The 72,089-nt window shown below is 43.0% G+C and overlaps 2 protein-coding genes across 3 annotated transcripts; one reads left to right on the top strand and one right to left on the bottom strand.

Moving 5' to 3' along the window:
• Positions 1-16,865: 16,865 nt before the first annotated feature.
• Positions 16,866-32,984, top strand: nxph3.S (neurexophilin 3 S homeolog). Its single transcript, NM_001094870.1, is given in 2 exon segments — positions 16,866-17,004; positions 31,291-32,984. Coding segments are annotated over 2 exon segments (810 nt in total). The 5' UTR covers positions 16,866-16,950; the 3' UTR covers positions 32,047-32,984.
• Positions 32,985-44,894: 11,910 nt separating this feature from the next.
• On the bottom strand, positions 44,895-57,095 carry spop.S (speckle type POZ protein S homeolog). 2 transcript variants are annotated; one of them, XM_018237644.2, is made up of 11 exons: positions 56,659-56,813; positions 55,078-55,239; positions 52,421-52,551; positions 51,340-51,461; positions 51,007-51,158; positions 50,795-50,922; positions 49,438-49,615; positions 48,157-48,212; positions 47,331-47,453; positions 46,346-46,488; positions 44,895-45,548 (listed from the first exon to the last, which is right to left on the bottom strand). In XM_018237644.2, exons 3-11 carry the CDS (start codon positions 52,496-52,498, stop codon positions 45,404-45,406), a joined length of 1,125 nt encoding a protein of 374 aa, XP_018093133.1. In that variant the 5' UTR covers positions 52,499-52,551; positions 55,078-55,239; positions 56,659-56,813; the 3' UTR covers positions 44,895-45,403.
• Between the last annotated feature and the right edge of the window lie 14,994 nt (positions 57,096-72,089).

Genomic DNA, 72,089 nt, shown 5'->3' on the forward strand with positions numbered 1-72,089 from the left:
CATTTATGAGCGCTGGCGGACACAATATGCTATAAAGAACCTTGTTACAGCACCATCCCAGCATGGAATGCAACGTCTTGATTGATTGAAGAACCACAAACAATAGGGAAACTCAATGGCAAAGGAAAGGGTTAACTGCGCTTCTCCTTCTCAGAGGAGAATATGGGTTGGGTTTAAAGGGATACTGTCATGGGGAAAAAAAATGTTTTCAAAATGAATCAGTTAATAGTGCTGCTCCAGCAGAATTCTGCACGGAAATCCATTTCTCAAAAGAGCAAACAGATTTTTTTATATTCAATTTTGAAATCTGACATGGGGCTAGACATATTGTCAGTTTCCCAGCTGCCCCAAGTCATGTGACTTGTGCTCTGATAAACTTCAGTCACTCTTTACTGCTGTACTGCAAGTTGGAGTGATATCACCCCCCTCCCCCCCCCAGCAGCCAAACAAAAGAACAATGGGAAGGTAACCAGATAGCAGCTCCCTAACACAAGATAACAGCTGCCTGGTAGATCTAAGAACAGCACTCAATAGTAAAAACCCATGTCCCACTGAGACACATTCAGTTACATTGAGAAGGAAAAACAGCAGCCTGCCAGAAAGCATTTCTCTCTTTAAGTGCAGGCACAAGTCACATGACTTGGGGCAGCTGGGAAATTGACAAAATGTCTAGCCCCATGTCAGATTTCAAAATTGAATATAAAAAAATCTGTTTGCTCTTTTGAGAAATGGATTTCAGTGCAGAATTCTGCTGGAGCAGCACTATTAGCTGATTCATTTTGAAAAAATTTTTTTTCCCATGACAGTGTCCCTTTAAGGTTTAGGAGCAAAAAGGGCTTTTTTTTACTGTGTGAACATTGAAACTGAAGGAGTTATACTGTTAGGTACAATAGATATTCGCAAGACATGGGGTGGATGTATATTAATAAAACAAAAAAATTCAAGGTCATCGCATATATAAAGTTGATCATGTACACACATAGTGCCAGCAAGGAACATAGCATCTTAGAATGGGTTTAAAAACTAAAAGGAACTTAGAATAAAATAACAAACATGGCCTGCAAAGAACAGGAGGACCAAAAGGCCCTAACGCCAACTGAATACAATGTAAAGGTTTGGAGACTGACACATAAGGACAGAACTGGTTCTATTTTGAGTATTCATGGTGTGTCGGATGGGTCTCCTTAAACAGGTTTAAGTTCCTCAAGTTCCGTGAATGTTGGTGTTGAGCCTGAATTAAATTCCAGTTGATATTGCAAGACAGTGAATGGATTTGTAGGAGGGGAGCATAGAAGTTGTGGAAAGATGGAGAGATGTGGATGAGTCTTATAGAAGGACTTGCCACTATAGACAGGGCTGAAATTACAGGGCAAGAAGGTATTGGGGCTGGTAGAGGGTCAAGGAGTGTAGAGAACCTAGTGGAGCCCTACAGTATGAATTCAAAATGTCAAGTATCTGACCTTGAGATGATTTTGCTGTGGGATCCAGTAACCTCCCTTACATCCCCAGTCATGGAGTAATACATGTTCCATTATCAAGCAGACTTTTTTGCCTTCCCTTGGAAGGGGCATTATCAAGTGAGAAAGACTGGACATGGGAAGATGCAAGAAGAGAGAGAAGTGGGAGAGGGACATATGATAGAAGAAGAATAGGGAAGAATGTAAGAAAGACTAGATGTCAGACAGGAGGTTGCAAGGAGACCATAGTGTGAAGTAAGTAGAAGACAAGAGAGGTAAGAGAGGTGTTTGTGTGACGTAATCAGAAGGAAGACAGGGAAGAGTAAAAGTGTAAGAACATTAAGAGACATGGAAATAATGAGATGGAAGATACAACACAAAAAGTAGGGAGTGAGGAAGTGAGTGTAGGTGTCCTCTTTTCCTTGTCCTTCCTTCCTAATGTCCTATTTCTATCTTGTTGTTTCTTTTTTCTTTCTACATCTCTCTTTTCTATTATCCAATTTTCTATTGACTCCCTGTATTTAAGTTATTAGTTTAACGTCTCTCCCATCTTTTGATCTTTCCTGCTTTACATTCCCCCCCCTCTCTCCCATTACAGGGCCTCTGTGCTCAGTCTTCCCCACCTTCCCTTCTCTTTCCTCCATACAGTCTCCCCTCTTCTCTCTCCCTTATAATATTCTTCTTCTGCTTAACACATTCCATTTGCTTCCTCTTAGCAACCTCCTCCATGCAACCCTACACTATTCTTTTTCTCTACCTCGGTACATTATTACTCCTTCTATCCCTGACCTTTCAGACTCATAGCTTCTGTATCTCCCCTCTTCAGTCTCCCCTTGTGTGTAATTTCAATATATTCTTCCATATACTCCTCCATAACTATTCTCCTGCTCTTCACAACTCCTCCATGCTTATATTAATATAATGTCTTTTCTTCCCCTCCTTTCAGCCTCTCGTTCCCACTAGTTTCTTCTTGCACTTTGCTCATCCATATAGTCTCTTCTCCTCTCCCAGCCCAAAGGCTTCACTTCTTCACCATCCACCCTGACACCTCATTCCTCCACTAAAAAGTGTATGTCTAGGGCCACCACCATTATAATATTTCCAAATACGCTGAAGTTGTAGACCCCATCAACAGCTTGGAGGGTAGAGGTTAGAGGTTTTTGACAATGACATCCCTGCATGTTCTCATTCTTATTAAGTCCTATGGATTATATAAAGAGAGACAATACTTGAAGCGCCTTGTTTCATTTACATTGGCTGTTTATTGTGCATCAAGGTGACATTTCTGGCCTTCCCAGAGCCCCTTGTGGAGCCAAACATAGCTCTGACCTTGGACAAGCATTAGCAGCTGCTCACGGTGCTCTATTATCTACTCTATATGTTGTTTTAGCACCTTAGCTGTTGGGTCCCCGGCACCCAGGCACTGTCTGTGCTAGACACAAGTGATTGCAAGCTTGTCGTATATATATGTGAGCGGAGGAGCGACCTGCGTCCCTTCCTTATCGTCCTGCCTGTCGGGGAGAAATGAATTTGAATTAAAATTAAATCATTTAACAGTGTTTTGCTTCCATTTCTTATCTCAACCATCTCCGCACAGTGTAAGCTCTTCTGGTGCACTTAACCGCATTACATGGTCTTTATTCATTCTTCTTCACCAGATTCCTGCTGCTTTCCCGCTGCCTTGTCCAAAAATAGACAGTCTGAGATCCATAAACATTTGCTTTTCTCAGCGACGCGGCATTCTCATAAAGGGAGACGAGCGCGCGTGGGGTTTTGGTTTTTTTGAGAGGCTTAAATGAAATTGGTAATGTCACAGCTCAGGCAGCCCTAAAGGGTATTCGCATCAGCGTCAGATCTGTCTGATTTGTGAACGTGCAGCTGCGCTGGGCCGGGAGAAGTTGCCAACGCAAATCATTAAGAACGCAATTAGCATTCACGGTAACGACTGTACCTATAGGCCTGGCAGACTCATTAAAAGCAGGTGTCGACAAAATGCGCATATTTATGGCCAGGACTTCGCAGATTTATTTCACCTGCTTTGTCCCCATGCGACGGCAATTGGCAATTGAAAATATCATACAAACAAGAAGCAGATTTCTTAGTCTTATGTCACTATTATTATAATGTCTATAAATAAATATAATAAACTATAATGTGCAGAACACCAGTGCCAGCCCCCTCCTAACTGCCTGCCGTGGGGCTCCATAATCACTAACCAGCGCATCTGAATAACGTTCAAGTTAGGGGCCAAGAGGGGGACACCTATGTGCCTTCTTGCACCCCTAATAAATACTGCACTGCCCAATGTAGGTAGCTCTGTATTCATTTAAAGAAAACAGGTCTTTATGTGCCTTCTTGCACCCTTAATGAATACTGCACTGCCCAATGTAGGTTGCTCTGTATTCATTTAAAAAACACAGGTGTTCTTGTGACTTCCTGCACCCCTAATGAATATTGCACGGCCCAACGTAGGTAGCTCTGTATTCATTTAAAGAAAACAGGTATTTATGTGCCTTCTTGCACCCATAATGAATACTGCACTGCCCAACGTAGGTAGCTCTTTATTCATTTAAAGAAAACAGGTCTTTATGCGCCTTCTTGCACCCTTAATGAATACTGCACTGCCCAACATAGGTAGCCCTGTATTCATTTAAAGAGCACAGGTCTCCATGTGACTTCTTGCACCCTTAATGAATACTGCACTGCCCAATGTAGGTAGCTCTGTATTCATTTAAAGGACACAGGTCTCTATGTGCCTTCTTGCACCCCTAATAAATACTGCACTGCCCACTGTAGGTAGCTCTGTATTTATTTAAAGAACACAGGTCTCCATGTGCCTTCTTGCACCCCTAATAATTACTGCACTGCCCAACTTAAGTAGCTCTGTATTCATTTAAAGAACACAGGTCTCCATGTGACTTCTTGAACCCCTAATAAATACTGCACTGCCCAACATAGGTAGCTCTGTATTCATTTAAAGAACACAGGTCTTTATGTGCCTTCTTGGACCCTTAATGAATACTGCACTGCCCAACATAGGTAGCTCTGTATTTATTTAAAGAGCACAGATCTCTATGTGACTTCTTGCACAACTAATGAATACTGCACCGCCCAACATAGGTAGCTCTGTATTAATTCAAAGAACACATGTCTCTATGCCCCTTCTTGCACAACTAATGAATACTGCATTGCCCAATGTAGGTAGCTTTGTATTCATTCGAAGAACACAGGTCTCTTTATTCTGCCTGCGGTAATTTGCAGAGAAGGGTGCAAAATACAAAAACATAGTAGATTGCACCCTGGGACTTTGCACCCTGCTTCGCACTTAGTAAATGATCCCAGTATGTTAGATAGGAAGGGTGTGTGTGAAAGCTGAGTAGCACACAGGCAACCTATTGTCTAGGGCAACCCTGCCATCCTGGCCCAGCCCTGCCTATGGGATCAAGTACAGATAGGGTTGCCACCTTTTTACTTGCCTGTTACCGGCCTTCGGGTTGGGGGTGGGCCTTTCTGTCACTTGTGGGTGGGGTTGTGACATCATTTGGGGTGGGACTATGACATATGGGGAAACAGGTGGGTTGGAAGAAATAAAGGAGGATGGGGCTGGAAAAAAATGATGGGAAATGGGTGGACTGGGCGAGGAAATAGGCGGGCATGTGGTTAGACGAGATGTTCCTCAGCGGATTGGGGACAATGTATATTTTAATAACAGTGCCGGCCCTAGCTAGTGATCCAGTTAGGCTTGGCAAATACTGGCCAGGTGGCAACCCTAAGTACAGACAAGGGCAAGGGTCAGGACTAGGGGTAATCGATGGAAGATGTACTTGTCTTGTCTTAGAGACCAGGGGTATAACTTGAACATGGTCCTCTGCCAGTTGTTTCACCCAATGCCCAATCTTGTGGGCACTGCACTTCCATACTCAATGGGACGGTCTACTAAGTGTCATCTCATAACAGAATCCCTACAGCCATAGGGTCTGCTTCTATAATACTTTGCACCTCCTCTCTGTTAGGTTTCCTCTTGTGCCATGAGCCTTAATGCCCACCTGTTGGCACCAGGAATGATGCACTTTTTGAGGTTTCTGAAATATTTGGCTTTTTATTCAGAAGTTCTCGAGTTCTTCAGCAGTCAAAGACCCTAGCGACCAGCCAACGGCTTGAATGTCTGGGATATAAATATAAGGGGAGAGAAAACTAAGATAAGGAATACAAAATAGCAATTACAATAAAATTCTAGGCTAACGGAGGAGTCGTTTTTGGGTGTTTTTTTGAATGCTGGGGTCAGTGACCCCCGTTTCAAAGCTGGAAAGGGGAAGAAGATGAAGGGAAATAATTCACGTATGACTTGTATGTTGTTTATGATCACCCAGCGTATGTAATGCAGAGAGATGAGTAGATATATATATATATATTAAATAATAATAATAATTATATAGTATACGCAAGGGCAGACCATTCTCAAGCCAATAAAAAAAACGCCAAGATTTATTTCCCATGCAGCGCGGCACAAAGAGCGAAGGAGATTTCCAAGTTCTCCACTTGGCAACCGTTGCTTCTGTTGTATCTAATAACTGTTTGCACTGGAAATAGATCTGATTTTATTGGAGCGTCGCACACACAATAGATGAACTGCCCCTATGGAAAGTGCCCTGGAATTAGCCCCAGCTGTGAGTCAAGGACAAGATGTGTTTTTAAACTACAATTCCCAGCGATTCCCCCCTGAGCTCATCTTTAGAGGGACTTCACTGGGAGCCAATGAGATTGTGGCACCGACAAAAGGGAATGTGAGTAAAGAGTCAATGGGGTTAATCAGCAACACAAGTCAGAGTTTCCCTGTGCTCAGCTCTCTGGGGATCATAGACGTGTACAGACCTGTATAGGCACAAACATGTCTCCTCATTTACTCTCTAAACTACTTCTTCCATCATTACTCCAACCTGCTCTATAGGCACCATCTCTCCCTACTATACCTGCTATCCCACAGTCACACTCCCTTCCCAGAGACTATTATCCACTGTTACTATAGGCACCATCTCTCCCTACTATACCTGCTATCCCACAGTCACACTCCCTTCCCAGAGACTATTATCCACTGTTACTATAGACACCATCTCTCCCTACTATACCTGCTATCCCACAGTCACACTCCCTTCCCAGAGACTATTATCCACTGTTACTATAGGCACCATCTCTCCCTACTATACCTGCTATCCCACAGTCACACTCCCTTCCCAGAGACTATTATCCACTGTTACTATAGACACCATCTCTCCCTACTATACCTGCTATCCCACAGTCACACTCCCTTCCCAGAGACTATTATCCACTGTTACTATAGGCACCATCTCTCCCTACTATACCTGCTATCCCACAGTCACACTCCCTTCCCAGAGACTATTATCCACTGTTACTATAGACACCATCTCTCCCTACTATACCTGCTATCCCACAGTCTCACTCCCTTCCCAGAGACTATTATCCACTGTTACTATAGACACCATCTCTCCCTACTATACCTGCTATCCCACAGTCACACTCCCTTCCCAGAGACTATTAACCACTGTTACTATAGACACATCTCTCCCTACTATACCTGCTATCCCACAGTCACACTCCCTTCCCAGAGACTATTAACCACTGTTACTATAGACACCATCTCTCCCTACTATACGTGCTATCCCACAGTCACACTCCCTTCCCAGAGACTATTATCCACTGTTACTATAGGCACCATCTCTCCCTACTATACCTGCTATCCCACAGTCACACTCCCTTCCCAGAGATTATTATCCACTGTTACTATAGACACCATCTCTCCCTACTATACCTGCTATCCCACAGTCACACTCCCTTCCCAGAGATTATTATCCACTGTTACTATAGACACCATCTCTCCCTACTATACCTGCTATCCCACAGTCACACTCCCTTCCCAGAGACTATTATCCACTGTTACTATAGGCACCATCTCTCCCTACTATACCTGCTATCCCACAGTCACACTCCCTTCCCAGAGACTATTATCCACTGTTACTATAGGCACCATCTCTCCCTACTATACCTGCTATCCCACAGTCACACTCCCTTCCCAGAGACTATTATCCACTTTACTATAGACACCATCTCTCCCTACTATACCTGCTATCCCACAGTCACACTCCCTTCCCAGAGACTATTATCCACTGTTACTATAGGCACCATCTCTCCCTACTATACCTGCTATCCCACAGTCACACTCCCTTCCCAGAGACTATTATCCACTGTTACTATAGACACCATCTCTCCCTACTATACCTGCTATCCCACAGTCTCACTCCCTTCCCAGAGACTATTATCCACTGTTACTATAGACACCATCTCTCCCTACTATACCTGCTATCCCACAGTCACACTCCCTTCCAGAGACTATTAACCACTGTTACTATAGACACATCTCTCCCTACTATACCTGCTATCCCACAGTCACACTCCCTTCCCAGAGACTATTAACCACTGTTACTATAGACACCATCTCTCCCTACTATACGTGCTATCCCACAGTCACACTCCCTTCCAGAGACTATTATCCACTGTTACTATAGCACCATCTCTCCTACTATACCTGCTATCCACAGTCACACTCCCTTCCCAGAGATTATTATCCACTGTTACTATAGACACCATCTCTCCCTACTATACCTGCTATCCCACAGTCACACTCCCTTCCCAGAGACTATTATCCACTGTTACTATAGGCACCATCTCTCCCTACTATACCTGCTATCCCACAGTCACACTCCCTTCCCAGAGACTATTATCCACTGTTACTATAGGCACCATCTCTCCCTACTATACCTGCTATCCCACAGTCACACTCCCTTCCCAGAGACTATTATCCACTGTTACTATAGGCACCATCTCTCCTACTATACCTGCTATCCCACAGTCACACTCCCTTCCCAGAGACTATTATCCACTGTTACTATAGCACCATCTCTCCCTACTATACCTGCTATCCACAGTCACACTCCCTTCCAGAGACTATTACCCACTGTTACTATAGGCACCATCTCTCCCTACTATACCTGCTATCCCACAGTCACACTCCTTCCCAGAGACTATTATCCCACTGTTACTATAGCACCATCTCTCCCTACTATACCTGCTATCCCACAGTCACACTCCCTTCCAGAGACTATTATCCACTGTTACTATAGACACCATCTCTCCCTACTATACCTGCTATCCCACAGTCTCACTCCCTTCCAGAGACTATTATCCACTGTTACTATAGACACCATCTCTCCCTACTATACCTGCTATCCCACAGTCACACTCCCTTCCCAGAGACTATTATCCACTGTTACTATAGGCACCATCTCTCCCTACTATACCTGCTATCCCACAGTCACACTCCCTTCCCAGAGACTATTATCCCACTGTTACTATAGACACCATCTCTCCCTACTATACCTGCTATCCCACAGTCACACTCCCTTCCCAGAGACTATTATCCACTGTTACTATAGACACCATCTCTCCCCTACTATACCTGCTATCCCACAGTCACACTCCCTTCCCAGAGACTATTATCCACTGTTACTATAGGCCCATCTCTCCCTACTATACCTGCTATCCCACAGTCACACTCCCTTCCAGAGACTATTATCCACTGTTACTATAGACACCATCTCTCCCTACTATACCTGCTATCCCACAGTCACACTCCCTTCCCAGAGACTATTACCACTGTTACTATAGAACCATCTCTCCTACTATACCTGCTATCCCACAGCACACTCCCTTCCCAGAGACTATATCCACTGTTACTATAGCACCATCTCTCCCTACTATACCTGCTATCCCACAGTCACACTCCTTCCCAGAGACTATATCACGTACTATAGGCACCATCTCTCCCTACTATACCGCTCCCAAGCACATTCCCTTACTTTTTAGACACCACTCTCCCTACTATACCTCTACCACGTCACACTCCTCCAGAGACTATATCCACTGTTACTATAGCACATCTCTCCCTACATACCCTATCCCACAGTCACACTCCCTTCCCAGAGCTATTATCCACTTTACTATAGACACATCTTCCCTACTATACCTGCTATCCACAGCACACTCCCTTCCAGAGATATTATCCACTGTACTATAACACATCTTCCCTCTAACCTGCTATCCCACAGTCACACTCCCTCCAGAGATATTATCCACGTTACTATACACCATCTCCCCTATATACCTGACCCACAGTCACACCCTTCCAGAACTATTATCCCCTGTTACTATAGAACCATCCTCCCTACATACCTGCACCACAGTCACACTCCCTTCCCAGAACTATTATCCACTGTTCTATAGACACCATCTCTCCCTACTATACTGCTATCCACAGTCACACTCCCTTCCAGAGACATTATCCACTGTATATAGACATCTCTCCCTACTATACCTGCTATCCCACAGTCACACTCCCTTCCCAGAGACTATTATCCACTGTTACTATAGACACCATCTCTCCCTACTATACCTGCTATCCCACAGTCACACTCCCTTCCCAGAGACTATTATCCCCCTGTTACTATAGACACCATCTCTCCCTACTATACCTGCTATCCCACAGTCACACTCCCTTCCCAGAGACTATTATCCACTGTTACTATAGGCACCATCTCTCCCTACTATACCTGCTATCCCACAGTCACACTCCCTTCCCAGAGACTATTATCCACTGTTACTATAGGACACCATCTCTCCCTACTATACCTGCTATCCCACAGTCACACTCCCTTCCCAGAGACTATTATCCACTGTTACTATAGACACCATCTCTCCCTACTATACCTGCTAATCCCACAGTCACACTCCCTTTCCCAGAGACTATTATCCACTGTGTTACTATAGCACCACTCTCTCTACTATACCTGCTATCCACAGTCACACTCCCTTCCCGAGATGACTATTATCCAACTGTTACTATAGATCAACCATCTTCTCCTACTATAGCCTGCTATCCACAGTCATCACTCCTTCCAGAGACTATTATCTCACTGTTACTATAGACTTACCATCTCTCCTACTATACCTGCTATCCCACAAGTCACACTCCCTTGCCCAGAGACTATTACCACTGTTACTATAGACACATCTCTCCTACTATACCTGCTATCCCACAGTCACACTCCCTTCCCAGAGACTATTACCACTGTTACTATAGCACCATCTCTCCCTACTATACTGCTATCCCACAGTCCACTCCCTTCCCAGAGACTATTATCCACTGTTACTATAGGCACCATCTCTCCTACTATACCTGCTATCCACAGTCACACTCCCTTCCCAGAGATTAAATTTTCCACTGTTACTATAGACACCATCTCTCCCTACTATACCTGCTATCCCACAGTCACACTCCCTTCCCAGAGACTATTATCCCACTGTTACTATAGGCACCATCTCTCCCTACTATACCTGCTATACATGTACGTCAGACTTATATATTACACACACATCAGTATAATTAGTAGTGAGTAGAATCAGATAGAGATTTGCAGGGGTTTCATGTGTATTTTATGATTCAGCCCAAGAGCCTCATGTTAATTCCACTCACCAATAATCCAGAAATTGCACCTCCCTGGCGATAGAATATTTATCATTATTATTGGGCTGGACTTTTTGTTAATAACCTTTATGTTCCTCTAATAAAGCCCCCCCCCACTCTGGGACAGGGTTCGGGTTTTTTACGGTCGTTCTGTTCAGGCTGCTCATAGTTACATGGTTCTCTAGCAGAGGACTGTACCCAGAATACCAATTGTTTCAGACTAACGAGTGATCCGCAGTATCGAGCAATTCCATGCTGCAGACTGCACCGGATTCCATGCTGCTTTGCTATTTTATAAGGCAGAGGTGCTGGTTCTGGTTTGAACAGACAAAATCCAATATAACGAGGCTTTGCTGCCAAGGCCACATGTAAAGAAGGATGTAGTGATGTAGTGAAGGCAAAAGTGCAGGCTGTTCCTTGGCTTGGGATCTGAGCAGTGTGGCCCCTTGGGGCCCATTATAAACTGCACTTAAGTTCCTTTACCTCCCCTCCAGTTACCCATTACATTTCCAGTCCCACTTCTCATCACACTCAGCCTGTCTCTCAGATATCCCCCCGGCCTCTCGCCGGACTTCCTAAGCCCCTCCATTCTGCCTTGGTTGCTAGGCAACCGCATGTTAGCATCAGCATCCAAAGATCATTAGGACTGAAGATCACAGCAATGAGAGCTCTGGTCACTTTTTTACATACACTTGGGGGGCGCAAACACGCTCACGGCCAATGCGACAGATTTCGGGGTTTTAATCCCCAAAATAGCAATTTAAAGGCACCCGATGTTCAATAAAATTCTTGTTAAATTCAATTAATGACACAGTGACTGTCCCAATGGGAAACAAACGGGTAGAAAATATATTATACTGTTGTACAGGTATGGGATCTGTTATCCAGAATGCTCAGGACCTGGGGTTTTCCAGATAAGGGATTTTTCTGTAATTTGGATCTTCATCCCTTAAGTCTACTAGAAAATCATATAAACATGAAATAAAGCCAATAGGCTGGTTTTGCTTCCAATAAGGATTAATTATATCTTAGTTGGGATCAAGTACAAGATACAGGTATAGGACCTGTTATCCAGAATGCTCAGGACCTGGGGTTTCTGGAGAAAGAATCTTTCTGTAATTTGGATCTTCATTCCTTAAATCTACTAGAAAATCACATAAACATTAAATAAACCCAATAGGCTGGTTTTGCTTCCAATAAGGATTAATTATATCTTAGTTGGGATCAAGTACAAGCTACTGTTTTATTATTGCAGAGAAGAAGGAAATCAATATTAACATTTAAAATTATGTGAGTCTATGGGAGACGGCCTATGCATAATGGAGCTTTCTCGATAACGGATCTTTCCGTAATTTGGATCTTCATACCTCAAGGCTACTAGAAAATTATGTAAACATGAAATAAACCCCATAGGCTGGTTTTGCTTCCAATAAGGATTAATTATATCTTAGTTGGGATCAAGTACAAGCGACTGTTTTATTATTACACAGAAAAAGGAAATTATTTTAAAAATGTGGGATTATTTGGATAAAATTGAGTCAATTGAGACGGCCTTTCTGGATAACGGGTTTCCTGACAACAGATCCTATACCTGTATAATAAAAGAAAAGAAATTCCCTCGCGTTTCGCTTTTTTTTTGCTTCACACGAAAATTGATCTTTTAGAGCAAAAACAAAAAAAAAAGAAATGAATTTCTGGGACAGGAATGAGCTTTATTATAGGAGCGGCCACTAGGTGGCACTATATTGTCGTTCTACGTCTGGGAATGTCAAATTCTCTTGACATATTGGCAATTTTCTCTGAAATAAAAAAAAAAAAAAGAAAGTAAATAAATTGTAAAAAGCTCAGCGCCTGGCCTGGGATTCTTTGCAATAAGCATTTTGTGTTTTCAGCCTCAATTCTTCTCATTCCTCCCCCGTCCTGAGTATCAGAGGCCTCTTGTATCCAGTTAAGGCTTTGCGTGTGATGCAATTCCTACACCATTGATTGCAATTGATTAATGACATCATAGCTTATTCATTCTCCTCCTATGGAAGCTGAATACTTTTATGCATTTCTTGCATTGGGACTGGTTGTTGTCGCCCTGCAAGTCTCATCCCCAAGTCTCATTGCTCTGACACCACCTTGCAATTTTGGGGTTAAATAAATCTTTATATTTCTCCTCCCTGTGCCTGTTTGTATCACCTGTGTCAGTGAATGTGTCCCGCTGCCCCCGGGGTATTGAGCAATGATGCAATTTTAGGAAACAGTGAGGAAAGAGTGAGCTCCTCTGGGGCAGGAGGCAAAGATACTCATTAAGGGGCCGATTACATCATGTGAATTATAGTGTTGCGTTAGCTGCTTTGCTGATGCTTCTATGGGATTCCCAGCAGCTGCCGGAACTTCTCCCAGGGAAATAAAGCTTCAAATACTCCATGTCAGGAATATATTGTATTCTCCTAATATCTCATGCTGGGGGATCAGACTCAGGGAACTGCAGCTATAAACTTAGTCTGAGCTCTTCCTTTTACATCTGCATAAATTGTCCCACTAGTGTCTCTTTTTCTATGGGGACCCCCTATAACTCCTCCTATTGCTCCATATACCCCTCCCCATAACTCCTCCTATTACTCCATATAACTCTACCTATAACTCCTCCTACTGCTCCATATACCCCTCCCTATAACTCCTCCTATTACTCCATATAACTCTCCCTATAACTCCTCCTACTGCTCCATATACCCCTCCCTATAACTCCTCCTACTGCTCCATATACCCCTCCCTATAACTCCTCCTATTGCTCCATATACCCCTCCCTATAACTCCTCCTATTGATCCATATAACCCTCCCTATAACTCCTCCTATTGCTCCATATAAGCCTCCTTATAACTCCTCCTACTGCTCCATATACCCCTCCCTATAACTCCTCCTATTGCTCCATATAAGCCTCCTTATAACTCCTCCTACTGCTCCATATACCCCTCCCTATAACTCCTCCTACTGCTCCATATACCCCTCCCTATAACTCCTCCTACTGCTCCATATACCCCTCCCTATAACTCCTCCTACTACTCCATATACCCCTCCCTATAACTCCTCCTATTGCTCCATATAACCCTCCCTATAACTCCTCCTACTACTCCATATACCCCTCCCTATAACTCCTCCTATTGCTCCATATAACCCTCCCTATAACTCCTCCTATTGCTCCATATAACCCTCCCTATAACTCCTCCTATTGCTCCATATAACCCCTCCCTATAACTCCTCCTATTGCTCCATATACCCCTCCCTATAACTCCTCCTATTGCTCCATATACCCCACCCTATAACTCCTCCTATTGCTCCATATACCCCTCCCTATAACTCCTCCTATTGCTCCATATACCCCTCCCTATAACTCCTCCTATTGCTCCATATACCCCTCCCTATAACTCCTCCTACTGCTCCATATAACCCTCCCTATAACTCCTCCTATTGCTCCATATACCCCTCCCTATAACTCCTCCTACTGCTCCATATACCCCACCCTATAACTCCTCCTATTGCTCCATATACCCCTCCCTATAACTCCTCCTATTGCTCCATTTATCTACAGCTCCATGTAACCCCCTCCCTGTAGTTTCCCATATTAATACATTTAATTACTCCTTTAATTGCACTTCTGTACTTTATATAAGTCAGCTCTGTAGCTGATATTACTCTATGTAACATTATCACCCCTCCTATTGTGCTATTTAAATCTCACTTTAGTCTATTCCTCAGTAAAACCCTTCCATGTCAGCCATAAATTTAGGAGTTAATTCTTAGCACTGTCCCTTTATTGTCTGAAGTTAGAGCCATTGAATGAAGATGTCAGTCGACACGTCAGTTTAATTGGAAAAGTCGTGAATCTAACCTGCTTTATTGACCCACTGCTTCTCACAGGGAGGGGGAGAGAGAACACGGGAATAACAAGATTCGGAGAGAATATTAGGGACAAGGGTAGAAATATTTCTAGGGAGGGGCTTAGTTACAAAGAGAGAAGGAAAAGGGGATCTGTAATTGGGGGATCAAGTGGGAAATATAAATCCAAGTTTACATTGGGCAGGGGAATTGTGAGACAGAAAGGAGAGAAATTGAGTAGGAAAGAAGAGGAAAGGGGTTTGAGAAGGGAATTTGGAAAGAATCTGCTGTATTTGAATTATAAAGGGAAATATCACTGGCAGAATAGGGGAGAAAGTGATAATGGCACAGAGAGCTGGAGGGGGTTGAGGAGTAGGGAGAATGTTAGAGAAAGAATAAAGGAAAGGGAGAGGAGGAGAGAACATGCGGAATGTGAGAAGGAGAATGGGAATGGCAGAATTCCTAAAATAGAGGAATGTGGAGGAGAAAGGCACTAGGGATGAGAATGGGAAAAGGGAATATTTAAAAATGAAAAATATAAGAAATTTCAAAGAAGAATATATGTATGTGATAAAGGGAGAATTTAAAACTGTAGAAATGGCAGAAATAGAGAAGAGGAGGAAGCGAAAGAGATGATGGTGAGAAGATGAGAGAAAGTGAAGTTAATGGAAGTGACTGGGAAAGAAAGAAAGAATATAAGCAATCTATACGAGGGAGAGTTTAAGTGAATAGGAGAAGAGTTGGAGTTTGTACTGTAAGTTAATGGAGCAGATACATTTAAGTAAAGGGAGGAGAGAAGTATATACAGTAAGTGAATCCTAAGTGAGTGCAAGTGTTTGAGTGCAAGTGAATAAGAAAGACCAAAGGCAAAGTGAGAAAGATGGAGAATTAAAAGTGAAGGTAAGAAATATTGGGTAATGGGAGAAGGAAGAAGCAGAGTAAGTCAGAAGGGGACTGGGTGAGTATGAGAGAATGGGAGAAGAAGAATAGAAAGGAAGGGGGTTAATAGAAGTGCATGGGGGGAGAATATAACGAATAGGGAAAATAATGGAAATACTGTATAAATGAAGAGGTGAATATATGAGTATGGGAAAAGGTAAAATATGAGAGAAGTAAGGTGGGTGAATAAAAGCAGAAGGGAGAATGTAAGGGAATGGGAGAAGTAGACAAGGGGATTACAGGGGAGAATTCAGAGCAATGTGAGAAGCAGAGGGGGAATATTGGAAGTGAAGGGGAACAGGTTGATGAAAGTGAATAGAAGAGGGTGACTATAAAGGAGGGGAGAAGCAGAGAGTGGAAAGGGGGTCTGGGCTGGAGAATGTCAGTACGTGAGACAAATAGACAGGGAAGAGAGAATCCTAGAGCAACAGCAGGAGAGAGTCTGAGGGGAGGAGAGAGAGGGAGGGAAGGTCAGAGATAGAAAGAGACATAAGGAAAGAGAAAAAGGAGGGACAGCGTGTAGGTGGGGGTGTCAGACCCAGCTCAGGAGAGAAGCAGACAGAAGCCAAGGAAGGAGGGTGGGAGACAGAGATCGGGGGAGAACCAATGAGAGTCGGGAAAGGGGAGAAAGGTGTGCGAGGCTCATAGGGAGAAGAGGAGGGAAGCAGGTAGAACAGGCAGGGGGAGCGGATTTCGGAAGAAAGAGAATAAACAAGTGAATATATTGCTGAGGGGAGGGAGAGAAGCTGGAGAGAAAGTGTAATAGGGGGGGGCAGCAGTTAGAGTCTGGGGAGGGCACAGAAGAAATTGGGGGTTACATGGGGTGAATACCTGGGAGGAGGAGTAAAGGGAAGAAGAAGATACAGCGGAGAGAAGTGAGAGTCAGCAGAAGAAGGATAAGAGGGGTACAGCTGAGGGGGTACAGTTGAGGGGGGTACAGCTGGAAGAGACTGAAGGGGGGACAGTCGGGCAGAGGTACAGGACTGAGGTGGGGAAGGCATTAGAGGGGGGGAGAGAGGATCAGCAGTCAGTGGGTGCAGGGGGTTGGGGGAGACACATGGGTGCAGAAGGCAGGTGAGTGGAGACTGAACAACATGCAACTGACTCAATGCTGCTTCATCTTCCTGGTCCAGGGGAGCATCTACCTGGTGAGTCTCCACATCCAGCCCCAATCTCACCCCCACCCTGTACCCCAGTGCCCAGCACCATCACCCCCAGTATATCTGTGCCCCCACCTTCACTGACACCAACCTCACTGTCTTTCCCCTTATCCCAGTTCCCTCATCATCATCATCATCATCATCATCATCACTGTGCCCCATTCTCACCCCCGTGGTACCCCTATCACTAGCACTTCTCTATCCTAGTGTCCCCCTATATGTGCTCCTGTCTGGCCCCTCCATGGAACTCCGCTCCCCACCTCAGTCCCCCCCTGTATAACAGCCCCCCGAGAAGAGCTCCCGACCCTCTGCCCAAACCACATTATCTGCTTTACCTGCTCATGTTCATCTGTTCATCTTTCTATCATTCTCTCTCTTTATCTCTCTCTCTCTCTCTCTCTCTCTCTCTCTCTCTCTCTCTCTCTCTCTCTCTCTCTCTCTCTCTCTATCTCTCTCTATCTATCTGTTCATCTTTCTTTCTATCTATCTCTCTCTCCATCTCTGTATCTCTCTAGCTCTTTCTTTCTATTTATTTATCTATCTGTCCATCTCTCTGTCTCTATTTACTGTATCTCTCTCTCCATCTATCCACTGTATCTCTCTCTCTCTCTCTCTCTCTCTCTCTCTCTCCATCTATCCACTGTATCTCTCTCTCTCTCTCTCTCTCTCTCTCTCTCTCTCTCTCCATCTATCCACTGTATCTCTCTCTCTCTCTCTCTCTCTCTCTCTCTCCATCTCTCTAGCTCTTTCTTTCTATTTATTTATCTTTCTATCCATCTCTATGTCTCTATTTATCTATCTTTCTATCTATCTATCTATCTATCTATCTATCTATCTATCTATCTATCTCTCTCTCTCTCTCTCTCTCTCTCTCTCTCTCTCTCTCTCTCTCTCTCTCTCTATCTATCTATCTATCTATCTATCTATCTATCTATCTCTTTTTACCTGTAATTCATGTATATATATAAATATAATGTATCCATCTCTATTATTGGTTCTGTCTCTCGCCCTCTGTCTCCTCGTCCATCACATGAATTAACCTCATTATTTATGATGTGATTGGGTTTATCAGTTTAGTAGGAGGGACCAGTAAATAAGGTTTATGGGAGCAGACAATCTATTTGGGGGGATGAGACTGTTGCTCTCGTGTGTTGGGGAGTCAGACAAGACTGTGTCACTTCTTCTGCTTCTCTACCTGTTGCTTCTCCGACTCAGTAGAAACTGGAGAGGAATATTTGTGTGAATGGGGCAGATCATGTTGTGTTTAGCTTTTCCAATTCAAATCAAGGCTTAAGGCATAAAGATTTATGTCTGGAACACAGAACCAGAAGCAAATCCTTAATATTAAATATATATATATATAAGTGCTGCCCCCATGTCCCAGCCAAAACTCAACAAGAGGCTGAAATCTCCCAGGGTTTTCCCCTTATTACTGGGGATTTGTCTGTTACTCACTGCCTGTGTCCCACAATAGCCATTAAAGATCTTTATATATATATATATATATATATATATATACACTTATACACATTTATATACATATACACATTTATTCACATTTATATATATTTATATTTATTTATACACATTTATATATATTTATATACAGTTATATACATTTATGTACAATTATATTTATTTATATATATTTATATACAGTTATATACATTTATATATGGTTTATATTTATTTGTATATATTTATTCACATTTATATACAGTTTATATATATTATAACACAGTTTATATATATTTATATACATTTATATTTATTTATATATATTTATTCACATTTATATACAGTTATATATATTTATAATACATTTATATTTATTTATTCACATTTATATACAGTTATATATACGGTATATTTATATACAGTTATATATATTTATACACAGTTATATACATTTATACAGTTATATAGCAGCTGAGGTTACAAAAATAGACATAAATTCATCAGGTTCAAGCCCTTTGCTCAGCAGCTTCTAATTAATTCATTGTTATGGGGAGGGGATGGAGTTACTGATATGAAGATGTTGCATGTCTGAGGTGTATCACACAAATAAGGGGTTAATGTATATATATATGAATAATAAACAGCTCAGATCTCCCATGGGAGCACAGGGTCTTTATAATAATCTGTATAAAGGGTTAATTCTATTTAGCAGTAAAGCTCCCTTAGAGCGACATTTGTAATAGGTTAACGAGTCATTCATACTAATGAGCTGAGTGATGTAATGATATAATTATAGTAACACACACATATATTTCTCTTTGCCTTTTCTTTACACGATAAACGGCTATATGGTTGCTAGGGCTCACTAATCCTAGCAACGAGGGAACTGTATTGTGCAAAGCTGTGAGTGTTGGGGCAGTAATGACTGTGAGATGAGGTGTTTGTTTGTGTGTCGGGCAGTTGTGAAAGGGGAGAGCGGATGGGGGGTTATCAGGAGTCGCACACGGACTGTCAGGGTTTCAGAGGAGAGAATAAAGACTTGGGCTGTGTATTGTCAGAGACACATTAGGCTGCTGTTTAAAGGAGAACTCAAGCCTAACTAAAGAAGTAGGTAGAAATGTTGTACATGATGTTTTGTGCTTCTGTACCAGCCCAAGGCAACCACAGCCCTTTAGCAGTAAAGATCTGTGTCTCCAAAGATGCCCCAGTAGCTCCCCATCTTCTTTTCTGCTGATTCACTGATTCACATGCTCTGTGCTGCTGTCACTTACTGAGCTTAGGGAGCCACTCACAATATACAGTACACATAGAATAGAAATGTCACAATATAAGGCTGATTAGTAATTAATACACATAATTACTACATGGCAGCACAGAAACTAGTGCAATTAGCATCAGAATTGAATAATCAGCAAATATGTAGCATTTTTTAGGGTTTAGTTCTCCTTTAATCCGGAGCAACTGTCAGCAGAGGACTTAGCGCAATGCCGCTGCAAATTTGGGCTCTTTTTTATATATATATATAAATATTTCCAATGGAGAAATCCTTACGGCTAGGGCCCAGGGAGTTGTAGCTTCTGCTTGATCCCAACTAAGATATAATTAATCCTTATTGGAAGCAAAACCAGCCTATTGGGTTTATTTAATGTTTATATGATTTTCTAGTAGACTTAAAGGATGAAGATTCAAATTATGGAAAGATCCATTATCCGGAAAACCCCAGGTCCCGAGCATTCTGGATAACAGGTCCCATACCTGTACATAAGTTTGGATTCATGCCTCTGAATTGTATATCGCATGGATTTGGATGGATAGTTGGGAAGAGAGATTTACACGTCTCTGTCCCATAGGGTCATTCAAATTTATATTGACCTGAGTATGAGCTTCATGAAAAAGTGAGATTCCGAGACAGCGCCATTTTTCACAAAAAAAAAAGAGTTTTTTGAGTAATTTAGCTTTTTGTTCAGCAGATCTCAAGCTTGGCATTTCTATAGTTACAGTATCTTGTTGCTATGGTCCAGTTTACCTTAGCAACTAGGCAGTCATTTGAATAAGAGGCTGGATGATTAATAGGAGGCCTGAATAGAAACATGAGTAATAAATAGTAACAAGTACAACAGGTGATGGACTTATGGCTGTCGGGGTCAGTGACCCCCAACTGGAATACTGGAAAGAGGCAGAAGAGGGAGGTACATACAAAAAAAACAGATGAAGACCAGCTGAAACGTTGATAAGAATAGGGAATGCTATAACATACAAAAAGTTGACGTAAAGGTAAACTAACCCTTTAAATATAGGATAAAGTGTATAATTTTGGGGTGAAAGCTGAGATTTAGTGTAATATTGCCCATAGGGAAAGCCAGAAGAGGCATTGCCCAACATACCTAGAGAGATTCTGATATATAGGATGGTCCCGACTGTCAGATGGTCCCAACTGTCAGATGGTCCTGACTGTCAGATGGTCCTGATTTAATGTAATATTGCTCATAGGGAAAGCCAGAAGAGGCATTGCCCAACATTCCTAGAGAGATGCTGATATATAGGATGGTCCCAACTGTCAGATGGTCCTGACTGTTGGATGGTTCTGACTGTCGGACTCGGATAGTCCTGACTGTCGGATGGTCCTGACTGTCGGATGGTCCTGATTTTGTGTAATATTGCTCATAGGGAAAGCCAGAAGAGGCACTGCCCAACATAACTAGAGAGATGCTGATATATAGGATGGTCTCGACTGTCAGATGGTCCTGACTGTCAGATGGTTCTGGCTGCACAGTATGAACACAGACTATGGGTTCTGAATATCAATACCAGTGTCCGGTATCAGAGATTGGGTCAAGCAGTTCTCATCCCTAAAGCTGTGCCTCTGGTTTCCTATTGGCACGACTGTGTGTCAGTGTATCATGTTATCTTCATGGCATGACTGTGTGTCAGGGTATCATTTTATTTTGTATTGTTTCCATCCAGCAGCTGCTGCTCTCATTTGTGTAGGTGATTGTGTTTATTGTGCTCTGGGTCTATTAATAATATTAATAAGCACCTGCCCTAGGTATATGGGTGCCCTTTGCTCATGCGGGTGCTGTACACAGGTGTATATCATCATGTCGGAATATATTTGTATAATACGGGACCCAACTGGGGAACAGCATTACTCATGCCTATTATTGCTGGTAAATATACTGTTTATTGTGTATTAATATTTGATTATATTTGTGCATTGTGCATCTCACACTGTACCTGACACCAATTAGTTGGCAGATGTTGTCTCGTTATCCCTCCGCTATGGAATATATTTCTTTATCTTTGTCTCCCATCCTTGACTTTAACGACCTTCCGGAGACTCGCACCGTATAGAAATGAGATCGGTGGGAGGGGCCTGGGGTTAACGTCACCAAGCGTAGGCCGCAATTCTCTCCAGCAGAGTATTTGATTTCCAAACTGTGTTTAGCGCAGTTAAAGGGAAAGCGAGAATGTTTATTTAGTCCCTTCTGCTCCTGCGGGATTCAGATTTCCTTGTAGCCATCAAGAAAGCCATTTGTGGATGCGTTAATGGTGCAGGGGCCCCGGGGATTGGAACCAAGGTCTATAGCTGGTGGGGAAATTGTCTCAGTATATGTAGAATTCAATATTATTTCCCTAGCTCCTGTGAATAAACCCATATGCTTCAGGGTATCTCATAGCCCTCCTGTTGTGTTATAATTCTTAATCAAGAACCAGCATTGGGTTGGATCAAGGAGGCAAGGCTTGAGCTCACTGGTACTATGGGCATTTGTAACAAGTAACAAGAATTCTAATTGCCAGTTTTAAGCCCTGCAGGTAGGAAACGGCATTTAGGGGAAGGATAGGAACAAAGTAGAGCCCCACCGATTTTAACCAGGGGTCAGGGTCCCATTTATTAGCAGGCGACGGCAATTGGGGTGGGGGGCAGACGCTACGATTAAATTTGACCTTCCTTTGTTTTGAGTATTGAGATTTTTTCTGTGATCTGTGAGACCGAAATTTCCAGCCGAAATCAAACGCATTCGAATTTCAAATTTTTTTAAAAATATATTTTTATCATACTTTTTTCCTGAAAGTATTTGGCACAGGTGACTGTGAACAGGGGGGCTTTGTTTTTTGTTTTTTTTATATGATAGGGAGCGGCCATGATTGCTCTAACGAGCGGATGAAACAGCGCCCTCTGGTGGTCAGGTTAAGAATAGCATTTCCTATAACTGTTGGGTGAATTTGGTTGTGATGGGAGTTGGGGTGGCTTAGAGGGATTCGGTCATGATATTTATGATGTCGCTTTTATTTCTAAATTACACTGCAAATAATTCACTGTACAATATAAAATGTCATTCCTGAAGCAGCAAGTGTATTTAGTTGTAATATTGGTGTGTAGGTGCATCTCAGCTCATTTTGCCTGGTCATGTGATTTCAGAAAGAGCCAGCACTTTAGGATGGAACTGCTTTCTGGCAGGCTGTTGTTTCTCCTACTCAATGTAACTGAATGTGTCTCAGTGGGACCTGGATTTTACTATTGAGTGTTGTTCTTAGATCTACCAGGCAGCTGTTATCTTGTGTTAGGGAGCTGTTATCTGGTTACCTTCCCATTGTTCTGTTGTTAGGCTGCTGGGGGAAAGGGAGGGGGGTGATATCACTCCAACTTGCAGTAAAGCAGTAAAGAGTGACGGAAGTTTATCAGAGCACAAGTCACATGACTGGGGGCAGCTGGGAAACTGACAATATGTCTAGCCCCATGTCAGATTTCAAAATTAAATATAAAAAAATCTGTTTGCTCTTTTGAGAAATGGATTTCAGTGCAGAATTCTGCTGGAGCAGCACTATTAACTGATGTGTTTTGGAAAAAAAAATTTTTTTCCCATGACAGTATCCCTTTAAGCATCTCCGCCCCCAGCTCCAAGTATTGCCCCTTTTGGGCCCTGTTTTGCACTATGAGGCCTAATGGAAATCCACCACTGGATGGGAGCAGGGATTGGGCAGATTTGTGGCTTGACTTTGCCACCCACACTAAAAGTCCAGGATCCTGCTCCCCATAATTTAATAATAATAATAAAAGAAATAGCAGCCCAGTAGAAGCGGGTGGATCAAAGGGAACGTACTTTCCTTTTAAAGCTTTTGTCGAGGCTTCCGGACGGCTAATGTCTCGTTTTTTTGTCTGGAAGCAAACAAGGCATTTTTAGCCTTAAAAAAATCACACGGACAAAGGATAACTGAGCTGGATTAATGGGTCGGCCGGGATAAAGGATGGAGTTAGCCCCCCTGTGAGCTCATGGTGCTCATGTCATGAAATACAATGGCAGCAGAAAATGATGAATTATTGGGACAGAGCTAGAATTGATCACATAAGGGTATGTAAGGAAAGGAGACAGGGAGGGGCTGCTAAACATAAGTGCTAAATTGCACCAGTGCAGTAACCCATAGCAACCAGTCTTATTAAAAAGGTTGTTCACCTTTAAATTAACTGTTAGTATGAGGTAGAGAGGGATATTCTGAGACAATTTGCAATATATCGGTTATATTATGGGCTTGTGATATGTAATATGTCATTCACTGTGTAATATCTGTTTGCTATTCTAATGCACCATTCCATAGAAATATTTTATAATGCTCAATAGAGATAGAGATAGAGAGTCCCCACATGTTGCTACTCCATGTATTCCTTATCAGTGTGTTTACCTGAGAGCCTTCATTACTCTATTCAGTTCCCTATGGGCCCAGCTAATTTCCAGCACCTGTCACCCCCTCTTTGTCTCCATGGTTATACTTCTCCTTTAGTATTAACCCTTCCCACACTAGTAAATGATACAGTCTCTCTGTTACTGTTTCTTTAGAGATGCCAGTAATGCAGACCTTGAACCCATAATGTATTTATGTCTATGTGTATAAAACTGGAATAATGAAATAAAAGTGGCAAAGTTTGCATCAGGATTAGTAATCCATATAAATCTACTAGTTATTACATATAGTAGGGAGAGATGGTGCCTATAGTAACAGTGGATAATAGTCTCTGGGAAGGGAGTGTGACTGTGGGATAGCAGGTATAGTAGGGAGAGATGGTGTCTATAGTAACAGTGGATAATAGTCTCTGGGAAGGGAGTGTGACTGTGGGATAGCAGGTATAGTAGGGAGAGATGGTGCCTATAGTAACAGTGGGATAATAGTCTCTGGGAAGGGAGTGTGACTGTGGGATAGCAGGTATAGTAGGGAGAGATGGTGTCTATAGTAACAGTGGATAATAGTCTCTGGGAAGGGAGTGTGACTGTGGGATAGCAGGTATAGTAGGGAGAGATGGTGTCTATAGTAACAGTGGATAATAGTCTCTGGGAAGGGAGTGTGACTGTGGGATAACAGGTATAGTAGGGAGAGATGGTGTCTATAGTAACAGTGGATAATAGTCTCTGGGAAGGGAGTGTGACTGTGGGATAGCAGGTATAGTAGGGAGAGATGGTGCCTATAGTAACAGTGGATAATAGTCTCTGGGAAGGGAGTGTGACTGTGGGATAGCAGGTATAGTAGGGAGAGATGGTGTCTATAGTAACAGTGGATAATAGTCTCTGGGAAGGGAGTGTGACTGTGGGATAGCAGGTATAGTAGGGAGAGATGGTGTCTATAGTAACAGTGGATAATAGTCTCTGGGAAGGGAGTGTGACTGTGGGATAGCAGGTATAGTAGGGAGAGATGGTGCCTATAGTAACAGTGGATAATAGTCTCTGGGAAGGGAGTGTGACTGTGGGATAGCAGGTATAGTAGGGAGAGATGGTGTCTATAGTAACAGTGGATAATAGTCTCTGGGAAGGGAGTGTGACTGTGGGATAGCAGGTATAGTAGGGAGAGATGGTGTCTATAGTAACAGTGGATAATAGTCTCTGGGAAGGGAGTGTGACTGTGGGATAACAGGTATAGTAGGGAGAGATGGTGTCTATAGTAACAGTGGATAATAGTCTCTGGGAAGGGAGTGTGACTGTGGGATAGCAGGTATAGTAGGGAGAGATGGTGCCTATAGTAACAGTGGATAATAGTCTCTGGGAAGGGAGTGTGACTGTGGGATAGCAGGTATAGTAGGGAGAGATGGTGTCTATAGTAACAGTGGATAATAGTCTCTGGGAAGGGAGTGTGACTGTGGGATAGCAGGTATAGTAGGGAGAGATGGTGCCTATAGTAACAGTGGATAATAGTCTCTGGGAAGGGAGTGTGACTGTGGGATAGCAGGTATAGTAGGGAGAGATGGTGTCTATAGTAACAGTGGATAATAGTCTCTGGGAAGGGAGTGTGACTGTGGGATAGCAGGTATAGTAGGGAGAGATGGTGCCTATAGTAACAGTGGATAATAGTCTCTGGGAAGGGAGTGTGACTGTGGGATAGCAGGTATAGTAGGGAGAGATGGTGTCTATAGTAACAGTGGATAATAGTCTCTGGGAAGGGAGTGTGACTGTGGGATAGCAGGTATAGTAGGGAGAGATGTGTCTATAGTAACAGTGGGATAATAGTCTCTGGGAAGGGAGTGTGACTGTGGGATAGCAGGTATAGTAGGGAGAGATGGTGTCTATAGTAACAGTGGATAATAGTCTCTGGGAAGGGAGTGTGACTGTGGGATAGCAGGTATAGTAGGGAGAGATGGTGTCTATAGTAACAGTGGATAATAGTCTCTGGGAAGGGAGTGTGACTGTGGGATAGCAGGTATAGTAGGGAGAGATGGTGTCTATAGTAACAGTGGGATAATAGTCTCTGGGAAGGGAGTGTGACTGTGGGATAGCAGGTATAGTAGGGAGAGATGGTGCCTATAGTAACAGTGGGATAATAGTCTCTGGGAAGGGAGTGTGACTGTGGGATAGCAGGTATAGTAGGGAGAGATGGTGCCTATAGTAACAGTGGATAATAGTCTCTGGGAAGGGAGTGTGACTGTGGGATAGCAGGTATAGTAGGGAGAGATGGTGTCTATAGTAACAGTGGGATAATAGTCTCTGGGAAGGGAGTGTGACTGTGGGATAGCAGGTATAGTAGGGAGAGATGGTGTCTATAGTAACAGTGGGATAATAGTCTCTGGGAAGGGAGTGTGACTGTGGGATAGCAGGTATAGTAGGGAGAGATGGTGCCTATAGTAACAGTGGATAATAGTCTCTGGGAAGGGAGTGTGACTGTGGGATAGCAGGTATAGTAGGGAGAGATGTGCCTATAGTAACAGTGGATAATAGTCTCTGGGAAGGGAGTGTGACTGTGGGATAGCAGGTATAGTAGGGAGAGATGGTGCCTATAGTAACAGTGGATAATAGTCTCTGGGAAGGGAGTGTGACTGTGGGATAGCAGGTATAGTAGGGAGAGATGGTGTCTATAGTAACAGTGGATAATAGTCTCTGGGAAGGGAGTGTGACTGTGAGATAGCAGGTATAGTAGGGAGAGATGGTGCCTATAGTAACAGTGGATAATAGTCTCTGGGAAGGGAGTGTGACTGTGGGATAGCAGGTATAGTAGGGAGAGATGGTGTCTATAGTAACAGTGGATAATAGTCTCTGGGAAGGGAGTGTGACTGTGGGATAGCAGGTATAGTAGGGAGAGATGGTGTCTATAGTAACAGTGGATAATAGTCTCTGGGAAGGGAGTGTGACTGTGGGATAGCAGGTATAGTAGGGAGAGATGGTGCCTATAGTAACAGTGGGATAATAGTCTCTGGGAAGGGAGTGTGACTGTGGGATAGCAGGTATAGTAGGGAGAGATGGTGTCTATAGTAACAGTGGATAATAGTCTCTGGGAAGGGAGTGTGACTGTGGGATAGCAGGTATAGTAGGGAGAGATGGTGTCTATAGTAACAGTGGATAATAGTCTCTGGGAAGGGAGTGTGACTGTGGGATAACAGGTATAGTAGGGAGAGATGGTGTCTATAGTAACAGTGGATAATAGTCTCTGGGAAGGGAGTGTGACTGTGGGATAGCAGGTATAGTAGGGAGAGATGGTGCCTATAGTAACAGTGGATAATAGTCTCTGGGAAGGGAGTGTGACTGTGGGATAGCAGGTATAGTAGGGAGAGATGGTGTCTATAGTAACAGTGGATAATAGTCTCTGGGAAGGGAGTGTGACTGTGGGATAGCAGGTATAGTAGGGAGAGATGGTGTCTATAGTAACAGTGGATAATAGTCTCTGGGAAGGGAGTGTGACTGTGGGATAGCAGGTATAGTAGGGAGAGATGGTGCCTATAGTAACAGTGGATAATAGTCTCTGGGAAGGGAGTGTGACTGTGGGATAGCAGGTATAGTAGGGAGAGATGGTGTCTATAGTAACAGTGGATAATAGTCTCTGGGAAGGGAGTGTGACTGTGGGATAGCAGGTATAGTAGGGAGAGATGGTGTCTATAGTAACAGTGGATAATAGTCTCTGGGAAGGGAGTGTGACTGTGGGATAACAGGTATAGTAGGGAGAGATGGTGTCTATAGTAACAGTGGATAATAGTCTCTGGGAAGGGAGTGTGACTGTGGGATAGCAGGTATAGTAGGGAGAGATGGTGCCTATAGTAACAGTGGATAATAGTCTCTGGGAAGGGAGTGTGACTGTGGGATAGCAGGTATAGTAGGGAGAGATGGTGTCTATAGTAACAGTGGATAATAGTCTCTGGGAAGGGAGTGTGACTGTGGGATAGCAGGTATAGTAGGGAGAGATGGTGCCTATAGTAACAGTGGATAATAGTCTCTGGGAAGGGAGTGTGACTGTGGGATAGCAGGTATAGTAGGGAGAGATGGTGTCTATAGTAACAGTGGATAATAGTCTCTGGGAAGGGAGTGTGACTGTGGGATAGCAGGTATAGTAGGGAGAGATGGTGCCTATAGTAACAGTGGATAATAGTCTCTGGGAAGGGAGTGTGACTGTGGGATAGCAGGTATAGTAGGGAGAGATGGTGTCTATAGTAACAGTGGATAATAGTCTCTGGGAAGGGAGTGTGACTGTGGGATAGCAGGTATAGTAGGGAGAGATGTGTCTATAGTAACAGTGGGATAATAGTCTCTGGGAAGGGAGTGTGACTGTGGGATAGCAGGTATAGTAGGGAGAGATGGTGTCTATAGTAACAGTGGATAATAGTCTCTGGGAAGGGAGTGTGACTGTGGGATAGCAGGTATAGTAGGGAGAGATGGTGTCTATAGTAACAGTGGATAATAGTCTCTGGGAAGGGAGTGTGACTGTGGGATAGCAGGTATAGTAGGGAGAGATGGTGTCTATAGTAACAGTGGGATAATAGTCTCTGGGAAGGGAGTGTGACTGTGGGATAGCAGGTATAGTAGGGAGAGATGGTGCCTATAGTAACAGTGGGATAATAGTCTCTGGGAAGGGAGTGTGACTGTGGGATAGCAGGTATAGTAGGGAGAGATGGTGCCTATAGTAACAGTGGATAATAGTCTCTGGGAAGGGAGTGTGACTGTGGGATAGCAGGTATAGTAGGGAGAGATGGTGTCTATAGTAACAGTGGGATAATAGTCTCTGGGAAGGGAGTGTGACTGTGGGATAGCAGGTATAGTAGGGAGAGATGGTGTCTATAGTAACAGTGGGATAATAGTCTCTGGGAAGGGAGTGTGACTGTGGGATAGCAGGTATAGTAGGGAGAGATGGTGCCTATAGTAACAGTGGATAATAGTCTCTGGGAAGGGAGTGTGACTGTGGGATAGCAGGTATAGTAGGGAGAGATGTGCCTATAGTAACAGTGGATAATAGTCTCTGGGAAGGGAGTGTGACTGTGGGATAGCAGGTATAGTAGGGAGAGATGGTGCCTATAGTAACAGTGGATAATAGTCTCTGGGAAGGGAGTGTGACTGTGGGATAGCAGGTATAGTAGGGAGAGATGGTGTCTATAGTAACAGTGGATAATAGTCTCTGGGAAGGGAGTGTGACTGTGAGATAGCAGGTATAGTAGGGAGAGATGGTGCCTATAGTAACAGTGGATAATAGTCTCTGGGAAGGGAGTGTGACTGTGGGATAGCAGGTATAGTAGGGAGAGATGGTGTCTATAGTAACAGTGGATAATAGTCTCTGGGAAGGGAGTGTGACTGTGGGATAGCAGGTATAGTAGGGAGAGATGGTGTCTATAGTAACAGTGGATAATAGTCTCTGGGAAGGGAGTGTGACTGTGGGATAGCAGGTATAGTAGGGAGAGATGGTGTCTATAGTAACAGTGGATAATAGTCTCTGGGAAGGGAGTGTGACTGTGGGATAGCAGGTATAGTAGGGAGAGATGGTGCCTATAGTAACAGTGGATAATAGTCTCTGGGAAGGGAGAGTGACTGTGGGATAACAGGTATAGTAGGGAGAGATGGTGCCTATAGTAACAGTGGATAATAGTCTCTGGGAAGGGAGTGTGACTGTGGGATAGCAGGTATAGTAGGGAGAGATGGTGCCTATAGTAACAGTGGATAATAGTCTCTGGGAAGGGAGTGTGACTGTGGGATAGCAGGTATAGTAGGGAGAGATGTGTCTATAGTAACAGTGGGATAATAGTCTCTGGGAAGGGAGTGTGACTGTGGGATAGCAGGTATAGTAGGGAGAGATGGTGCCTATAGTAACAGTGGGATAATAGTCTCTGGGAAGGGAGTGTGACTGTGGGATAGCAGGTATAGTAGGGAGAGATGGTGCCTATAGTAACAGTGGATAATAGTCTCTGGGAAGGGAGTGTGACTGTGGGATAGCAGGTATAGTAGGGAGAGATGTGTCTATAGTAACAGTGGATAATAGTCTCTGGGAAGGGAGTGTGACTGTGGGATAGCAGGTATAGTAGGGAGAGATGGTCCCTATAGTAACAGTGGATAATAGTCTCTGGGAAGGGAGTGTGACTGTGGGATAGCAGGTATAGTAGGGAGAGATGGTCCCTATAGTAACAGTGGATAATAGTCTCTGGGAAGGGAGTGTGACTGTGGGATAGCAGGTATAGTAGGGAGAGATGGTGTCTATAGTAGCACTGTGGTTAATAGTCCATTGTGAATGTACAATATCCAGAATGCAGGTACTTGTAGTTCAAAAAATGCTGGAAGGCTGCAGATTGGACGCCCCTGATGTATAATTAAATACACTGGTAACAGAAACAATAGAATAAAATAATGGGCCCTCAGAAAGGCAAACTTGCCTGTGGCCTCACTAAGGATAACTGCAGCCAGATTCTCTACGAGGTTCATATCCGTAATGTAATAGATAAAGCATTGTGTACTCGTATGTGCTTTGTATAATAATTATGGATATTCATGCATTTGTTTACTCACAGTGGGCTGATGTTTATCCATCTGCGCTTCCTCCAAATGACTTAATTGTGTGAGCATTGTGCAGGCGTTGTTGCTACACTGCCTATTTCTTGTGTATTCAGGTTGGGTATCGGTGTAAAAAAACATCAGTGTGAACTTTGTATTCATGTTGTGTATCAGGACTGAGTGATATTGATTGTTATCGTTTTGTATCACTGCCCATTAACTGTGTTATTGCTGGGGGTCATGGCTGGGAATTGTGCACTTGTGTTGAGTGTTTGTGGGTCTGCGGGTCCATTATGTAATAAACATTAGTGTTAAACAATTTTTGAATCTTTGACCTGGGGCAGTGAAGGGCAGATGCCAGAATGCATTGCAGCTTTCATTAAACTTGTCATTCTGGTTGGTACTCAGTACCACTAATGATCACTCACAGCTCGTGCTTTCAGGTGAGAAGCTAATAAATGAGGAGAATAAGAGAGAAAGTGTTAGAAATCAAGGTTATCTAATATAGCAGAGCAATAATGATGATTTCAGGTTCTCGTTACTCTACAAATAAACTCCAATCTATCCAATAATGACAGTTTACAACATATCTGTCCTGCAGGTAATATGTGGCCAAGAAGATTCCTCCAGCGATCCTGATGATGAAGACCAGCCAGAGTCTAAACCCCACCCAAGAACAAGAATACCCAGGAGAAAACCTCCTTCTTCTTCTTCTTCCCGATCTCGCTTCTCAAGCAATCAAAATTCCACCATTCTCCAACTTCTGTCGAACTCCCCCGAGTTCTGGGATGTTCTAAGCAGTCTTTCAGAGTTGGGTCAAAATCAAGAACCCCCGGTACCCTCCAGGAGTAGACGCCAATCGGTTCTGAGGTCGACCGGAAGAGCGAAAAAAATCTTTGGTTGGGGGGACTTCTACTCTAATATCAAGACCGTGAAACTCAACCTTCTTATTACTGGAAAAGTGGTTGACCATGGAAATGGGTCTTTTAGTGTCTATTTCCGACACAACTCAACCGGGCAGGGGAATGTGTCTGTCAGCCTTGTTCCGCCCTCCAAAATTCTTGACTTTGACCTGGAGCAGCAGATGTACGTAGAAGCGAAGGAATCCAAGATCTTCAACTGCAGGGTTGAGTTTGAAAAGGTGGATAAGGCCATTAAAACAGGTCTTTGCCCCCATGACCCGTCAAAAACTTGTCAGCAGCAGCAAACTCACAGTCGGGTCTCCTGGACCTGCTCTCAACCTTTCAAGATTGTTTGTGTTTATGTCTCTTTTTACACCACTGATTACAGGCTGGTGCAGAAGGTCTGTCCTGACTACAACTACCATAACAGCTCTCCGTACTCACCTTCTGGCTGAAGAAAAGACAAAGATGTTGGACGGTGATACCAGCACGAATGCCAAAGTGGAACCAACTTTGGAACTTTTTGATGGACTTCCTGTGCCTTTGGTCTGGTCTGTTGTGGTGTCTTTGTACTTGTGGAGAATGTGGACACAGAGTAGAGCAGTAATTCTGAGGGACCTTACACCAGAAACCTACATGGTGATTACTGAACGGTACACACAGCAAGCTCATGTACAGACACCTCAAGACACGATGAGAGTATTTGGTGGGACCTTGCAGTCACTTTCAATTTTCGGGCTGTTTTTTTCGGAATGTTTCTCTGTTACAAGACCAACCCCCCACAAACAACAAATAAATGAAGGTCAATGACAAAAGCAGAAAGATTACATTATTTTTTACCTTTTCAAAACATTGACCCAACAATGGTTACATTTATGCTCAGTATAAAGAATTACTCAAGCCGTTGGGTCAATCTGGGACACGTTTCCAAAAGGTGTGATGTTCTGTACCCCCCTTTAAGAAAAATGGAATTCTCTGTGGCTCCTGTATATTGTTGTATCTAATATGTACCCTTTAGAGTAGCTCCACCTATGTTTTATTCCCACTCCCAATACCTACTAACTAGTCCTGGGACAAACATGTACCCTCATTAACTCCACAACTGAACCCCTAAACCCCCCTCCAGTCTTCTGCTTGGTATAAGATGGGCACCTCTGCTTCCACCCATTACCATAGGCCATTGACTGGGATTGACCTGTTTTTTTATTAAATTATTAAAATATCTCTATATCTATATTTATGGATAGGATTTCCTATAAGAATGAAGTTACTTTAGTACAAACCATATGTAAGGTTTGGGTGTTTGTCATATAATTTCTACGGTTCCGTGCTAGATGGACATGATGTGTGTACACTTGCTGCAACCAATAAACAACTCATCTGCCGTGTGCAAGTTCTTGTCCCACCAGGGTTTATGTGAAATGCGTTGGGTCTGGTTATATATATCTAGGTGGCTTGGGGTCTTCAGTAACATAGTTGCTGTACTTGTAGTATACCAATAAAATCTGATTGCTGATTCCTATGGGTTCCTGTGCCTGGGCAATAGGCCTGGTATTGAGTAAATGATCCCAACTGGAATGGGTGTTAAGATTCATGGATGAAACTGGGTGTTACAGTAACATGGAGAACCTCTTCCCACTACAATATCCAGTTCCAATTGACTGCTCCATTGCAGGTAGGACAGTGAAAGCAAGTGCTTGATATTGCTAGGTCTTACTTGACTTGGGCAACCTTTGTCCACTGTAACATCTGATATTTATAATGGGATCTTGGAAAAGTTCTACAGAAAAGACAATGTGGAATTTGTCCACATAAATACGTTTGGAAATATCCTTGGTTTTGTTTGCATAAGTGGAAAAAGGCGTATGTTTGCTATATGGGATATGTATCTATAGTTGTAGTAGGAAGTGGTCTTCAGACAAGTTCATCACAGTCAGCCTTTGCACAGGTTTAATCTTACAGATTTTCCATATACAACACACAATTCTACTAAGTTACAAAGGCCCTTCCTCAAGGGAAGGCCTTAGTTCACCCAAACTTCACAAGCCATTTCGGGTATCACTGTCATGGGGTCCCTGACTGCAGTAACCCCTGTACTCCCCTGATGGTGGCCCTGTTCTCCCACTTCTGTCTCATGTGTGGTCTATCTGCCTGGTTCTCATCATCTCCCAGCCATGTCCTTCCCATTGGTTGCCAACCCCCCCTCAGATCTTTCCTTGGTACTCACCTTCCCAGGCCAGTCATCAACTGGGAAGTGGGTAGTATTCTAGAAGACATCTAGCCCTAACTTATCAGCCCCTTTCAGAGTTCTGTAAACAAATTTGAACTAGCTCTGTGTTCCTACCATTATACTAATCACCCTACTCTCCTTGTAGGAAACCACACTACTGCCCTTGTACCCAATGCTCCTCACTCTCATGCATATTGGTCAATGGATGGACTTCAGAAGGTAGACAGACAGTAAGAAGTAATCACCAATAAATAGCATGGATGCACTCTGCTGGGTGTCAGTCTATGTCCAGGCAGGAGCACTGTCTATCTTGAGGTAGACTAGATCTTAAGAGACATATACACTTATATTTGTCACTCTCTGACATCAGTAACAAATATGTGAAGATATTTTCTCTGTGTTTTCATTGGTGTCACCAGTACTGGCCTCATTCTCAATCAGATTTATTTGTATAGTTGAAGGTCGTCCATGTTCATCTAACAATTGTCTACCAGTACCTGCTATAGAAGCAGAATTTGCTAAGGAAAAAGAAACACTTGTATCAGGCAGCTTCTTTCTCTGGAACCCACTGGAATCCCCATTCCTTCTCCTTTTCAGCTTCTCTTTCTCCCCCCCCATCTCTCTGTCTCGCTTGCTCTGTGCAACTAAATATAAAGAGAGACAGAGAGAGAGAGAGTGAGAGAGAACAGTGTGTGTGATCCCAGTAGCTGTGCGTATTAATCACTAATTACCAGTCCACACGTCCCCTGCTCAGCATCTTTCTGTACTGATCCCAACAGCAGCTGTTCTGCCACAACACACCATCCATCTTCCTCTCCCTCCTAATCACCCTCCCTCGACTCCAGCCCTTACACCTACACCCCCCTCTGTCCACCAGCCATCATTCCTTTCCTCCAGCCCTTCCTCCTTCCCATCCCTTCTGATTCCCAGCCTTGTGTATCTGCCAGTGTTAGACAATGCTCATTGTTATATTCAGATGTCCCGTCAAGGTCTTGCTCTTTTTTATCCAATCGCTGTTTGGCCTTATTCAGTTATAGCCCCTTTCCTTCTTAGTTTATCAATTCATCTTCACTCGTTCTGCTCTGTCTTTCCCTCCCGTGTACATCCCCAGCTAAAAGTTCATCCTTACTTATCTTCAGCCCAGATGGACACCACGAGACACAAAACTCTTTACCTTCCAATCTACCCTTCATGTATGGAGACACAACACTCTTCACTTACAAATCTTCACCATTGTCCTCAGGACACACAACTCTCCACTTTCCAATCTTCATTATTTGTATCAACCCACACATCTTCACGGCTTCCACATCGCACAAACGCCAATGCTCGGCACACCTTTCTTCTCCTGCCCTAGCTGATGCATTTCATTTGTGGTCATAATCACATGCTACATTTCTCCATGAGCTTGAAAATGTCTGTTCTTCCTAGATTTTTAAAAACGGGTTGCTACACTGCCTGCAGTCAAGAGCTAAATTTGTGGTGGGTTATTTAGCTTTCCCACACTGTGCTTACCCAGAAGAGAAGCTCTTCATTTTTATATTGGGTCCACGGGCCAAAGAAGTCATCTGTGCGTCAACACTGCCTCCAACAGAAATCTTACCTGCCAATGGAAGGACAATCCAGACCTACCAGAAAGTGGTAGATGTTTCTAGTGGAACTAAGTATTGTCGGTACTTAGCTGGATCAGGCCATGGCCTAAATTGTGCTGCTTTTTAAATGTTGGGAGGTATGAGGCAGGTTGAAAAAATAAACTTCTCCTTTTGTTCAGGAGGCCACACCTACTACTTTTTCTGCAAAATAACTTTGAGCCCCAATGTGGCTTCCCATCTACAATTATTTCATGTAACTGTATACCATTAATTTTGGAGCTGGCCTCTCATGAGGACTTAGGTCAATAACAATTTTTTTTCCCAATCACAAAATAGGATAGAAACATATTCAGCAAAACACGTACCTTTGGGGGGTTTTCATCATCACAGTCCTGCCCATCTGACCAATGAGATCACTCCATTCTATAGTAGTAGAGAACTACCAAGCAGTGAATTTTTGCAATGGGCAAATACATATCTAAGAGAGTCCCAAAGTTGCTGAGCCTCAGTCTACCACCCATTGCCTCCAAACCCTAGTTCTGCTGTTGAAAAACATATACCTTGGGGTTTTCAGAAACAGACTGTTTCCTAGGCAATGCTGTATATACAGTAGGCCTGCCTACCTGCTATATATATATATGGTTTAAGATATATTCTTACAATTTGTAAACAAGCCTCCCCCAACAGCCAATGTAAGTGAACTGTAACTGTACAGATATTAGCAGTACAATGTCCTGGTGCCTGTGGTGGGCCACACAATTAAAATCCAAGGTGATTAAATGAAGCCGAAATGTCATTAGGAGTAAACAAGTTCGCGGAATGTGCAGCACAGTCTACTAGGTGTCCCAGGAAAGATCGAAGGGAATCTAATTAAAGGCGAGTAATTACTGCAGGACAGAAGATTACGCAGCTGTATCGGGTCAGAGTCGCTCAGTACCGTACAGTAGTTACATCACTGAGATCGTTCATCAGCAGCCATAGTTTCCTTAAAGAAAGTATCCTCGTGGCAATGTAACATAAAGAGCAACAATGCCTTTTTAAAGAGTTTTTTTTATTTCTTAAGAGGTCAACAAATTAATTATTTTCCTTATTTTGGGATATACATAGGCCTATCTACAATTTTATAGTTGTGTGATTCTAGCCCGGTCTCAAAGAAGGGTTAAAGGTCCTTTGGTCCCGGCAGCCTGATGATTTATTTACACAATAAAACACCAGAAGATCCATCATTGGGAAGGGTCACCAAGCAAGCAGATCTTAACTCAATTTGGACACCCACAGCTGAGCCCAAATGGGCAGATTAGAAGAAGGATCTATGGATATCTGGATATTGGTCAAGGAAGCCATTGGTTGTACTTTGACCAATGAGTTACCACCTGGAGGGGAGTCAGCAGCTCATATTGGGGTGTGTAGATTTAGAAATAGTAACTCAATGCAAGTATCTTCTTGTCTTCTTAAGCATGGATAATAATTCATTTTAAAGTCTCAGAATCCATTAATATTTAATATTAATTCATTTTGCAAAAGGGAAAAAGCACATAACATTCCTTTTCTGACCATTCTGCCCAATGGCTTGGCTCTGCTGAAGTACTTTTCAGGCAGGAATGACCAGTGCCTTCTAATTGTGGCCTCTCAATGGGTTCTGAGTCTCATTAAACCACAACAATGGACCTACCGAGACCAAATCTCTGTACAACTGGGAACATCCCCAAACCTTGACCAACTTCTGGCAAATCTGTCCCCTTTATAGGTCTACAATTCAAGATGGTTCTTTGAAAACAGGGACATTTGGAAGGAATGAGACATGTAGCAACCAGTCAGCAGTTACTGATGTGAATGATGGAGGCAGTTTCGGATTGGGGTAAGTGGGCCAGCTGGGAATCTGAAAACTGCCACCTCCACTCAGGTCCCCTGCTGTTCGTTCCCTCCCCAACTTCGCGTGTACTTCTGCACCACCCCTCCTTCCACCCCATAGACCTTGGGCTCCCAACAGTCCAGGTGTGAAGGGGCCCACCAGGACTGGGGCCCACTAGGATTGTCCTTTGTGTCCCGCTAGACCAGTCCGACCCTGGATGGAGAATCTCTATAAAGCACCGTGGAATATGTTGGCACTATAAATGACAGATCATAGTAGTAACCTTGCAGAAGGTCTAGTGAAAGCAAACATCTAATTAGTTGGTAAGGGTTGCTGGTCTGGAGAGAATGGGTCATATTAGAAATGAAACTCCCTAGGGAACCGTTGAGAAAGCAATATCGCAGTTCCCATTCAGAAGAGCGAAGAATGCTCAGTGCCTTCACATGTTACTGTCTGTTTAATGAAATGGAAAATCATTTGTCCTTATAAACAGACTATGGATTCTCTTTAATGGTGCATCCGTATTTATGAACTAAGGGGCATGGATTCTCTGTCCCGTTCTTACCCTCCCCATTGGATTTCATTGTTTTGGTGAGCAATGCATTAGCAGTTTGTGGCCCCAACAGGAACCCAATGGCTGTTCCAAGCAAGGCCTGAAGTTCCATGGATTCTCTATCCTAGCCTTACCCTGCCCATTGGATTGGATTGGTGAGCACAGATTAGCAGTTTGTGGCCCCAACAGGAACCCAATGGCTGTTCCAAGCAAGGCCTGAAGTTCCATGGATTCTCTGTCCCGGCCTTACCCTGCCTATTGGATTGAATAGCAATGCATTAGCAGTTTGTGGCCCCAACAGGAACCCAATGGCTGGTCCAATCAAGGCCACAAGCTCTATGGATTCTCTGTCCCGGCCTTACCCTGCCTATTGGATTGGATAGCAACGCATTAGCAGTTTGTGGCCCCAACAGGAACCCAATGGCTGGTCCAATCAAGGCCAAAAGTTCCGTGGAGAACTAGGGAACCCTAGTAGGCTTTCCAATGGGAAGAAGAAACAAAGTTCCTGCTTCTTAAGTGCAAATATACACCTAAAATTCTATACACCTTAAATTCTAATTCCAAAACGGGAAGCTGCAGTCTGTTCCCCCTAATCAGATTTTTATTACAAGAGTTATAGCCTTACCTTGATACTGAGCTGGGGAGCTAAAACCCTCCGGCAATGTAGAGAGCGACACAATTTATGTCCGGCTTAAGAACAGCCGCCATCGTCGCTGTGAATACTTAAAAGCCGGTTCTGAATCAGACTTTATATTCAGGGCGAGTTATCACCAAAGTGACTATTCAAATCACAAAAACTTGAGATAGGTCGGTGATATATCTCGGCAGCATGTTGGGAACGATATAAAAATCACTCATTCAGCAGAAGGGAATGATTTCGCTTTATTGTCATTCCATTAAGGACACAAGATTCCTTATCACCTCCCATAGCCCTGCTATTGTGTTATAAGAGCATGGGAGGTTTTGGAGCACAACAATGGCACTCTCCAAAATAAAAAGTTACACTGGAAATGCCTTGCAAATATTCTTCCATTCTCTCATGGCAATTTGTCTGAGATTCACAGGATTTCATGTAAATGATACAGGGCAGTATGGCAGCTCCCATGCAGGTGAAAGAAAATAAACAGAGAATGATAAAGGGGAAAATAACCTCTCCCCCAATTCTGAGCAGATTAGAGCCCCAGGATCCAGTTCCACCCAGATGGATATCCATTAGTGGATTACAAACCTAATGTGTTTGCCCCACGGGGGTTAATACATTGTGTTGCTGTATTACTTTGTTCTTCTAAAATTCTTCATTGTATTCACTCTTTTCTTGTTCAGCATTAAATATTCTAGTAGAATGGAAAGAGATGCATCCACTCTTGTTATAAATACAGCAAGTGCTTTACAGAAGAGAAACAGATAATTTAGTACAATGGGGGATGCCTTCATCCATTGCTCAACTTGTATAATATGCTCTCACTGTATAATGTGCTTGGGATGCCATTACTCTTTGCTCTTACGGTATAATATGCTTGGGGTGCCATTACTTTGTGCTCACTGTACACTGCGCTTAGGTGCCATTATTCTTTGCTCTCACTGTATAATGTGCTAGGGATGACATTACTCATTGTGCTCACTGTATACTATGCCTGGGATGCCATTACTTTTTGCTCTCACTGAATACTGTGCTTGGGATGCCATTTTCTTTGCTCTCACTGTATACTGTGCTTGGGGTGCCATTACTCTTTGCTGTCATTGTTTACTATGCTTGGGATGCCATTATTCTTTGCTCTCAATGTATACTATGCCTGTGATGCCATTATTCTTTGCTCTCACTGAATGCTATGCTTAGGATGCCATTTTCTTTGCTCTCACTGTATAATGTGCTTGAGATGACATTACTCTTTACTCTCACTGTATACTGTGCCTGTGATGCCATTATTCTTTTCTCTCACTGAATGCTGTGCTTAGGATGCCATTTCTCTTTGCTCTCACTGTATACTGTGCTTGGGATGCAGTGGTCCTGACTGGGGGTCTAAAGTAACCCATAATTCCCCATCAGGCAGCCATTACGGGGTATCTGGGCACGGTTATTGAAAGCAGTGCTGTGTTTTTTAGCTCCCAACATAGGGACTTAATGGGTGTTTATGAAAGCCTTCCAATGCATGTTTTACAAAAGCGAGGACTCCATCAGCAACCCCCCAATATCCCCTGTATTTCTTATAGTTCCCGTCTCTGGCTCTCCCTGCACCTCCCGACTGGAGCAGACGAGGCTGTGGAAGTGCTGAGCTGGCAGCCAACGTTGAGTGTAAGGAGAAGCACAGACAGCTTGTTCCACGACGCTCTCATCCAGAACAGATGGCGCTCACACGCCAACAGCATCAATGTACGAGGCGTGGGGACATTGTTATGACAAACTGCTGAAGTCCGGGTCTCTAATTCCTTACTATTTCCTGTGCTCGGCATCACAACTCCCAGCAAAACAGTCAATAGAAATGATTTGAGCCCCCCTGCTTCGCTGCTCGACAAGCGGCTCCCAGAACTCTTCGTCCGTCACCGTATTATTCGGCTACGGGTCCTCGTAAACATCTGACTGGGGAGGCCGCTCCGACCCATGGGGGAACCGATGAAGACATGTACATGCAATATATAAATATTTATGCCTAATAAAGAAATAATATTGATATCTGGCCAAAAATCGTGCAGGTGTCGATGGGGTAGGTTTGATTTTCCAGCCTGAGGACCACATTGGCTAGTTGATGCCATCTTCTTCCCGTCGGCTGGTTTTTCTGTTGTCATAATCTGATGGCCAAACAATCGGATTAGCCCGATACTGCCAGCCTTTGGTGGGTATATTGGTTGACGTCCAACCAAAACCCTCAGATCTAATAGTGTATGGCCATCTTTATGCACAGGCCCTAAACTGAGAGAGTGGCCTGACATCGATGACTCATTCTAATATCAATAAGATGTGCCACTAAATGATTCCCTGATACCACGGCAAGCTGGTCTAACAGTACGACTGGGGACCATTAGGACAATGGTCAATGCTTTTCACAAGTGGTCAGAAAAGGTGGGACCAGATCTCCCCCTATAACGGCAGTTACTCGGACCTTGTCTGCCCCATGACCACGTTGGTTGATCGTTGCCTTCAACAGCAATTTTCTGAAATGTCCAATGAGAATCCATTCAAGCCTGAACGTGTTCGGGTTAGACCAAAGGGCTCTCATTTTTAATGGTTTTTTTTGTACATTTTTTCAATCGCGTAAGATCCCCAACCAGTAGCTCATGAGTAAAATGCTGCTCCCCAACCCCTTGGATGTTGCGCCCAGTGGCCTCCCAGTAGGTGCTTATTTTTGAATTCCAGGGTTGGAGGCAAGTTTTGTAAAAACCAGGTGTACAGTCCATATCGGGGCTACCAAATGGCCAACCACGGCACTAACTTGGCAGCCCAAGGAATATTATTCATACTTGCTTTGCTCCCCAACTCCTTTTCCATCTGAATGTTGTTCACCAGTAAAAAAACAGTTGGGGAGCCTCGGTGTAAAAGGTACGATTCTTGTGCCATTATGGGTTTAAAAAGCGACGTGGTCTTGTTTGCTCCTTCTGAAAAACCTTTCTTCCTTTTCCCTCATTAATTTGAAAAAAATGTGATAATTCCCCTTTAACATTTCAGTTGAGTATGTCTCCATGTGTTATTGGGAAGGCAGATCAAAAGCAAGCGATTCAACATGGAGTGATAAATCTGCATCTCTGCCCACCCCCGCTCAGCAATAAATTAAAGTGACGGTGTCAAAGCTTAATCACTGTTGCACTTGTAAGAAGCAGTGATGTGCGGGTCTGCCCGATACCCCCAGGTGGGGCAGGTACGGGCCGACCTCGCAGACTTCTTTGCAGGTGGTGGGCGTGTTGAGCTCTTCTCCTGCTCTCCCCGCCCGTCACCGTCGAAGGCCAGCTTCCGTCTTCGTATTTTTATAGACGCTGCGCCTGTTCTCCCTGCCCCTTTTGTGATGTCATCGATTGGGTGGCGGGTCTTTAAAAACCACCCGGAAGCGTGGATGCGGGCGGGAGCAGGTTAGGGTCGGGGAAATCCCGACCCGCACATCACTAGTAAGAAGCACGTCCTGCATGTGCCCAGCATTTGTTAAAGGGGAACTATAGCAAACATTTAAATACATCATACGCTTCATCATACTGAATTGAGATAATGTAAATGGAACCAATGAAAAATTGTATACAATATAATACAATAAAAAATATATATATATATTTTTCCAGCTCAAATGGGGGGGAGGGGGTCAGCAGCTCAAAACAACTATTGCCCTGTGAGGCCACATTATGTTTATTGGCACTTTTTCAACTTCTATTTCTGTTCAGATCCTCTCCTATTCATCTTCCTGTCTCTCATCCACATCCCTACTGGGTTGCTAGGGTCAACTAGACCATAGCAACCCATTAGCTGCTGAAACTCCCAACTGGAGAGCTGCTGAACAAACAACTAAAAATGCAAAAACAATAAACAGTACTAGCATGAAAATACCCTTAGTAGCATTTAAACATAATTTTTGAACCATTTCTAGAAAAAAAAAGTGCAACGCTTTTAGGAATCCGTCACGTTGGTCATGTGACATATTCCCGCCCCCACCCAGGTGCTGTAATGAAATAAACAGGACTTTCGTTTCAAAGAAATAGATTTTTTTTACACGTACAGGATAAAAATAAATATTGTCAGCAGAAATTCATTGTCACTTTGGTAGTCACTGACTTTTTTGAATAACGGGAAAAGCAGAAAAGAAAAATTATAGGAAGTAAAAAAACAACGGTGTAATCAGCGGTGAATACCATTATCTACGCCGTATTGACTGTTCATTATAAAGCGAACATCTGTTTCATGTATAAAGCTTTGCTGTGGCAGGAAAAACATTAACAAAACAATCATTTGTCAGCAAAATGGATTTGCAGCAGTGCAGCGCAGCATCACTGTCAAGTCCTTATTTACAGGAGGCTGCCACTTTGCTTTATGGTTACAGCTAAGTCTGACCCCTCCCGTGCCCAAGTTAAGGTTTTGGGCCCCAGTTATCAATCCCGCTTGACAGACATAGGAGAGACATTTCATTACGGGGTACGGAAGTGACCCTATAAGATAAGACAAAAGAAGGGGCGCACGTCCTCGACCCAAACCCTGGTCAAGCCTCTATCGTACACTCAGATGTCAGGAAGAGATTTATTAAACCAAATGTAGAGTTTATTACTTGATTATGTGGAATTTCAGTCGGACGAACTCTTTTCATGGGGGCGGAGCATCAGTTAACCGACTCCAAACAATATAAGACCGGATCAACAACCGAGAATTCTCATTGGAGGTCAGCCTAGACTGGTATTTGATGAAGCAAAGTATACAGCAATACCTGAAAGCAAATGCTTTGGGATACATCATGAAAAGCCAACCAAACCTCTCCATTATTATTCTTAATTTGCATCCATCTCTCCGCCCCTTCCTACTGATGGCAGCACCGTATCTGACAAACCCAAAAAAAACATTAACAGACGGCGCTGTTTTTCAACCTCGGGGGTGCGTCAGGGCTCTTCTACCTACACTTAAAAAATTGAATATTAGGGGCTTCAAAGATAAAGGTGAACTACTCCTTTAAGCATATATTTTAATACTTTAGTAGGTCTTGCATTCAAACTGCTGCCTGGTTGCTAGGGTAAATTGGACACTAGCAATCAGCTCAGTGCTCTGAAAATTCCTAACTAGGGAGCTGCCAAATAAAATAACAACCTCAGCATCTCTATATCATATTAAAAGTGAATTTAAAGGCAAATGACTTTTAAACAGAGAAGCCACAATGCACTTAGGTAATGCAATATTTAGGATTCCCAGAGTGCTGCAGAATAGTGATGTGCGTGCCGGCCTGATACCCACGGGGGGTTGGGTTCGGGTCGATCTCACACCCCCCTTTGCGGGTCCACAGGTCGAGCTCTTCCTTCTGCTCTCCCCGCCGCCACCTTCAACTGCCAGCTTCCAACTTCTGGCTTAATAGCCGCACGCCTGCTCACCCTGCCCCTTTTGTGATGTCATCGATGGGGCGGGTCTATAAAACACTTATTTTTTGATGTTACTGTTCCTTTAACCAAGACCAATGCTTTATCCTAGTGACAAGCAAATGCCACTTCAGACTCCATAGATTTTGCTTAGGAATAGGCTCCAGCGTATATTTGATAATGTTTTCAAACCACTTAAAACAGAGCAACTTTTAGTTTTTTTTTTTTTCCTGTAAACTGTGCAGGCTCCTTTTTGGATCGATATCTCAAAGTGCAGTTATAGAATAGAGAATTCAGCATCTTAGAACCATAATTGTTGGCAGGGGTCTTGCCCGAATGCATGATGGGTATAAGAGTTGAGGCGAAGGCCAGTTCTGGTGAGTCTTTTTTTGCCGTCGCATGCATGCGCCTGACCTGGAAGACCGAGATGGAGGTAAGACGCTTAAAGGATTGCACTGCACAATACAAAATAGGAATTATTATATTCTCGAGAATGAAAATAATTCTAATGGCTTTGAAGCATCAGTGAAGGACCTTTAAAGGATCAGTAACATACATTTTTTTCAAAAAACATTCGTTAGTATAGAACAAAAAAAAAAACACAAGGACAAATTAAACTTTTAAATTGCTAAGTCTTTATTAAGAAATAATTTACCAAAACTCCTTGCGTTCCTCTTCAGAAAAGGCGATCCATCATGCGGCGCTCGATTTCTCCTCCCTGCTTTCCTTATGGTAGATAGCCAGGAAGGAGAAATCGAGCGCTGCATGATGGATCGTTGCCTTATCTGAAGAGGAGCGCAAGCGGAGTTTCGGTAAGTTATTTCTCAATAAAGACTTAGCGATTTAAAAGTTTAATTTGTCCTTGTGTTTTTGGTTTTTTTTTTTCTTCTATACTAACGAATGTTTTTTGAAAAAAATGTATGTTACTGATCCTTTAAGCTTAAGCGGGATATCTGTAAGAACTAAATAAAGGTGAGATGGGCAGCCGAAGGAAAAAAAAAAAAATGAATGTGGAAGAATTAAAAACAACGTTTAAAAAAAAAAAATTAAATAAAAGTTATGGGGGGGAAAGGAATAAGAAAAGCATATCAAATAAAGTAAAACATCCCAGAGTAAATGGCATAAATTGTGCCCGTCTGCAACTCTGTCCTTTTTTTTGGGGGGGGGGAGGTGCGGAAAATGCTGAGCCCTTAAATTTCTCTATTTCCAATGTCCAAAGAGACAGAAAAAATGCAACTGGCTAATTAAAGCTGCGCTCTGTCTTTATAAATAACAGGAAAGTCCCAGTCTTAAACACGTCGGCCACCCATAAAATATTCAATTTTATTCCGCAGTTCAGGGCACATCCACTATGGCCCCTGCTCCTCACTCGGAAAAATGGCAGCGAGGAGGCTCGGTCCAGCCAACGCGGCACGGGGAGTAGGGTGGCGGATCGCACAACGCGGGGGAGGTCAAGACCGGAACCTCCAATCAATCTCCCCCACCAATGTCTCTCATGCTTTGAGGAAAAGTAGAGTGGCTCCAGGAGAAACGTTGGGTTTTCCACTGAAGAGCTTTAGGATTGCTTCAGGCGTTTGCGTGGAGGCCCCAGGAAGGGGCATTGGGCGGATGCTAGTGAGCGATATGCTTCTGCTACCAGGTGTGGGTGAGAGACCACCATAGACTTCCATCCCGACGTTTCCATGACATCAGAGGCGTGGCTAAGGAAAGAGATAGAAAAAGAGACAACAATAAATAAAAGATGTAGGAGGTGGTGGAGAGAAAGCTAAATGTAGGGGCAGATTTATCAAGGAACAAATTGAAAATTCTAGTTTCTTTATGGTCAAAACTGGCAAACTCGAATAGGGAGTTATCCAAAATTGATTCAAGTTTTTCAAAGAAATCCAATCGCTTTTTGAGATTTATCATGCTCTGGTCCTTTAAGAACTCGAATCCGACTAATTGCCACGTTAAGTCAACGGGAGACGTCCAGGGATCAATTCTGATTTGTTTTTCGGAGAAAAATGAGAGTTTTCGGGTCGATCCTATTCACCCGAGTTTCAAATGTTTGATTTTTATAATAAATATCGGGGTCCTGCACGAACACCCTGATCTCCCCTCATGATACAAGGCTGTAGAGAACGACGGTCCCATTTTTCACACACAGTTAAAGATAGATGGGGAGGCCCATTTATCAAAGGTCGAATTTTTAATTCAAATATACTCACAATTCGACTGGGAGGTTATTAAAGGGATACTGCCATGGGAAAACATGTTTTTTTTCCAAAATGAATCAGTTAAAATAGTGCTGCTCCAGCAGAATTCTGCACTGAAATCCATTTCTCAAAAGAGCAAACTGATTTTTTTATATTCAATTTTGAAATCTGACATGGGGCTAGACATATTGTCAATTTCCCAGCTGCCCCCACATTGATAAATCTGCCCCTAAATATTATGCACCCCTTATTTTGAGCGTCCATCCCTTTTCTAAGCCTTGTTCCCTCTGTCCCATACTTACTAATTGATGAAGTCCACAGCCTGTGTTTTCAGTTGATCCGCGCTGTGTAAGTCGGCCAAGATCAGGATTTCTGCTGCATTTTCTACCGACAGGTTACTGCACAGCGCTTCCTCGCACATCACTTTCAGGCGTTCCAGGGCATACTGCAGGAATAAAAGTGAATATAGCACTGTAACTTACGTGTCTCGTAAAGACAGTTCAATATAAAAATAAAAACTGGGTAAATAGACAGGCTGTGCAAAATAAAAAAAAATGTATCTAATATAGTTAGTTAGCAAAAATGTAATGTATAAAGGCTGGAGTGACTGGATGTGTAACATAATAGCCAGAACACTACTTCCTGCTTTTCAGCTCTCTAACTCTGAGTTAGTCAGTGACTTTAAGGGAGGCCACATGGGACATAACTGTTCAGTGAGCATGCATTCAGAGCGCACAAAGCAGTCATCGGAGCTCCACCCAGCCTTCCCTTCTGAAGTCTGCAGCTCACTGATGGTAGGGGCCCGGCTATGCAAGTAAGTGCAGCATGGCCGGGCCCCCCTTAACACTCCAAACCATCTGGGCCGGGACAACAGTACCCCTTGTCTCCCCCTGATGGCGGCCCTGAGTTTATTAACCCAAATGCTTGTAACATCTTTGTCTTTCAAACCCAAATTCAAAAGTGCTACTGTTCTATTACTACACTCAATTCCTAATGAGAGTTTTTTTTGTAGATTTCACATATATGACCGGATTCATGCAAACAAATCCTACGATTATTATTAAAGCTTTAGATCTGGCAAACGGAATCTTTTTTTTGTCCCTGAACAAAGAGAATTTACAGAAATTACCTAAGAATTGGGCGTATCCCGAGAAGAAGCCACCAATCACTGTCATGTTCAAAAGAGGCAATATTCTACATTACATGTACACACAACCATCAGTTTTATAGGAGCTGTCGGCCAGCCTTGCAGCATTGACTGCACATCCCAGTCTGCAAAAATCTTACCTTGTCTGCTGCAGCCAATAAATCATCGGCCATTTTATCAAGGTTGGAGGCTTTCCCCGTGTAGATGAAACACATCATTTCTTTAAACACATCCGGTTCCACGTCTTTTATCTCCACACGGTTCTGGAATCATCAAACCTGTTACTACCTAGCTTGGACAGACATAATATTAGGGATGCACCGAATCCAGGATTCGGCCTTTTTCAGCAGGATTCGGCCGAATCCTTCTGCCTGGCCGAACCGGATCAGAATCCTAATTTGCATATGTAAATTAGGGGTGGGGAGGGAAACACGTGACTTTTTGTCACAAAACAAGGAAGTAAAAAATCTTTTCCCCTTCCCACCCCTAATTTGCATATGCAAATTAGGGCTCGGATTCGGTTCGGTATTCGGCCGGATCTTTCGCAAAGGGTTCGGCCGAATCCAAAAAAGTGGATTCGGTGCATCCCTACATAATATCAAAGGCTATTGTGATACTAAACTCTATAGTTAGTATAGATATGGGTATATAGAATTTATGTGACAGTAGGGAGGGGTGTGTGTATGGGGCTGGGTTTTCATTTGGAGGGGTTGGACTTGATGGACTTTGTCTTTTTTCAACCTGATTTAACTATGTTATGCGGAAAACCTCAGGTTCTGAGAATTCTAGATAACAGGTCCCATACCTGAATATGAATATTAGTGCACATAATAAATCTTTTGGAGGATAAGCTGATCTATCTTGCTTTTCTTATTTCCTTCCTTTGGTTAATAGGTGTGGTATATGATAGATTATAAATGAGAACCATTCTTGTTGTTAGGTCCCATTAAAAAAACAAAAACATACCTTTTTGCTCTCTTCCATTTCATGTTCAAACATGGCGCTAAACACAGGAGACCGCGCTAAACAAACAGAAAAACAAATTCACTCAATTTGACAGGTAAAGTGATTGATTCTCTTTGGTTCAGAAAGATGTCCGCTTGCTTGTAATGCCCGTGCGAGAAACACAAAAAGAATTATAGGCAAAGACACATCAATCAATCTACGGGGATAGCGCAGTTGGAATAATGAAACTGCCATTTGTTTCTGGGGCTAGGCAGATTTTGCCCGTGTATGTGTGCAACACTAATTGCATTTAAAGGAGAACTACACCCTAACAATGAGTATTGCTAAAAATGTCCTACCGTATATACTCGAGTATAAGCCGTCCCGAGTATAAGCCGAGGTACCTAATTTTACCTCCAAAAACTGGGAAAGCTTATTGACTCGAGTATAAGCCGAGGGTGAGAAATGCAGCAGCTTCTGGTAAGTTTCAATCAGAAAATTGAGGGTTTCTGCTCCCATCGGAGGTGCCGGCGTCTCGTTTTTGGATGCCGGCGACCATTCTTGGACGCCGGCGAATATTCTTGGATACTATTCTTGGACGCCGGCGACCGTTTTTGCGCTTGACCTGAGTATAAGCCGAGGTAGAGTTTTTCAGCATATTTTGGGGGCTGAAAAACTCGGCTTATACTCGAGTATATACGGTATTTTATATAGTGAACTTATTGCACGAGGCTTAAGTTTCAGCTTGTCAATAACAGCAATGATCCAGGACTTCAAACTTGTCACAGGGGGTCACCATCTTGGAAAGTGTCTGTGACACTCACATGCTCAGTGGGCTCTGATTGGCTGTTGAGAAGCTAAGCTTAGGGCTCGTCACTAATTATCCAGCAGAAAATGAGCTTCCCTGGCTGTAATATAAGCTGATGCTACAGGTTTGCTGATTATTAAATTCTGATGCTAATTCCACTGGTTTCTGTGCTGCCATGTAGTAATTATGTGTATTAATTACTAATCAGCCTTATATTGTGACATTTCTATTCTATGTGTACTGTATATTGTGAGTGGCTCCCTAAGCTCAGTAAGTGACAGCAGCACAGAGCATGTGCAGTGAATCAGCAGAAAAGAAGATGGGGAGCTACTGGGGCATCTTTGGAGACACAGATCTTTACTGCTAAAGGGCTGTGGTTGCCTTGGGCTGGTACAGAAGCACAAAACATCATGTACAACATTTCTAGCTACTTCTTTAGTTAGGCTTTAGTTCTCCTTTAATTTCAATGGAAGAATAAACCGAATAGTTCAGACCTGCCAGGATGGCTTTGTGTGCCTGAAATTCTTGACCAGCCACACAGAGACAGCAGTCGGTGAAACGAGAATTCTCCCACAGTCCTCCGAGTTCATCTGAAAGGCGGCATTCTGGGACTTTGACCATGTTCATTGTGTTCTGGCCGGAAATGTTGACAGAATCCTGCACCACACTAACCTGGTGTGCAAAGTAGAACAGCAGGGTGAGTAATATCACAGTCTCTTGAGCATCTACAGGTGAGAGGTTTATTGGTTGGAAAAAACTGCAGACAGCTCTCAGAACTCAGATATTGTATGGGAATTGTTCCCTAAGGTGCTGTACTTACACAGAGGCTGGAAAGTATGAGTGCAGAATAATATTGCTTGTCCGGTTACCCTTGTTTTTGTGCATAGAAATCTATTGTTGGCAGTGGACCGTGTTTTTACTGTGTAGCCATGCAACTGACAGATTCCTTAAAGGGATACTGTCATGCTGCTCCCGCAGAATTCTGCTTTGAAATCCGTTTCTCAAAAGAGCAAACCAATTTTTTTATATTTAATTTTAAAATCTGATAGACATATTGTCAGTTTCCCAGCTGCCCCCAGTCATGTGACTTGTGCTCTGATAAACTTCAGTCACTCTTTACTGCTGTACTGCAAGTTGGAGTGATATCACCCCCTCCCTTTCCCCCCAGCAGCCAAACAACAGAACAATGGGAAGGTAACCAGATAGCAGCTCCCTAACACAAGATAACAGCTGCCTGGTAGATCTAAGAACAGCACTCAATAGTAAAATCCAGGTCCCACTGAGACACATTCAGATACATTGAGTAGGAGAAACAACAGCCTGCCAGAAAGCAGTTCCCTCCTAAAGTGTTGGCTCTTTCTGAAAGCACATGACCAGGCAAAATGACCCGATATGCACCTACACACCAATATTACAACTAAATACACTTGCTGGTTCAGGAATTACATTTTATATTGTAGAGGGAATTATTTGCAGTGTAATAAAATTATTTGCAGTGTAATAAAAAGATACATAATAAAAATCATGACAGAATCCCTTTAATGTATCACAGGCACAACTGCTCAGCAATATATATATCACAAATACTGGTGTAATAAAAAAATAATCATATTTTGCCTTAATAAACCAATACTAAAATCAACATTGGACATGGTTCCCTTCTTGTTATATTAAATGTGTGCTCAAAATTCCTAGCTAACCTAGAAATGAGGAGCAGCACATACAATGTGTCAGTGTTGTTATTTACAGATGATATTGCCTCGTATAAATATATTTCATTTTTCGCCAAGCTATTAAATGTTCTGGGGGCGGGAGCATTCTAGAAGCAGGTTGATTGATAGAAATATATACCTCACAGAACAGTGTTAGTTTGTCATCTGGAAGCAGGCCATTGGCCTCATCAAGTAAAAAGTCCCTGCGGATAAATTTCTTGAAGCCCCAGTCCTTCCCCTGGACAAACCGGTAGGCACGTTGACTCTCTGTGGTGAGAGAAACAGTTAGGTATGAAAGCCAAATAGGAAAAAAGAAGCAGAGTAAAGTAAAAGAACAGAGGGCTAACCTACCCATTGCCTTTGTTTCTTCTCCTTTGGCATTTAGAATGGAGAATTTGAATTTGGCACGCACCTCACTCTTTGGACAACTGACCAATAGTAAGTAGAGAGATAGATAATCTTTACTCTCCTCATCCAGTCCCTTGGGATTAACCCGCAAGCACCTGCATATACAGGAGAAAAATACAAAAGACTCAATGCTCCAGCTGATATTTGGATTTCTAAGCCACAACAAGCGACCTTGTCACGATCACTAAGATCTGGAATAAAACGGGTTCAAACAAAACAAATGAAATTGATGGAAAAGAAAAAAAAAGGAATGAAATTTTCCCTCCACCCACTTACCATTTGAGTTTATCATTGGCGCCTGAAGAGAAGGTTGAGCTCTTGATCACCTCTCCCATCTCCTCTCGGCAAAAGCTAAAATTGTTGATGGTCCACATGTAGGAAAACTTTACGACTTTAATCTGAGGAGGTCATAAAAGAAACATATTTAAATGGCTGATGTACCATATATATCACACTTATGTAATTAAAGGGATTCTGTCAGGATTTTTATGATGTATTTTATATTTCTAAATTACACTGCTAATTATTCACTCTACAATATAAAATGTCATTCCTGAACCAGCAAGTGTATTTAGTTGTAATATTGGTGTGTAGGTGCATCTCAGGTCATTTTGCCTGGTCATGTGATTTCAGAAAGAGCCAGCACTTTAGGAAGGAACTAGTGACATGCGGGTCAGGGTTTTCCCGACCCGCACCCGACCCTAACCCGCCCTCACTCACGCTTCCGGGTTCCTTTTATAGACCCGCCCCATTAATGAAGTCACAAAAGAGGTGGGGCAAGCAGGCGCAGGCTATAAGGCCGGAAGCCGGCATTTGAAGTTGGCACCACCCGCAAAAAGCAGTGCAAAGTCGACCCGAACCCGCTCAACCCATGGGTAAACCTGCAGGTATCGCGTCGGCCCGCACATCACTAGATGAAACTGCTTTCTGGCAGGCTGTTGTTTCTCCTACTCAATGTAACTGAATGTGTATCAGTGGGACCTGGATTTTACTATTGAGTGCTGTTCTTAGATCTACCAGGCAGCTGTTATCTTGTGTTAGGGAGCTGCTATCTAGTTACCTTCCCATTGTTCTGTTAGGCTGCTGGGGGGGGGGGGATATCACTCCAATTTGCAGTACAGCAGTAAAGAGTGACTGGAGTTTATCAGACTGGGGGCAGCTGGGAAACTGACAATATGTCTAGCCTCATGTCAGATTTCAAAATTAAATATAAAAAAATCTGTTTGTTCTTTTGAGAAATGGATTTCAGTGCAGAATTCTGCTGTAGCAGCACTATTAACTGATGTGTTTTTCCCATGACAGTCTCCCTTTTAGTCTAGTAATGGACCAGCCATCTAGCTATGCTCTCATCACTCACCTGAGTATAGCACCAGCTTTCTGCCACAGGGCCACTGGACATCTCAGCTGGGGGAGGGGGACTGGGTACTCGCGACATCGCCAGCTTGATAACTCCTGAGGAATGGAGAAAGGAACCCAAGGGACCTTCTCCTGGAGAAAAAAATAAAATCATTATTAAAATTATAGGTGTGGGGATGAGCAATGTGATCTCAAAAACAACAGAATTATAATGGGCCAGAATATAAATGACCTAATCATGTCCTAATAAATTTTCTACTTTTTACATTTGTTTTCGTATTTTTGGAGACCCTCACATTCCGTTTGGACACAGTAATTCAGAATATAAATGAAGCAAAAACAGAGTGGTGCATATTCATCATGGCTAATTTCATTATTCTAAATCTGCATTAAGTTAATGTTTACCTTTGAGTATGATGTAAAGAGTGATATTCTGACACAATTTGCAATTGGTTTTATTTTTTTATTATTTGTGGCTTTTGAGTTATTTAGCTTTTTATTCAGCAGCTCTGCTTGCAATTTCAGCAATCTGGTTGCTAGGGTCCACGTTACCCTAGCAACCATGCACTGATTTGGAAAAGAGACTGGTATATGAATAGGAGAGGCCTGAATAGGAAGATGAGTAATAAAAAGTAGCAATAACAATACATTTGCAGCCTTACAGAGCATTTGTTTCTTAGATAGGGTCAGTGACCCCCGTTTGAAAGCTGGAAAGAGTCAGAAGAAGAAGGCAAATAATTAAAACACTATAGAAGATAAATAATGAAGGCCAATTGAAAAGTTGCTTAGAATTTGCCATTCTATAATATAATAATATAATAATATACTATATTAATATAATAACATACTAAAAGTCAAAGTAAAGTTGAAACACCCCTTTAACAGCTATTAAATAAATCCCTGCACTTTCAACAGGAGACAAACATAGCTAAACATAAGAAGCACAACACAAATACACTGCAAAAACAAACTTATGGCACAGAAAAAAAAAAGAAGCGAGGAAAACAGACATGCGGGCATGTCACTCGGTGATTGGTCAATTTTTTTCATTGGAAACTGATCGGTAACGAAATACCTGGAAAGGATTCTTAACTTCACGGGAAGCATATTGTATTGGAATCGATCTCCTTTAACAAGAAAAACTGCATCTTGGGAAATCTGTCACCAATAAATAGGTTTGCACATCTTAAAGGGCAACTAAGCTCAAATTGCACGCGGAGATTTGTTGCTATGGAGACAAATCACCTGGAAGTGTTTCAGAGTAACGTCTATCGAACAACTGACATTTAAAGGACCAATAAAGCTCTTTGAATGAAATTAGCAATATTCACGGCTTCTCTGTTATAACAAAGCAGTGTCTGCCATGCTTTACCTTCAGTATATATATATATATTTGTGTGTGTAATTAATGCTAAATTGCTGTATTGTGGTTCTACTAGGACTGGATCAATCACTAAGCTCAAGCAACAACTGAAGCAACTTTTACAGTGTGCATTGCCTATTTGCTTTCCAACAAAACCCAAAACTGCCCCAGAAATATAATGGTGGAGCAATGTCTCTTGAGCAACCGGTGGCAAAAAAGGAAATAAAGATTGATAAAGAAAAAAAAAAAGATAAGACAGTGGAAAAGGGGAAATATGAAGGCAAAATTGAGTAGGGATACAGACCATTACTTCTTCTTATTATTTAATTATAGGATAAAATGTACCCCACAATGTAAACTGTACAAATATCGAAACACATACACAGGCATAAAACCGCAAGACACATACTTAATCAATTCTGCAAAAATCTAACACAAAATATTCAACAGTAGTAAGAGTCTATGTTACCTGATGACTTATGGCCTCCTGCTGCTCTAAGGCTCTAAACGGAGGTCATTAGGTTAATTGATTAGACTCCACTAAACTGGTGCATAATACTAAATAATGTACTTCCTACTGTATAGGAGGCTTTTTGAAATCAGCTCAGAGTTCTTTGACCAATATAAGGTCTCTTGCCTGCAGCCTCATGTGCTGATGAATGTTTTGTTGGAATACAACAGGGGGATCATGATTCCCTATATTATTTATATTTATAGTGTGTGTGTAATATAGAATATGCCAAGTTCATTTTTGTTCATTACAAAGCAGAGGAACTAAACTGCTTAGGGTGAGACAGGCTAAAAGGAGCCAAGACATGTGCAAGACCTGCAGTGTAAAGCCTTGTGAAAACTGAAGGTATTTGCATGCCTCAGGCAACACACATAGCACTGCCTTCATACCAAAAATTTGATTTTAACTCTCGCATAAGGCATCATGGGCGGAGACATGCAAATCACTCCTTTATGTCCCTGTGGACAACCCAGAACCGCTGGTTTTATAGCTCAGATACAGGCTAATAGTTCAGAGCCATAAATCCAAAAAGCCGCTCCTGGTAACTTTAAGAGCTGAATTTCCAGTTATTAAACTGGAAATCTGAGTTTTCTAGCACAGAGAGTACAATTTTGCTCTGTGTGCTAGCAATGTGGCCCCCACTGGTGATGTTAAGGTAAGTGCGACAAGTGGGGGGCGGCATTAATGCCTGAAACACCCCTGGCTACAAGCAAAGCCCATTCAGCGAATATGGAACCAGGCAAATAGAAAGCACAAACCATCCTCTTGGTCCCTTCTGTCTCACCTGTCACTAGGGTATCTGAGCAGTGATGGAAGCGGCGATGGAGAATGGTGGGTGGATGCTGCCCCCACCGGCGTCAGACTGTTTATTTCCCCCAACTTTACAGAACGGAGATGAGTTAAGACATTGTGCAATTCCGAACTAGAAGTCCAGCGGTATCTGTGCCTGTGTGTATATAATATAAAGAGAGTCACACACACTTCAGCAATGACTTCTACGTAGCACATCATGTTAACATCCTGCAAACAAAGTTATAAAAGTTGTTTCTATTATAGGAAAACGAATGTTTAAGTGCAGGCATGGGTCCCCGGTGGCCCTCCAGCTTATCCAAAGCCCATGGTTGTTCTTCTGACTAAAAGGGTAAAAGAAGAGCCCCAGGGACGCCTGTGGCATTAGCAGTAACTAGATATTACTGGGCCCAACAGCAAATGATTTCTGAGGCCCCTACATGTCTAAATGCTGACTTGTTTTACCAATGTTTATTGAAATTATATATGAATTAGGACCTCTGTACCTCCTGCCCCCCCCCCTCCGCAGCAGCAGGTTCTGCTTCCACTATAGTCACACCCATGATTGTAACTCACGGGCAGCAGGTACCCAATAACTAACAGTAAGGTTTCTGCTAGGTACCTGGTTTGTTGGTTAACGATATAATGTGGGAGAGCAGGCACATAGAGAGATATAGAGAGATAATAAAGAGAGAGACAGATAGTGAGAGAGAGAGACAGATAGTGAGAGAGAGACAGATAGTGAGAGAGAGATAGTGAGAGACAGATAGACAGATAGAGAGACAGATAGAGAGACAGATAGAGAGACAGATAGAGAGACAGATAGAGATAGAGAGACAGATAGAGAGAGCTAGAGAGACAGATAGAGAGAGCTAGAGAGACAGATAGAGAGAGCTAGAGAGACAGACAGAGAGAGACAGATAGAGAGAGACAGACAGACAGAGAGAGACAGATAGAGAGAGAGAGACAGACAGACAGACACAGACAGAGGGGTAGATTTATCAAAGAGTGAAGTTAGAGATCTCCAGAATCCGCAGAGAGAAATACCGCCTCTCTCCATTCATTTCTATGGGATTTTTAAAGGCGTATTTAACAAGGGTGATAATGAAAGTTCACCATTTGATGAATACGCCTTTAATAATCCCATAGAAATGAAAGTAGAGAGGCGGTATTTCACTCTGCGGATTGTGGAGATCTCTAACTTCACCCTTGGATAAATCTACCCCATAGAGAGAGATATAGAGACAGATATAGAGAGAGGGATGTATAGAGAGAGACAGATAAGAGATATAGAGAAAGATATATAGAGAGAGAGATAGAGAGAGAGAGACAGTGAGATATAGAGAGAGAGAGATATGGGTACAGATAGAGAAGCTACAGAAGAGACACACATGGTTCCTGTCAGCCCATAATGAACTCAGTGACAGACACAGACACTTATTCATTATTATCATGAGGCTGATACACCTCCACCCTCCAATCACAGGAAGTACACATTCCAGCTGTCAGTTTCCTGCTTCCAACTCCTCCCACTTAGGATCCCAGCGGGCCCCTTTCACCCCCAGACGCGCGGTACCTGAGTTTGGTGCCTCCCCTCTAACACCCCTCAGATGCCGCCATGGAGGGGCAGCTCACTATGTGGCACCATGAGAGGGGCAAGGAGTGCTCACTATCTGGCAGAAGAGGAGCCCTGCAGAGAACTCAGGCGCATGCGTCAAACTAGAAAGTGGCGCGCGCATGTGGAAATCACCTCAGCCAGACGCATGCGCGGTATGGAATTGGCAGCCTTAAACGGCGCGCATGCCCATTATCATAGTTTGTCGATTTTTTTTTTTCTTCCGTCCGATTGTTTCACTTATAAACCTTTGCGCTTCAAAAGCCTCGCTCGCTGTTTGAGTTGTGGGGTTGACGTGAGGCAGAAGCCGCAGCAGGCGGCGGGGGGGGGGGGGGGGGGCTTCCCTGAAACTTACCTCACAGATACGGTCCGACTCTCTCCATACTGCTGGGAAGTACGCGAACCCTCCGTGACGTCACCGGCCGCAAACAATACGCCAGGAGGCCGTGCGCGCATGCTCCGGGCGGTCATGTGACTTCTCACCTCACCATAAGAGCGGGGAAGCGGCCAGTTGTTGCTAATAGAAAATGTAAACTGTAATACAGTGTAAGAGAGAAGGAGGACGGTCTAATCCATGTTCTAGTGTTTCATAGCTGTTATTCTATGTGACTAAAAATTTGTGTCACCTCTGACAGACGAATGGGACGAGCGTAATTCTCTTGTGAGGGAAAAAGTTATTTAGACCTCATCTAAATAACAAATGCACTTTAAGGCAACAAATGTATTGTTATTGGTGCTCTTTATCTCTCATCTTTCTATTCAGGTCTCCCCTATTCATATTCCAGTCTCTTATTCACCTCAGAGCATGGTTGCTAGGGGAATGTGGACCCTAGCAACCAGATGGCAGAAATTACAAAATGGAGAGCTGCTGAATAAAAAGATAAATAACTGAAAAACCACAAATTATAAATAATGAAAACCAGGGGAACAAACCTTGACTCCCTGGAGCAACTCTGTAACCTGTTCTAATTTGCTACATTCAGTTTCTTAAAGGAGAAGGAAAGCCCCAGGGCGCAAAACCCCTCCCCCCCTCCCCTGTGTTGCCCCCCTCCCTCCTCCCCCCTGGCCTACCTGTCCCCCTGGGCAAATGCCCCTAACTTGTTACTCACCCCTCTGCGCAGGTCCTGTCCACGGAGTTCGCAGTCGCCATCTTCTCCCACGCGCGTCTTCTTCCTGCTCTGACCGGCGTCTTCTGGCGCATGCGCAGTAGGAACAGGTACCGGTACAGCTCTATTGCGCATGCGCCGAATGTCACGAAGTGAAATCGGAAAACTTCGTGACATTCGGCGCATGCGCAATAGAGCTGTACCGGTACCTGTTCCTACTGCGCATGCGCCAGAAGACGCCGGTCAGAGCAGGAAGAAGACGCGCGTGGGAGAAGATGGCGACTGTGAACTCCGTGGACAGAACCTGCGCAGAGGGGTGAGTAACAAGTTAGGGGCATTTGCCCAGGGGGACAGGTAGGCCAGGGGGGAGGAGGGGCAGCACAGGGGAGGGGGGGAGGGGTTTTGCGCCCTGGGGCTTTCCTTCTCCTTTAAAGGGATCCTGTCATGGGAAAACATGTTTTTTTCAAAACGCATCAGTTAATAGTGCTACTCCAGCAGAATTCTGCACTGAAATCCGTTTCTCAAAAGAGCAAAAAAAATTTTTAAAGTTCAATTTTGAAATCTGACATGGGGCTAGACATTTTGACAGTTTCTCAGCTGCCCCTGGTCATGTGACTTGTGCCTGCACTTTAGGATGGAACTGCTTTCTGGCAGGCTGCTGTTTTTCCTTCTCGATGTAACTGAATGTGTCTCAGTGGGACCTGGATTTTACTATTGAGTGCTGTTCTTAGATCTACCAGGCAGCTGTTATCTTGTGTTAGGGAGCTTCTATCTGGTTACCTTCCCATTGTTCTGTTGTTAGGCTGCTGGGGGGGGGGGGGGGAAGGGAGGGGGTGATATCAGTCCAAAATGCAGTACAGCAGTAAAGAGTGACTGAAGTTTATCAGAGCACAAGTCACATGACTGGGGGCAGCTGGGAAATTGACAATATGTCTAGCCCCATGTCAGATTTCAAAATTGAATATAAAAAAATCTGTTTGCTCTTTTGAGAAATGGATTTCAGTGCAGAATTCTGCTGGAGCAGCACTATTAACTGATGTGTTTTGAAAACATTTTTTTTCCCCATGACAGTATCCCTTTAAGTTTGGCCTCACTGAGCTGTTACAATTGATACAGTAGTTACTAACATTTAACACTTGCTGCTGAGACATGTATCAACTTATGTAGCCTCAAATTGGAACAATTCAGAGGCTGCACCGGGGATGCACTGAATCCACTATATGGGAGTCAGCTGAATCCCCGAAACCTTAGTGAACCGAATCCTAATTTGCATATGCAAATCGGGGGCAAGAAAGGAAGAAGTGGAAAAAAAATTCTTCTTTTGTGACAAAAAGTCACGTGATTTCCCAACCTGCGCCTAATTTACATATGCAAATTAGGATTCGGTTTCAGCCAGTTACAAGGATTTGGGCAAATCCTGCTGAAAAATGCCGAATCCCGAACCGAATCCTGTATTCAGTGCATCCCTAATGCCAGACTGACTCACCACAGAGAGGAACAGCAACATTTATACTTTAGATTTTACTTTTTAGAAAACAGTCAAATTTTTTTAAAAATAGAAATTAGTCGGTAAAAAAAAGTCTTTGTTTCTGGTCTATTATCTGAAAACACTTGAACTGGAAAAAGTGTTTGGAAGGTGATCAACCCCATAAAAAGTCAGTGTGTTATTGAAAGTACTGCTCTGATCGTAACAATTAAACTGATCTTTTTACTTTGTATAGCTTTACATTTATATATGACTTCCAGTTCTGCCTCATTCCAGATACCAGTTTATCTGCCTGTTAGGTCACCCACCCCATTGACTCAGAAAGTATTGTTCTGAGAAGCTACAAGTTTATTATTTTTTTATTATTCTCTATTACAACATTCTTTTTTTAGGCTCGGCTCCTGTTCAGCTTCGTGCCAGTCATGGAAACCACTGACTGGTTGCTAGGGTAATTTGGACTTAGTTATCAAGCTCTACATTATGCTTAAAGGTGAACTACACCTTAAATCTTTTTCATTCCAATTTTACTTAACTTACCTATCTTAACAGGTAGGGTCAGACTGGACCAGTGGGACACCAAGAGAAAACCCAGTGAGCCCTGGCCTTCATGGGCCGCATTGACTCAAGGCAACTGCACATCACCCCTCTCGCTCATCGTAAGTTAATATAAAAGGTATGCAGCGCAGCGAGAGATGGAGAGGGGGTTACATCATGTCACAAAGGGGGCCCTAGTGGATAGAGCCCCAGTGCTCCCCGGAACCCACTCCAATGCTGTTAACAGGAACTCCACCCAGAGCCATGCCAAATAGTATTTGACCTGCTGGCCCCCACTCCCTCCCTCCACTCGTCGTGGCAACATTGGTGGCCAGGCCCCCTATAAGTTAAAAAAAAACATTGGTGGCCAGTGTCCCCCATAAAAGTTAAATAAAACATTGGTGGTCAGGGGTTTAAAAAAAATGACCATTGGTGTTCAGTGGAACTTACAATTAAAGGTCTTTTTCATTCTCCTCTTTATTCTCCTCATTATTCTTCTCTATATTCTTCTCTTCATTCTCCTCTTCATTCTCCTCTTCATTCTCCTCTTTATTCTCCTCTTCATTCTCCTCTTTATTCTCCTCTTCATTCTCCTCTTTATTCTCCTCTTCATTCCCCTCTTCATTCTCCTCTTTATTCTCCTCTTCATTCTCCTCTTCATTCTCCTCTTCATTCTCCTCTTTATTCTCCTCTTCATTCTCCTCATTATTCTCCTCTTCATTCTCCTATTTATTCTCCTCTTTATTCTCCTCTTCATTCTCCTCTTCATTCTCCGCTTCATTCTCCTCTACATTCTCCTCTTCATTCTCCTCTTCATTCTCCTCTTCATTCTCCTCTTCATTCTCCTCTTTATTCTCCTCTTTATTCTCCTCTTCATTCTCCTCTTCATTCTCGTCTTTATTCTCCTCTTCATTCTCCTCTTCATTCTCCTCTTCATTCTCCTCTTTATTCTCCTCTTTATTCTCCTCTTCATTCTCCTCTTCATTCTCCTCTTCATTCTCCTCTTCATTCTCCTCTCCATTCTCCTCTTTATTCTCCTCTTCATTCTCCTCTTCATTCTCCTCTTTATTCTCCTCTTCTTCGGGCTCCTTTTGTCTGATTTCTGCGGTGGAGGTGGCGGCTTTTGGCTTCTTTCGTCTGATTTCATTGTGAATTGGTGGCTTTTGAGTCTTTTATCGACGCAAGGTTCAAGCTTAAAAACCCGCTGTGCCCCTCTAATGGCGACCATGTAGGCAGTTGTCTCTGCTTTCTAGTCCTAGTTCTAGCCCTGGCCCCAACTTTGTTTACCCCCCCAGATAAACAAATGGTTATTTACTGCTGTCTGATTCTGGGGTTCAGTTGTAGAAGCTAAATCCTATGTAGGGGACCACTTTCTAGTTGTTTAAAGGCGTTTTAGGCTTTTTCATTTTTGATCACCCATTCCCGTCCCCTTTCTTCTTAGTCCTTTGACTTTCCTCCAGCCGAGCTATTCATCCCTAGTACCATTGTTTCTCATTGAAGATAATGTGATTTAAATCACATTTTACAAGTCATTCCCTAAACTCATCTATATGAGAATGCCCCAGGGGTCAATTACACTACCCACAAGCAGACGCAATCCCGAGTATTGGCAATAGAGATAAATAGCAGCTTTGCTGATAATCATTTATGCTGGGGGGGGGGGTAACCCGTTAAATCACTTTAATATGGTTTGAGGCATATTGAGTTATATATATATGAAAGTAATTTCTCAGTATTGTGTATACCAGGGGGTTTCAAATCCGTAGCCTTCCATTCAATATGAGCAGCAACTCCCAGCATCCTTAGCTAAATTGAACCATTTGGGAGATTATGAGTTTCAATTCCTCAAAAGAAAACTTAAAAATGATCAGTGGATATCAATAGATTGCAAGCTCCAAGGGGATTTTAAGAACTCCATAGACCTCTATTTTCTGTAAAATCAATTTATAGAGCTGGGCTGCTCGACCAGTAGGCTGACACCTTGATGTATAGTCACCACCTCACCCTTTTACACCCGGACACTTCATAAATCCACATTCTGAATGGCTAATTAACAGTTCATTTAGATCTAATTAGCAGACTGCACTAACTCCTGTTCAGCCTTTTAACATGCATCTAAATCAATTGATGGCTTGTCATTTAGAATGCAATGAATTATGTGTCTGGGTTTAAAGTTGTAAGGCTCCAACCTTAGCTGAATGTGTGTCTCCCAAATTGATTGTATGCTTTGTGGGAATATTGTACTAGACTTAAAATATATATAAGTGCTGTATAACAGTCAGTATGCACATATGCATTGGCAAACATACAGGGTAAAATTAACGTTTAGTATGATACAGAGAGGGATACTCTGAGACAATTTGCAATTGATTTTCATTTTTTATTATTTGTTGTTTTTGAAATACAACTGGCAGTAGAGGTCAGGCGGCAGTTTGCCCTTTCTTTGATCAGACACTACCGGATGTCCCTTGGGCCCGTGTAATACGATGATTTTGTTGTACAGCCAACACACAATAATGTCATCAAATGACTTGACTCCCCATGGGACAATCTAGAGAGGACTGAATAACTTAAAGGGATTCTGTCATTATTTTTATGATGTCGTTTTTATGTCTAAATTACACTGCAAATAATTCACTCTACAATATAAAATGTCATTCCTGAACCAGTAAGTGTATTTAGTTGTAATATTGGTGTGTAGGTGCATCTCAGGTCATTTTGTCTGGTCATGTGATTTCAGAAAAAGCCAGCACTTTAGGATGGAACTGCTTTCTGGCAGTCTGTTGTTTCTCCTACTCAATGTAACTGAATGTGTCTCAGTGGGACCTGGATTTTACTATTGAGTGCTGTTCTTAGATCTACCAGGCAGCTGTTATCTTGTGTTAAGGTGGCCATACATGGAGAGATCCGCTCGCCTGGCGATGTCACCAAACGAGCGGATCTCCCTCCGATATGCCCACCTTGAGGTGGGCAATATCGGGCTGATCCGATCATGGGCCCTAGGGCCCAACGATCGGATCCTAACGGGCGGTCGGATAAGGGACCGCATCAACGAATAGATGCGGCCGCGATCCGACGGGATTTTTTGTCCCATATGATCGAGATCTGGCCGGATCTCGATCGGTGAAGCCCGTCGGGGGGCCCCATACACGGGCCAATAAGCTGCCGACACGGTCTGTCGGCAGCTTTTATCAGCCCGTGTATGGCCACCTTTAGGGAGCTGCTATCTGGTTACCTTCCCATTGTTCTGTTGTTCAGCTGCTGGGGGGAAAGGGAGGGGGTGATATCACTCCAACTTGCAGTACAGCAGTAAAGAGAGATTAAAGTTTATCAGAGCACAAGTCACATGACTGGGGGCAGCTGGGAAACTGACAATATGTATAGCCCCGTGTCAGATTTCAAAATTAAATATAAAAAAATCTGTTTGCCCTTTTGAGAAACAGATTTCAGTGCAGAAGTTTGCTGGAGCAGCACTATTAACTGATGTGTTTTGAAAAAAAATATTTTTTCCCATGACGGTATCCCTTTAAAAATAATTAAAGTGCTTTGTAATAGCACCTCCTCAATGAAAGGTTACCCTATGCCTTTAGTACTGAACCTTTTATGGATTAGGTGAGATTACTTCAGTTGGTTGACTTCACTTCTCTAGCCGCCACGTCCTCGCTTCTCGCCCGCAATCGATTCTCGATTCCACGAACGCATGGAGAGACGTTTCTGACATGGACTGAAAACTGCCCACTGTGCCCCGAGACAGCCGCTGGAAATTGTACAGTTACAAAGCTGCTTTGTTGTTAAGACCACTCCAAGCCCTGGAAGAAAAATAACCACAATATTTTGAAACCGATTAAGAAAGTCCCAGAGGTAAATGTTAGTTTATGGGGTTAAATTATTGAATTCAATCATCTAAAGGACTGCAGGGCACTCGCATTGCGAGTCTCATTTATGGTTTCTCACTCTCCGGCAGAGCTCAAATCACTGACATATCTCATCTGTATATGAAACTGCCATTAGGCATACAGCAACACTGGGGCTTGTTTTGGATTTTGGATTCGGCCGAACCCCCGAATCCGTCGCGAAAGATTCAGCCGAATACTGAATTTGCATATGCTAATTAGGGGTGGGAAGGGGAAAACATTTTTTGCTTCCTTGTTTTGTGACAAAAAGTCATGCGATTTCCCTCCGCCACCCCTAATTTGCATATGCAAATTAGGATTCTGATTCGGTTCGTCTGGGCAGAAGGATTTACAAAGTGGGATTATATCTATAAACTAAAGGCCATACACAGGCAGATTTAAAACCTGTGCCAAGCGCCCCAGCTTTTCCAACTCACTTACATAGGGGCCGATTCAGTAAATTCGAGTGAAGGATTAGAAGTAAAAAAACTTCGAATTTCGAAGTATTTTTTGGGCTACTTCGACCTTCGACTACGACTACGACTTCGAAACGAAGGATTCGAAGTAAAAATCGTTCGAATATTCGACCATTCGATAGTCGAAGTACTGTCTCTTTAAAAAAAAACTTCGACCCCCTAGTTCGGCAGATAAAAGCTACCGAAGTCAATGTTAGCCTATGGGGAAGGTCCCCATAGGCTTGCCTAAGTTTTTTTGATCGAAGGATATTCCTTAGATCGTTGGATTTAAATCCTTCGAATCGTTCGATTCGAAGGATTTAATCGTTCGATCGAAGGAATAATCCTTCGATCGTACGATCGCAGAATTTGCGCTAAATCCTTCGACTTCGATATTCGAAGTCGAAGGATTTCAATTCATAGTCGAATATCGAGGGTTAATTAACCCTCGATATTCGACCCATAGTGAATCAGCCCCTAACCGTATGATGGAAGCGATAGTTCAACCAGAGCCGGGGAGGTTGGGCATTTCTTTCTCTTGTTTTTTTTTGTTTTTTTCGAAGCTCCATCAACCACATTTAACAATGAGGATAAACAATATGAAAACATTGCATTACAGTTGCCCTTTAACTATCATCTTTCTGCTCCCGGGAAACCAGAATGTCATCATTAGCCTTGGAAGGAAGGCACTTAGCAATTGATCAGAGACATTTACTGTTTTGCCTTTGAAGGATAAAAATACATTTATTTTTTCACAGGGTGCACACACAAACGCACACACACAAACGCACACACACACAAACGTCGCACAGTTCATTAATCCCGCTGCCAATTATCTCTGTAAACTGTTGAAGAAAATCTATTTTTTTTTCTCCCCTTCTGTAAGTGGGACTGGCTCTTTCAACGCCGCTCGTTAATATTCCACATCCTCCCCTCCTTCTAATTATTTTCCTTCTTCCTTTTTTTTTTTTTTTTTGATACTTTCGTTTTTTCTTTTCTCACTCGGCTTCTTTCAATTCACCAAACCTGGGAGCATAATTAGAAGCCGAGCCGTTGTTAAAACGGCAGTTTAGAAAGAGTGAGAGATTTTCATAATTACATCCATCTCTCCAGAAAAATAGGCACAGCTTCAACCGCCGCTAATTAAAGAATCCCCGGCCATTAGGGAGGGACGAGGGGAGACACAAAATCCTATTTAATTAGTTTTTTTTTTACCGTGTCGAGAGAGATTTTGATGTTTTTATTTATTCCGGCCTGGAAACTGATCTCACCCTCTTTTTTTTTTTTTTTTTTTTTTAATTTAGTTCTCTGGAGGCCAAGGAATGAGAAAGGTAATCAGGAAAATTCTGTTTCTAGTTCCATTAGCTCAGCGAGATTCCTTGTGTTATTTGTAGTCACGTATCATTTGTTTCTTCAAAGTGGGTCTATTGTTTCCTCTGTGGCTGAGCTGTGGGAGACTATACTTGCAATTGGGAGGTGCTTTTTGCAGATTTGCAGGGTTTTACGGAAGGAAACTTCAAGTTCTGAAGCTTTTGTTTAAAACCAGGCAGCATGGTCTGATGTAGATAGAAATGGTTAGGAGCAATGTCAGACTGGGGGAGTCCAACGTGGCTAGAATGTAAATCGCCGGCGGAATGGCACTCAGAACGCTTCATTTTCCGAAGTCGCCCAAAGTTACCCCACGAAGAACCTTTGGGCGACTTCAGAAACTAATCTCCCTGCAATGGCTTCCCACCGGCTAGAATGTAAATCGCCTGCGGAATGGCACTCGGAACGCTTCATTTTCCGAAGTCGCCCAAAGTTACCCCATGAAGAACCTTTGGGCGACTTCAGAAACGAATCTCCCTGCAATGCCTTCCTGCCGGCTAGAATCTAAATCGCCGGCGGGAAGGCATTTGGGGGTGATTAGTTGCTCGAACAGGGCCGGATTTATATAGTGGGCGCCCCTATGCCACTGCCGTTCGTCGCCCCCTGTCCCCTCCCCTTTATTCGTGCAAATTTTCATCATCAAGACCAGAGCAATGGGGATTGGTGCATGGAAAATTTAAAAAATGATTGTATCTCCAGCGCATCCCCAGTGTTTTTGAACCAATACGGGTGTGGTTGGGCAGCATGCCACCCCCTAAAATTCTGCCGCCCTAGGTCTGGGCCTTTTCACAAATCCAGGCCTGCGCCCGAAGAAGAAGAGTCGATTTGTCACTGAGCGACTAATCTCCCCCAAATAGCATCATGTGCCTCTAACCTAAAGGACACCAGACTTGTAAGTAACGCTGGAATTCTGCAGAGGAAATGCTGCATTTTGGGGGAAAAAATGCTCTGCTTACCATCGATTCAGGGGAGCGTCTTCTAAAGGTTTCATTGTTTTCTGCAGGACAAGCCACAATGATTGCACATTGTAGTACAGTTACCCTGGAAGCCAGTTTGATCCTGCTAAAAGTCAGCTACAGGCTGCCCTGGACCGGGGTATGTGGGCAAAGCATGGATTTAGCCTTTAACCCTGGTAGGAAGGTAACTTTTTGTCCAAGTGTTAAAAATTTTTGCCTTTACCCAGAAGTGTTTTGGGGGTCCTTGCTGCACTGAGGCGGCCTTTCTGATGGCACCCCACTTCGCATACCATTTTGAGTGGCCTCCCTACACCTGATTTAAAAATCTGAATTTCGGCTCTTAAAGTTACCAGGATCGGCCCTGCCTTTCCCTGTAATATCAGTGAGCTAAGTTAAGAAAACAAATTAATATGTGTTTCCATAGCAATAGACCATGCATATTTTTAGCAGTGAAATTGGATCAGGTCAATGGACATTAGAAAAATGTGTTTGTGTGCAGTCTCCATTGAGTTGTTAGCTGTCCGCCCCTGTTTAGAGAAGTAATTTGTTTTTTCTTATGTTCTCGAAATCAAACGTCTTTGCCATCAGCCGAGGACCATTATATAGTGAATAAAGTACCCCCTCTTGTAAATTATAAGGACACCGAGGAGTTTCATGATCATATAAAAACACAAGGCCGAGTGTTTTTATACAAGTCATGGAACTCCGAGGTGACTTCTAATATCCTCATATTTTGCAACAGGGGGTACTTTATTTATTATAATACACAAGACTCAGTGAGTCATGTGACAGAAATGACATCACTACTCACTGTTTATACTCACTGTTTATAACTGATGACATCCGTTTATAAGGATATAATTTACAAGATATTCTTGGCTTTTGTGTATTATAAAGAAATAAATCTATAGCGCTCAGTCTAACCCATTCTATACATCACTGACCAGCTGCTAGAGGCACCCATATGCCAGAGCTCAGTCTAACCTACATTCTGGGGTTGACCAGCTGCTAAAAATAATGAAAAGCAATTTGCGCACAAAGAGAACAGAGGAGATTTGCCAGCACAGAGTTCCGTCTTCATAAATAGTTGTTACAAAACACAAGGCCCTTATTGTAGGTGCGTCGTACACTGCCTATACAGTCTGTGCACTAAATCTGAAGTGTATTCATAGTCATTAGTCTCCCAGCAAACAGTGTGGCTAAATAATAAGTCCACGTTACACTTAGGGCAGTGGCACATGGAAAGATTTGTCACCCGCAAGTTTTAGACATGGCTACGGGCGACAAATCTCTTGAAATTGCCTCTCCATTGCTAGTAATAGGAATCGCCGGCAGTATGTCCAACTGATCACTAAATTGCCTGAACTTTCCTCTGGAGACATCTTTGAGCCATCAGTTGGGCATACCACCAGCAATTTCAATTACCGGCAGTGGAGAGGCATTTTCAGGAGGATTGTTGCCCTCAGCCGCGTCTAAAAAATCTCGGGCGACAAATCTTCCCGTGTGCCACTGCCGCTAGTAAAGAATAATACTTGTTTGTCGATGGCAGATCTATCTGACTGCAGGCCTTATGAGCTTTAGCCTCAAAGATGGACCATACCAAGTGGGCTGCTTATTGGCCTGTGTACAGTGCCCTCCCGATGGCCTGCGTGCTTGTTAAGCTCCCCATAGACGCGACGATTCTTCTTGCTGAACAACCAAGCTTGTAGGGAAGCCCGACCAATCCTTCGAAATTATCGTGCGGTTAGTGGGATTCGAACGATCGTACATCTTATGATTTTTCGGCCGACATCTGTCAGGAAATTGATCGGCCAGGTCAAAAAATCTTTGGCGGTCCCAGTGCAATGTATCTATGTTTGCAGGGCCAAGAAGCAGGCACCTACCCTTTGTTTTCCTGGCAAATTGGTCTTTTTAGTTGATGGTAAATTGGTACGATCGTTCTGAGAAGATCGTGGTCTCACGATCAGGATCTGATCTTTTAAAAATCTCAACATCTATGGCCAGCTTTATTTAGGCAAATATCTGTCATACTGTATGTCTATGACTGCATCAGCACGTAGATGTGTTCCTCCCCTAATGGCTCTACCCAATCTCCACACTCTCACACAGCCCTTACATGCTCCCACCACCCCAGCTTGGACACTTGGGGTGATAGGGTAATAATCCCCATTTAGGAAGCTGATCAAAAAAATCTGTCAATGTTTAGATTAAGCCAATAACACCATAAATAGCATCAGCCTAGGCATAAGGCCATGGGACAGACGTACAGATACCATGCAAGTGCCAACAATGTACAGTGATGGGCAGCAGAATGGAGCTGAGCCTCCTGTATCTTCTTTATCTCTTCATACATTTGAAAGTCAACTGTGATATAACAGGACCATCAGATCTGTTGAAACTGACTCTGAGATGGCATGTATGCCTAGATGCTTGGACAGTAGGGGTGAAATTGTCCCAACATTCAGGCATAATAAAGGTATATATGGTCAACTTAAAGGAGAACAAAGGGTATACTTAACTTATACATATAGAAACACTTGATGATCCTCTTCTTAACCTCGAACATTTACCTCCAAAATCTTTATAATACTAAAGTCATTTCTGAATGAAGTCACCTGCATTCGTCTTGTTTGCGGTTGCCATTTTGGAACCACAGCCGTATCATGTCCCCTATTCGCTTTATTCTTCTACTAGAGTAGTAAGCTTTGAAGTGGTGGCATATAGATTTCGATGCTTCCTTTAGAGCAGTGATCCCCAACCAGTGGCTCATGAGTAACATGTTGCTCATCAACAACTTGGATGTTGCTCCCAGTAGCAGTTGCTTCTTTTTGAATTCTTGGCTTGGAGGCAAGTTTTAGTTGCAGTTGCATAAACCAGGTGTATCGCCAAACAGAGCCTCCTTTAGGCTGCCAGTCCATATAGGGGCTACCAAATGGCCAATCACAGCACTTATTTGGCACCCCAGGAACTTTTTTCGTGCTTGTGTTGCTCCCCAACTCTTTTTACATTTGAAAGTGGCTCACGGATGAAAAAAGGTTGGGGAATCCTGCTTTAGAGTGACTAGCAGCCCTTGCTAATAGTCTGACATACTTTATAGTCTTTTATTGTGTTAATTTGCGAGTGCTGCTATAACAGTCCTATAAACGTTCAGCCAGATATACGAGTATATTTTTCTGGAAATTTGTATTTAATATCTTCAAATTTGAAGATGACGCAGAGATAAATGTAAATATCATCATTAAAGGCCAATGAAAAATTGGCTTCATACAGAGCAACGCATAATGTGTTCCTTTAAAAATATTAACAGAATCCAGGGCCGCTTATACTTTCAGAAAATGTAGACTGCCTCACTAAATAACATTTGTCACGTATTTTATGTTTTTTTTTATAGAGTCTAAAAGAATGTTAAAAATTTGGAAAATCTTTACTAGCTCCTCAGCTCATATAAATTGTTCATTTTATGAGATTCAGATGTATAGATGTGTTTGACCTGGACTGGGTTCCTGTAGCTGTGTTTGACCTGGGCCCGATTCCTGTAGCTGTGTTTGACCTAGGCTCTGTTCCTGTAGATGTGTTTGACCTGAACTCTGTTTCTGTAGCTGTGTTTAACCTGGACTGGCTTCCTGTAGCTGTGTTTGACCTGGGCTCAGTTCATGTAGCTGTGTTTGACCTGGGCCCGATTCCTGTAGCTGTGTTTGACCTGGACTCTGTTCCTGTAGCTGTGTTTAACCCGGACTGGGTTCCTGTAGCTGTGTTTGACCTAGGCTCTGTTCCTGTAGCTGTGTTTGTCCTAGGCTCAGTTCATGAAGTTGTGTTTGACATGGGCCCGATTCCTGTAGCTGTTTTTTGACCTAGGCTCTGTTCCTGTAGCTGTGTTTAACCCGGACTGGGTTCCTGTAGCTGTGTTTGACCTAGGCTCTGTTCCTGTAGATGTGTGTTGACCTGGACCCTGTTCCTGTAGCTGTGTTTAACCCGGACTGGGTTCCTGTAGATGTGTTTGACCTGGACCAGGTTCCTGTAGCTGTGTTTTACCTGGACCAGTTCCTGTAGCTGTGTTTGACCTGGACCAGGTTCCTGTAGCTGTGTTTGACCTGGGCTGGGTTCCTGTAGGTGTGTCTGACCTGGGCCAGGTCCTTGTACCTGAGATGAGAATGGGGGAATTGGAGCTGACTCAAACACACTTCCAAGCTGTGTTGACCTGGGCCAAGTTCCTGTAGTTGTGTTTGACCTGGGCCTGGTTCTTGCCACTCTGTTTCACCTGGCCTCAGTTTCTGTAGTATTCAATGCTTGTGGGTCAACAAGTGACTTCTTTGGGTATACATATTATGGTGAATGTAATACATCTGCAATCAACTGTGTATGCCTGCATCCAAGATTGTTGATCTTTGTGTATAAACATAGGCTTGTTATGCAATAATGTGGTGACCATCAAATAGAAATATATATTTTGTAAAATTTCAACAAATGTAACAGTAACGTATGTTTACAGATGCTCAAAAGTGAAACTTCAGGAAAGAGACAGCAAGAGAAAGAAGAGCAGAAGGACAGAAATATTCAGAAGACAGAATTGAGAAGCGGTCATTGGCAAGTGTTTTTAACATACTTAATATAACATTGCATTAGGGCGGTTTATTGCTCGTGTTTTTAATTGCTTATCTTATCTGTTTCTGGCCCTCGCCTATTGATCGCCCATCCCAACTTCCAAACTGCAGGCTGGTTGCTAGCATAATTAAGCCCTGGCTTCCAGATGGCACTTACAATTTCTCAGAGTTGCAGAACTAAAAATGAAAATATCTCAGAAACTGTGTTAGAATGTTGCTGTTTGTACCCTACAAAAGGGAATTTATTAGTATAAAGTGCAAAACAGAAGTGGGAGGAGATAACAAGAGAAGTACAAGAGGCTTAAATAATGTAAAATAAGGATGAGGGAACCAGAATTGGAAGGCAAGACTCAAGGTGAGACGCAAACATTACAATTAATTGCTAATTGTCTTAGAATACTGATATACCAGACAAAAAAAGACAAAAAGGTAATGTTAAGCTAAACTACTCATTTAAAAGGGAAGTAAAGTGTAAAATATAATTATGCTAGACATGCTGTATTTTGTATATTAAACATGAACTTACTGCACCACAAGCCTAATCAAACAAATGATTTATGCTTTTAAAGTTGGCCACAGGGGGTCACCATCTTGTAACTTTGTTATACATCTTTGCAAGACCAAGACTGTGCACATGCTCAGTGTGGTCTGGGCTGCTTAGGGATCGTCATAAATGATCAAAACAGCACAAGTCAAATAATATCTGCCAGAAGCCGATACAGCAAGACTGATTAATAATCAGAATATACAGACTGCACTGGGTCCTGTGTTGTCATGTAATCTAATGTGGATTTTATAGTTTTTGTATTGTTTAATACAAACTTTCTCCAACTCTGCAGAACCAGTGGCTGCAGCAAAATAATCCTCCAAATAGAATCCCAGTTTATCTGTTTAAATCTGGCTCCATGATCTTTGTCCCTGCAGCTGGAGTTGGAAACAATAAAGGGGATGTAAAGCCAAAATAAAATCCAATACAAATCACTACACAGTCGC

Source organism: Xenopus laevis, chromosome 9_10S (assembly GCF_017654675.1).
Source record: "Xenopus laevis strain J_2021 chromosome 9_10S, Xenopus_laevis_v10.1, whole genome shotgun sequence".
Taxonomy (NCBI): domain Eukaryota; kingdom Metazoa; phylum Chordata; class Amphibia; order Anura; family Pipidae; genus Xenopus; species Xenopus laevis.

Bases quoted from the DNA above. Each gene is read 5' to 3' on its own strand.
- spop.S (XM_018237644.2), bottom strand. From the start codon at position 52,498: ATGTCGCGAGTACCCAGTCCCCCTCCCCCAGCTGAGATGTCCAGTGGC. The intron at 51,462-52,420 runs GTGAGTGATGAG...TGACCTCCTCAG, and splicing joins AAAGCTGGTGCTATACTCAG to ATTAAAGTCGTAAAGTTTTC. The intron at 51,159-51,339 runs GTAAGTGGGTGG...CTGTATATGCAG, and splicing joins GCCAATGATAAACTCAAATG to GTGCTTGCGGGTTAATCCCA.